The sequence below is a fragment of the Fistularia commersonii genome, chromosome 14 (genome assembly GCF_037954325.1).
Source record: "Fistularia commersonii isolate RoL2024-O1a breed Wild chromosome 14, RoL_Fcom_v1.0, whole genome shotgun sequence".
NCBI lineage: Eukaryota > Metazoa > Chordata > Actinopteri > Syngnathiformes > Fistulariidae > Fistularia > Fistularia commersonii.
In genome coordinates this window covers 14046019-14118107 of record NC_141297.1, presented here as the reverse complement: position 1 = coordinate 14118107, position 72089 = coordinate 14046019, and the positions used below count along the sequence as shown (strand labels likewise).

Sequence of the window (72089 nt, the reverse complement as noted above, 5' to 3'; positions counted from 1 at the left end):
AGCACCTGCACACTGGAATCCCAGTTTTAAGGTTACCGTTCCTGGAAAAACAAATAAAAGAGAGGTCCAACATTTCCATCCAAAATTAAATCATTATTATATATTATAATTATACTGTAACGGGTATATACAGGTATATAAGATAATCCATGAAAGATTTTTAATCTTAATGTCAGCTCTGTCTTTTTCTTTATAGAATACTTGTTAAATAAGAAGGAATTTGATTCACTCTTACTGGAACATGTTATCTTTTTCACAGTTGACTTTCTGTATTGGCTGATATTCCAGCCAGGGTACTGACACTGGCTCAAGTCACTCTCTGTTCCATTGCAGATCACTTCATTGAGCCAGACGGTGCTGGCAGTGGGCCGGAACACATCTTCTGCTGAGGCGGTGACAGGTTCTCCACAATGAGTGCTCCTGCATACCACTCTCTCTATGTTCTTGTTCCATTTTTTATCCCCAACGTAGCCCCACATATGATGTCGGTAGATTTCAATGTGGCCTTGGCAGGAGTTATTGCCATCCTTCAGAATCACCCTGGTCTGGTCTGGGAATTTGGAGTCACATACATTTAAACCAGGATATGAGGAAAATATATATATCAAAAAATATGTACTGCTTTCATATATTTGAGTTTGAAGAACAGCTGTCACACAGGGGTAAAATTAAAGAAAAAGAAAACAACAGTTTCTGAACATAGTTCCCTTAGGGTTTTGCATAACAGCTCCTCATACATGTTTTCCTAATTATTTGTCCAACTTTAAGATCACATATATTTTTTTTACCCATGTTATTCGGTATTTTTTAATTTATTAGCTCAGTCGATTAAGTAGGTGGAATTACATGTTTTTTGGAAATATCTGTCAGTGGCAGTTTTGAAAATCTATTTGTTAACTTACTACATGGAAGTATTTGCATTTAATAACATTAGTAATTAATAATAATAATGTTTACAACTGACAAAAAACTTATCACTTCATGGAATTTGCTTCAGCGAAATAAGTATAATAACGGTAATAATAAATAATAATAACGGTATCTTTGTAAAGAAAACTTTCACCCTTACATGATATCAATCTGCTTTTTCAGTTTTTTGAAATTCATATCATCCAATTTTGTAATTTTCTACATTGGAGATGAAAGATCTTTGTCCTGTCAGGATGAATGTAAAAGTATTGGTCCTCGTTTTGTCCTCATCACTTAATTATAAAACTGCGGCTTGCTTACTATTTATGATGCTATCATTTGGGTTATTTACCACAATAAAATGCAAAATTTTATCATACCCATGCGCCTTGAGTATTAAGACTACGAAACATTTTAGAAAAAAAACATGATGTCAGCTGTTCAGTCACTTACATATTTAGAAAGTAAATAACATCAGAAACTGACCTTTTGTATCCACCGAGCCTTCAGAGTGAACAAAGTGGGGGAGAAGGAGGAAGAACAACATCATCATTAGCTCAAACTCACTGAGGCAGATTAGGGATCTGACAGGTTTTATACCAAGAGGTGGCAACGAACATGGATGAGAGCTGCTGGTTTGATTATCAAGATATTGGGTGGGGGAGAGGAAGGGTGGGGGTAAAGTAAAAGAAAAAAAATTACAGCATATGAAAACTGAAAAGAAACAGTTTCTGAATTATGTTATACACTATAAGTCTGTCATCAATGAATCATTGAATGAAGGCCATATTAAACTTGGAAAAACGCAGTAAATTATTTATGAAAAACAAACAGCATTAAAATAATTCTGTATGGAATGGTTGGGGAGTTTTAAAAAAGAAATAAATAAAAGAAATCATCAAATTCCATCAGGATACCGTTTAAACCCCTCAATCTGTTTCAACATGTTTCTTATGATATAACCACCATTTCAACATAGCAACCAAAATGATTCAATTATAAATCAAACAGCAGTATCTATCATCAATAAATGAAGAATTTTTACAGTGCTTTCATATCTGCTAGTGCTTTATGCAGGAAAAGACATAATACAGTCTCCAAACCCAATAAAGTGTTATAGTTTAATCATTTATATGCTAAAGAAAAAAGTACACCATTTGTTGTCAATAAGATATAGTATATTATCATACATTATAACACCAAGAATACTGTCTTGCTATTGTTTTATCAGATCCTGATCATATGTTATTTTACATTTTGGATAGAGATGTGATTTTATTCAAAACGCATTTAGGATGCATTGTGCAGTTTGGATACAGATCTTTTCTTGTTGAAATTAATACTTGAAGTCATGAAAGACTGACTCTTGGGCAGATGTAGCGCAGAACTTGTAAAATATTTTACACATATCCGTGCACCCTCATGTGTGTCTGAATTATCAAATACCGTAAATATCTCCTCGGTTTGTCCTCACAACACAGTTGAACAGGTGGTAGTATGTTAGTATTTCAACAAAAAATATTTTTTATTTCTGAAAGAACCTTGAACAAGTTACTAAAAACTTGCTGATGTCTCAATTTCATTTTGTTACGCCATTTTGTAACATGTTTTATCTCTGGGAAACTCAATGCATTTAGATATGTGTACACATTTCAGACAATATGCTGAAGTTCTTCCAGCCCCTCAGTACCAACTGAGCATAGTTTTAATGTCATAGCCTCACTGAGTACTGCTACTTTATACGTTTATCCCTTTATGACAACAATGCACTCATTTTCTGATGGCTACTTTCTCCAAGATATACAATCTGCATTATCTGCCATGGATAATATGAGAAGAAATCAAGAAAAGAAATAGATAGGAAGAAACATGTCACATAACATCAAGGGGGGCTTCAACATTTTTGATAGAATATGTATGTTTTAGCTGCGGTTTCTTCACTAAAGATGAGATGAGATGAGATGAGATGAGATGAGAGATGAGAAAAACTTTATTAATCCCGAAGGAAATTGTTGTGCCAGAGTTTCAAGTAAAAACATAACAGTAATAGATAATAGTGGAAAGGAGGAAGAATAAGAAATATAATGAAATATAAATTGTCTTAGCTGTTAGCAGTAACTACAAAGATTGAAGATTCCCTGCGGCTGAGGGAAGAGGAATTAAAAAAAAACTCATCAAAACTCATCATTAATATAGGCGAATTTCACATTACTGATAAGACAACATCCTTTTCTATTTCGGGTTTTGTACTATGTAGATCGATAAAGATCAGAGGCGTAATTTCTGATATTCCCTGCTTGTTGACAAGCAAAATACTGTTGTCGCCTTGCGCTGAATTTTTAACCTTTTATCAACTATCCATCCATCTTGCGACGCTTATCCTGCACTGAGGGTCGCGGGGGATGCTAGAGCCTATCCAAGCTGTCATTGGGCAAAAGGCGGGGTACACCCTGGACTGGTCACCAGTCAGTCGCAGGGCCACGTACAAGGACAGACACATTCACTCACTCACTCATTCGGGCGTGACTTTCCCATTTTTTTCCAATTAACCTGCTGCATGTTTTTGGAATGTGAAAGTAAACCAGAGAACCCAGAGGAAACCTACGCAGACCTGGTGAGAACATGCAAACTGCACAGAGAAAGGTCCCCTTGTTGGAACTGAACTAGGGCCCTTCGTGAAGTGACGCCATAGCGTTAACCGCTGCACCACCTTTTATCATCCATTTTGAAAATATGCTATCCATTTGCCTTTTTAAACTAATTTTGGAGCATATGACATAATCAATGATTACAGATAGAAAGGACATCAAATTATTATGGCATCTGACTTTCACATGCATAGCAGAGTAATGTTATGATCCGGAATACTAGATTTTAAGACTCCCTTAATGGTTCACCAAATCACTAAATATAGGAAATCAGTCATGTGAGTTCAAATTCAATAAGGTGAGTGCAAACTAGTGCTGCGCAACTTGTTGACGCGCACAGAGTGGATTGTCAATCTTCAACAAGTCATCCCATAAACTACTTGGACAAGAAATCCTTTGACAGAACAACCTACAAATTCTAACATTTTGAGGGTATTTTGGCATACGCAGTCAGAGTCACACATTATAGATTTATCTAGGAGCCGATCAGAGATTAAGTATAACTGACTAATTCTCTGTTTCTGAGAAGGGCAGGCTTAGCAGAGAAAAAGCCACAACCTCAAGGTTGTGTTTCAGAATCGAAATTTCTTATCACGACAGGAAACAGTGCACTTACATTTCTTCTGCGTGGGTGACTTATCACTTGACAAAATCAATTGCAAAGACAAACTACATTCAGTCAAAAGCTTTAATTAGTATTTTAGAAATTTCATGCGAAACAGCCTTCAAACTGTCAGTATTTGGATTTTTTTGTCTTAAAATTTGACAACATTTTACATAGTTCCTTTTGAAAACGTTGAAGCCCCCGAAAGACAGAAAAGTAATCCAGATTTTCAGTATGTAATATCTGGGGAGGACAAAGGGGTTGATTTAAAATAGTCTTATCTGATATTGAGAAATTTTGATAGAATGTAGCTTTCTATTTTAGCATACCTTATATAAATGCTATCAGACCCACAAATACAGGAGTGAATCTGAACATTTTAAGAGAGATATTGACAGGAGATATCCTTAAATGTCAAAAAGGAATATACAAAAATGTGAAGAGTGGAATTATGTATGACTATTATGTATGACTGTGTATAACTATGTATGACTAAAGGAGGACCAATCTCTTTTATAAATATACATAAATGTATTTGCAGGCTTTTGTCGTTCATTCTTCTAAGATGACAAACAGACACAAGACACATTTCTATAACTTCATCTCTCTTGTAGATGTTGAGGATCATATTATGATCCTGGCTTGTGGCAGCCGGGGCCTTGAGGTCAGTCACGGTGATGGAAATTAAGCTGTGATATCACTGTAATTGTACTCTAACTATAGAATCTGTTTATACATGCTTCACAGATTGTACTGTGATATCTCACCTGATTTGCCATCACCCTGTGTATTGGCAGCACACTACTCATCAGGAGTTCTTAAAAGGAAGTAACTGCAGGCAGCCCAGATAAGCAGCTCGCCTATACAATAACACAGGAAGATGATGGATAGGAGGAAACTGATAGGAATGGATGGATTTTACAACAAGGGCCGTCAGTTGAAGGGTCAGCTGTTTCTAAAGAGGCTCAAGACCAATTGCAAGCAGGAAGAATGACAAAGTGTCCTATCAAAGATAGATGACAAAAGTCTACATACATATTGGGAAAAACAAAATAAAGGACTTCCTATTTCAGGGTAACCAAAGGCAGAGAGAGGGCTCTATCATAAAGACAACACTACACATCAGTGAGAGAAAGATTTTGTCTGAGCTCGAGTATGATAGTGAAATGCTGTCCTAAAAACAAAACTTGAGGACATCATAACTTTATATTATGAAATGAGCAGGGGGTGCGAAACTGCGACACAACAGGCTGAAGTGAAGAAGTCTCGGATGAGAGGTGACCAGTTGGTATGAGAAGATTTTGACAAGAGCAGGCTGAAGACCTTCAGCAGAGGCTTGAGACTGAAATGAGGAACCGTGTAGAAATAGTGAAGGAATCCCCCGACCTTGTTGGGGCATCGAAGCTTAAGCGGGAAGGACTAGTTGAAAAGGTCGGAAAAGGAAGCAGCATTTAGGAATGGGGACAGTGTCATAATCAGACATGGGAAGTATAGATTTAGCAAGGGGATGTGGAAAGCTAAATGACTACTCAGAAACTTAAATACCAATTCTCGGCCAAAGACTGCTTCTGTTTGGAAAGGGTTCAGACAGATCACAAAGTATTAATCTTGGTGATGGCCCCACCTCCACAGTAGAAGGTGGGGCTGCCCCCACATCCCCTCCCCTCCCAGTGACCTGGTGCAGTCATAACAACTTGGAGCTAAATGCTCCAAGACTGGAAATGCTCCAAGACTGGAAATGGTGGTGGACTTGAGGAAGAACCCAGCCCCATCCTCCCCCATCACTGCTCTTTGGAGTTCTGCTTCCTGGGAAAAATCATCTCCCAGGACCTCAAGTGGGTGCTGAACATCAGCTCCCCTCACAAGCAAAGTGCAGCAGATGGTGTTTTTCTTGAAGAAAGAAGTTTGCCAAAGACAATAAGTGCACTTCTACACCCCCACCATTGAGTCCATCCTCACCTCCATCACCATCTGGTATGCTGCTGCCACCACCAAAGACAAGAACAGACTGCGGTGTATCATCCGCTCTGCAGAGAGGGTGATTGTATGCAATCTACCTTCTCTGCTAGACCTGTATGCAGGTACACCGGCAAGATCTTGGGCGACCCATCTCACACAGGAGACTTTCGCAATACTCCCCTCTGACAGGAAGTTGTGGTCCAACCTAATTTGTCAATCGGGTGCCTTTAGCACCTGCGGGTGCGCAGGCAAGATCTAAAATGATCCAACAAAAAAAAACATTTCTTCCCATCAGCCTCATCAATAAGGCCCCAGTCCCCAATTGGCACTGTCCCAACCCCTCTATTGCACTACTTTGCACTGCTTTCCACAACTTGCAATTTTGCTTTGCAAACCATTTGATTTTACTCGAAATTTATTTATTGACTGCTGTCTGTTTAGCACTGTTAACCACAGCAAATTCCTTGTACTTGTAAAATTACTTGGACAGTAAGGCAATTCTGAGTCTGATTGAAAAGATGAATGCAAACTAGGTAGAGTTGAAGAGAAGGTCCTGAAGAAAGAGGTGGAAGAATTGAATGAGGTGAAAAATATTAATCAAGAAAAGTATGCAACCAAGTTCCAATTTGAGAAAAACACCTAATTAGGGAATTTCAGCATTTGATGGGGATGATGTCTGAGCAGGAAGTGTTGGATCAAAAGATGAAAGCAATTCAGGAAGAGGTTTCTGTTAAGCAAGCTGACAGAAAAGGCAGGGAGATAAATATCAGCAGGGAAATGCATTTATATGAGATCCAGGCAGAGAGGAAACAATGCTTTCATTAGTAAGAACTGAAGTCTGACAGGAATTAGCAATGAGAAGGATGTTATTAGGGCTGTGGGTGGAAATCCAGTAATAGGTAAAGTGAGTAGAGATATGGACTGAGGACACACTACATAATTCTGATAATTCTGTGCTATGTGTGTGTGGATCCCTGCCTGAAGTCCAACACAATGGTCTCTTGGTAAGAAAGTACCTGACTTTCAAACCACGATAATGGAGAACTACCACTATGTCACTATTTGAAATACAGAGGAATTTAAGAATTTGAAGCAAGGGAAAATTAAAAGTCTGCTATTTAAAGATATAACTGAGTTGTTCTCCAACAACTAATCAGTTATAATCAAGTTGGCTGATAAATCAGTCCTACATTTCTAAAGGCATCTGAACTTTATTATAGCAGTGGTAGGCATCTTTGATAAAAATGCTTGGATTCTGATGTGGAAGTTATTGCGGGTAATCAATAATTCAAGACACATTTACAAAGTGATAGCGCCCATTCTTATCATAAATATAAAGGTTTTTTGAATTGTGGGATGTCCTTTGTGTGGAAAAAAAGGAAAAACACATTCACTGCCCAGTTAGGAATGGTTGCTGGATCAAAAGTATCAACTAAATAAAGGTTTGAAGAAAATCTGCATATTAAGAGTGCTTCAAAAGCACTCATGGTGGGCATGATTTTTTCAAACCTTTAAGTCTTCTGTGTGAGCCACAGATTGTTCTGCGCAACCACGTCGGCAAGGAGAAAGGACATCACAGGGGATCTTGTGACATCACTGATTTGTTTTTCAGGTTTTGTCTGTCCCACCATTACCCACAGACACAGGGTTTTTTCCTTTTTTTAATTTTGAAGGTTACCACTTGGGAGCCCAATTTTAACACAGCTTCTTCATGGCATAATCATTTTTTGATTTTACTGTGATTTTAATCTGTTTATAATTCTGTGATTTCACTGATTCTAATCTGTTTATAATACAGGAATCTGTCCAATTCACAGAATCATTTTTGAATACCATAGCAGAACCAACCAGATGCTTCTCTACTTGTCATCATATAATTATTTGTATGAGGCAAAGGTTACACTGGTATGGATGCCGAGCATATTTTTTTGTCTTATCGAAAGAAAGATTTAAATATCAACTGGAAAGACAAAAAAGGAGAGGATAATTTAAGCATATGGATGATACTGGTGAGCTAGCAGGAGCTGGGGGTGATACATTTCACTGTGTATACCTGCATCCAAAACAATTGTCACAAAAGACATTTAAGAATGCTTGTAAGGAACAAGAGAAGCTGTTCCATCACAAGCAGGAGCAAGAAGTCTGCATACAAACTGAAAAACCCAAAAGAAAGAACCACAAAATGTGTACAGACAGAGAACCTGTCAAACTAACCGACTGTGGATTCTATTTTCGGGTGAACCAAGCAGAAAAAAAAAATCCTGAAAAAGATTATACACAAAATAAAGACAAGCAAAATGGTGTAATCAAAGAGGAGCTCAAGACCATTTTGGCTTTACATCATGGAGTGACCAGGAGGTGTGAAGCTGCATCACAGCAGACCGAAGATCTTCATGATAGGCTTGAGACTGAAATCAAGACTCATGCAGAAAACAGGAAGGAAGACATTGACCTCATTGGGGCACTGAGGCAAAAGCAAGCAGGACTGGTTGAAGAGATGGCAGCACTACAGGAGGAGGCAATCATTAAGGAAGTGGCCCTGAAGAATGAGTTTGAAGAGTTTAAGGAGGTGCAAAGGGTTATTCTTGAAAAGCTTGCATTTGAACTGGAGTGGGAGAAAGAGGAGAAGGTTCTCCTAATAAAGGAATTGCAAAATTTGATGGAGATAACATCTAAGCAGGAACCACTGGGTCAAAAGGTGAAAGCACTGCAGGAAGAGGTCGCTACGAAAGAGACATGGTTTCAAAAAGAGCTAGGAGATCTTAAGAAAGCATGGATTATCTGCGAAGAGAGGTTTGCAGCTGAGCTTCAGGCAGAGAGAGAGGAAAAGGCATTCATTGTGAGGGAACTGGATTCTTTGATGGATGTGAGTTATGAAAAGGAAGGGCTTGGTCAATGGATGGAGGTCCCTAAGATTGATATTTCCATAAAGGCAGGGTTACTACAAAAAGAACTCGAAGAGCTGAAGGGGCAAGTCACCTGTCAGGTAGAGTCTGTTGCTGTGCTCACATGTGAGATAGAAGAGAAGTGTCTCTTAATCAAAGGCCTGACAGACAAGGTGATGGCTGCGCAAGAAACAAACTTGCAATTGTCCTTCCCTGCTTCACCTCCCTGGAAAGTTCTGGACCGGACAGCAGATACTGAGTTGAAGCCACCCTCCATGTCCTTATGGAAAAGAATCTGTAATTTTCTTGGATTTAAAAAGAAAACCTACCCGTCTCCTGCTTGACAACATGAGCTACTCATCACACTATCCTCGCCATGGATGTTTCCCAGGTATCTCATTACATTGCATTACACCTTGTTTGGGAAATAGGCGCAATACTACATTTTGTCATTTTTTTTTCTTTTAAGGAGTAAGATTCCAGCAACAAATGTAGTTCGCCATTACTGTAAAACGTCAATGATGATGTACATGTGAACAGTGTGTCCTCTGAGTCCACCAAGTTAAGTTAGAGTGCAGAAGTTAGGGTGTTCAGCAAGTATCTGTACTTGGAGCTTCTTTTTAGCCAATAGGTACTGCTGTTAGGGAGCACTCCATAAATTTTAACTGCAATGTGGATGAACATTCACTTGCACCTATTACTGAAGCCATATGATATCAGTGGGATTACAAAATATAGAAATCATAAACAAAAGTCTGGATGACTGCCAATTTTTTGTCATTTAATTTAATTCATCATTCTGAGCTCTAAGTATCATAGGAACACCTTTGCTCGTAATACAGCTGCTCTGGATGGTGTCACATTGTCCCCTAGCACCAACGTTAGAAACCTGGGTGTTATTTTTGACCAAGAATGGTAATTTTACTCTAAAATAGTACAATATATCAAGGACTACTTTCTTTCGCTTGTGTAATATTAAGGCACATTACATCTCAAAAAGATGCAGAAAAACTAATTTGCGCTATTGTCTCTTCCAGACCTGATTATTGCAACTGTATTGTTGGGCTGTTAGGTTGTTCTGACTAGCAAGTGTGATCATAGTTTTCCTGTATTGGCTTTTCTGTCCCGGCTCCAGGTACAATTCAGAGTAGAATTTAAAAATCTAGCCAGCCGCTGGCCCTTAGAAATGCTAGGTGCTTAATGAATAATCTGCTTTGGGGTATCCCATGATTCACCACAGTCTGCAATCATGTTCCATCATCAATGCATGTAACCACAACCCTTTCATTGGGCTCTCATTTCCCAGGTTCCCACGGAGCTGGATCTATTGCAGTATTCCTATCAGGTACCCAGCATTAATATTCATTTTATGAATATTAAAGCTATAATTTTTCAATTATCTATTTTATCATACTTAATTGATCCCTTGTGGGAAATTCCTCCGCATTTAACCTGTAATGGATGAATCATGAGCCATAAGCAGGCATTTTGCAGCACCAGGGGAGCATTGTAACATCTGCTATGAACATACAATTGTCGACCCTATTGGTGTTAGTGGTAATATACCATTTTTTTCCTGTCCTTTCATCCGTCTCTCACTCTCCAGACAGAAGGCTGCGCACATTAAGCTTGGATCAGTCCAAAGTTACTGCCTAGTAACAGGCAGTTTTTCCTTGCCACTGTCCCCAAGTGCTTGTTCATGTGGGATTTCTGTAAATCATTTTAGTGTGTGTACAGAGGAGTGTCTCCCTGAGCCGGTCCCAAGCCTAGATCAATGCAGAGGGTTGCGTCAGGAGGAGTATCCGGCATAAAACTTTGGCCCAAGCCAAATATGCGATTCAGTCATATTAACCAGATCATACCAGATCAATCGAGGCCCGGGTTAACGACCACCATTGGTATCGATGACCTAAAGGGTACCGATGGAAACTGGGCTACTGTAGGTCAAAGAAGGACAGGAGGAAGGTATGTTCGGAAGCAGAGAGAGAATTGGAAAGGCAAGAGTCTGAGACTGAGAGTAGGGACTTTGAATATTGGGACTATGATAAGAAAAGGTGGAGAGCTGGTCAACATGATGCAGGGAAGGAAATACTGTGTGTCCAGGAGACCAGGTGGAGAGGTAGTAAGGCTAGAAGCTTTGAAGCAGGCTTTAAGTTGTACTATCATGGTACTGACAGGAAGAGAAATGGAGTAGGAGGAGTTTGTTCGGAACGTTCTGGAGGTGAAAAGAATGTCAGATAGACTTATGAGTCTGAAACTGGAAATTGAAGGTGTGATACTCAATGTTGTTAGTGGCTATGCCATTATTAGTGGCTATGGGAGTTTGAGGCAAAGAAGCTCTTGAATGAGTTCGATGAAGCGATGCAGAATATCCCCTGAGATGAGAGAGTAGTAATTGGTGCAGACTCCAATGGACATGTCACCTTCAAAGTAGTTGTAAGTGAGAGTGTAGCCAGATAGCATAGGATGACTGGTGACATGGATGATCAAGAGGACAAAGACAGAGCAAAGGAAAAAGGGGTGGAAGCTAAAGAGGGAGGAGTGTTGTATGGTTCTCAGGGAGGAGTTGAGAAAGGCTCTGGGTGGTCAGGGTGAGCTTCCAGATGGTTGGACAGGTAGGAGACAATTTTTGAGAATAAGGGGGATGTGCAGAATTGCGGCAACCATAGAGGGATAAAGTTGATGAGCCATACAATGAAGTTATGGAAAGAGCAGTGGAAACAGAGCAGACGTCAGCATTTGTGAACAGCAGGCTTCATGCCTGGAAATAGTACTACAAATCCAGTATTTGCTTTGAGAATGCTAGTAGATAAGTACAGAGAGGGCCAGAGGGAGCTGCATTTTGTTTTTGTAGACCTAGAAAAAGCACATGAAAGGGTGCCAAGAGAGGAACTCTGGTATTGTGTGAGGAAATCAGGGGTGGCAGCGGAGTATGTTAGACTGGTGCAGGTTGGAGAAATGGTTGGAGAAAAGTGTCAGAGGTACTCTGTGATAGATGACTATCAGCTACAATGAAAGGAAAGGTATACAAGACAGTAGTGAGACCAGCAATGCTGTATGGACTAGAAACAGTTACAATAACCAAATTACAGGAGACAGAGCTAGAGGTCACGGAGATGAAGATGTTGAGGTTCTCTTTGGGAGTGACCAGGATGGATAGGATCAGGAATGAGTCTATCAGAGGAACAGCACATGTTAGATGTTTTGGAGAGAAGGTCAGAGAAGCCAGACTGAGATGGTTTGGTCATGTAAAGAGGAGGGAAAGTGAATATATTGGTAGACGGATGCTGGAATTGGGGCTGCCAGGCAGGATGTCTCAAGGAAGACCAAAGAGAAGATTTATGGATGTAGTGAAAGAAGATATGAAGGTAGTTGGTGTGTGAGTGGAGGATACAGAGAATAAGGCTAGATCGAGAAAGTTTATTCGCTGTAGCACCCCTGAAGGCAAAAGTCGAAAGAAGAAGATTTTAGTGTGCATAAATAATTTAAAGTGTGCAGACTCCATATATAAAGTCTCATGAGACTTGGGATTTGGCACTATATAAACAAAATCTGACATGACCTTTACACAAGGTCACAAGAACATATAATGTAGGAAAAATATAAGCAATATAAAAAGAGCTGATAATGTAACAATTTCATTTATGATGCAAAGTGCATTGGTTTTACATTCTTAACTATCTTTCCACCAATGACTCAGTGGGGTCTGCCCGCTGCTGTCACCAGCCCCCGTAGATGGGAAAAGACATCTGTGAGGATATGTTCGTCCTCGTGTGTGTGTGTGTGTGTGTGTGTGTGTGTGTGTGTGTGTGTGTGTGTGAGGGGTGTCGGATCATTATCTGCTAACGCCATGAAATAGAAGCAGGGGTTTCCAGGACTAACGCGCACTACCTCATACAGTGCATGTACACAGCTACACAGAGTTAGCTCAACCTACAAACATACTTAGAAAAAAATAAAGCAGGACAGGCGCACATAGCTGCCTTGTTCCCGGGGGCTCCGCCGTGCACACACTTGACCCCACAAGCTACGGAGACGAAGGTAACTGAAACTATATCACATGCACGTATAGCAAATTATACACTCGAGTTAGTCCTGAAAGTTCAATTGATAGATGTGTGCAATACTTTTCTGTTAATTATGTGTGATTATGTATGTGTGTGTGTGTGTGTGTGTGTGTGTGTGTGTGTGTGTGTGTGTGTGTGTGTGTGTGTGTGTGTGTGTGTGTGTGTCACCATAAACCTGCAACTCACAATACATTTGGATGTCTGAGCCATTTAGGAATAATTTATCAATTTGTGAATTCATTCAAGTACGAATTAAATGCTCAGATGATGTAGTTCTCTTCCGTTCTCACTCTGTTTCCGCCCCTTTCACTTACACTTAGGCGTGTGTGCGTGTGCATATCTGTGTGTGTCATCAGTTGTGATGCCAAAATATACACGTAAGGGACAGCAGTTCCTAATTTTGTCCACGCGAGTGCAGCGTTACACCTTTCTCGCTTTATCCAATCAGAAAGCGCCTAGTTGCGTAGTGGTTACCAGGGTTATGCCGGGATATTATGGGGTGCGGAGATGGCGGCTTCCAGTGGTGGAATTTCTATGAACAGCTGGGTTCTTCGCGATTCATGGCGTGGAAGAGCAAGGAATAGAAATGCAATTAAATTAAGAGATTTGAGATTTTTTTCAGGGATATCATTCATTGACGCTGTGCGTATAAGTATTAAATACCCTTTTATCTAAAGGAATCCAGATAGTTTCGGTTGAATTGTGATTGATAGATACTAGAATGAGAATTAAATGCAGCTGGTGCTGCAACTCCATCCTGTTCAGACGCCGAACAACAAGGCATTTCAGCGTCACGAAACTTTTTTGTTATCTTTGGAAATGACATTATAGGAAATAAAATCCTTGGTTTAATTGTCTGAGAAACTCTTAACCGAAGAAGAACAAACCTGGAAACGTGTATTTTTAGTTTTATTGATTCATGAAGTCAATTGATAAGTTTTTATCGTAGGTGAGTGATTAGTCGTCATGATTTGATGTGATTAGATGTCATGATTTTTATTTTTATTTTGGTGGGGGGTTTCGTGGTTGAATATTTGGACTTTCATCAAGAGTTTGTTTAGGTAAGAAAAGCAAGTTTTTTCTGTTAGTAAACTATGTTTTCAGTGGGGTATGGTGACTTTTGCCAGGCATTTGTTTGTGTCTTCAAGTAAACAGTTTAAATAACCTATCAACTTAAATTGTTTTCATGACGTGTCCCTGCTTTTCCATAATGTCCTTAGATTATCATCTGTTTCAACCCAAACCACCACTATGCCTGGTGAGGATAAACCCCAACAGACCCGCCAAAGGAAAAGGAACAAAAGGTCGCATTCCAAGGGGAAAACCCCGATCTCAAGTCCTGTTGTCGGTGCCTTGGATGGACAGGATGACTTCATCTTACCCCCTGTCCCCAAAGCACTCCCGAAAAAGCTAGCAGAGGAGAGGCCAAAGTTGTCACTTTCCAAAGGGGAGGAGGAGTCGTCCATAGCCATTTGTCTTCAGGTGCTCTTCCCCTACCTGCTGGCGGGCATGGGGATGGTGATGGCAGGCATGGTACTGGATAACGTACAGGTAAGTGTTCCCATCCTCAGTTTTGCTTCTCAACCTGTTTTCTCTGTTGTATTACAAAACACACACACTAATATCCATCAGTCTCAATTCATGGCAAACCTAGGTTTTCTATTTGTCGGTCTGTCTTGTCTGTCACTCTCTCTCTCTCTCTCTCTCTCTCTCTCTCTTTCTCCTATCTATCTATCTATCTATCTATCTATCTATCTATCTATCTATCTATCTATCTATCTATCTATCTTATCTATCTATCTTATCTATCTATACATACATGCATTTCTTTTTTGCTCTGTGTACCAAATGATATGGACATTTGAACACAGGGATAAACTTCTTGGCATTTCAATTATCTGTATTCATGATATCTGAAACTGACTATAATTAAGTTTTAGTCCCAGAATCTACTGACAAATAATTATGAAGAAAAATAAAACAACCTTAAAAAATAGGTTGCTGTTTGTTTTTTAATGCTGTACAATATAGTGGTGATGAATTTTTTTTACAACTGTAGTCTTAGTCAGTTCTGGCTTACCTACTATCATTGGATTATGAAAATTTGTATTGCTGAAAGCACATGATTTTATTGGACCCCACAAAATCCAAAGGAAGGTTAAGAACTTGTTTCAGTGTAACATGTGCTTTTGTGAAAGTGGAAACTAATGTTTAAATGGCTCAGTACAATACAACACAAAAGCTACATAAATGTATAAAATGGATCAACTGACTTTCACCTACACAAAACACAAAGACAAAAGAGAAGCACTGATACCGGCCGCACTTGACTTAACTTTTTAATATCGATTTACCTCCTGTGGTTTGAATCTTGGTCTGTTTCAGGCTAATGCCTATGAGGGCATCACTAAATGCTTTCTTGAAAAAAAATATTTATCTTCCCACTCTATTCTTTTAGCAAGCTAACTCAGTGTTGCTATAGTACAATTTCCATGATTGGAATATATATATATATAATTTTATTTTTTTTCATTTTAATATCTATTCATTGTTAAATCAGGAAATCTTGATTCACATCTATTTTTACAGAAGTGGTTTCGGGACAGGGTGCATTTACAGTAATCAGGACCAAGGCAATGAAAACAGGTACTAAAATCAGAGCTATCACCTAATACAGATTTCGAATGTGAAAGGGAATTCAAATGTATAGATTAAGTACTCTGTTTCTGTCTATTTCAAATGTGTGTATTTCGGTTCTCTGAACTTCAGGGCAGCAAGAGGGTGTTTGAATCTTAGTGCTGGTAGTATTTGGGTTGTTTGTAGTTACAGTACAGTGTGAATGTTGTCAACATTTTTTGTAAACATTTAGAGTGCAAAAAATTAGTCTACTGACAGTTCTTTTCAGTAGGTGATAGAAAGGTCACCATTTGAAATATTGTCAATACGTTTAACAGAAAAAATTAATTCTTCAAGAGGCACAAAAACAAACAAAATTTTGTATTTCTGTCTAATATTTACTACTTTGTTCCCTAAGTTACTTTTAAACACACAATTCCAAAACCAATAATTTTTTTGTTTGTTTCACCATGAATCTTACAGTCAGCAATATGTATTTGTCTGGCATCACTGTACCCCTCCTAAAAAGTTCTGCAGCCAATTATAACCCCATGGGAAAAAAAAGACACACAAAAAAGAAATAACCAAAATAAAACCTCCTTTACTGCTGTGTTTGTGTGTCAGTACATGTGCACCTGTTAGCACACATCTGCACAAGCACTTTTTCACACATGCAGGTATGTGCTCACAGATTACCTCAGCTCAGTCGTCCCCTGCCAAACATTTTTGGCCTTTTGTTTATTGGTCTTTGGGAAATCACATGTTTTATTTCCTGCTTAAGTAAGAGCTGGTACTTCTTTTCTTCTTCCCTCTGTCTTCCACTAATGATCCACACTGGAGGCCTGTATTGCTTCTTCATGTGGTTCACATCTACTCGTGTCTGTATTTCTTCAGACAGGAAAAACAGGACAATACTCAATCATTAATAAAGTGTTGTTGCCTGTGTCTTGCTGTCTGCCAACTGAAAGACTCAGCCTTTATCCCTGGCTACCATCTTTGATCTATTATACATCACATATTTTTGCATTGGTCTTGGAACCTCCATATCACTGTTTGATGTCTTGAAATGAATATGTGGCCCCTATTGCAAAAATGTGGTGTGGGGGAGCGGTGAAAGCATGTTTTATTTACGTATATAGAGGTAAAAGGTAGGGGAGGGGAAGAGCCCAAGAATAGTGCAGTCCGAGCATTTGTCATGTAGGTGGTGTAGTTTCATTCTTGTTTTGGCGATCGGCCCTTTTGAAGTATTCAGTTCATTTTCTCTATCAGAAATATTCAAATGCTGTGATGGAATAAGCAAACTTTTATGATTATTAGAAAGAAAAAAACCTGTCAAAATACAATGAATTACCTACAAATTAGCAAGCATATTTACATCAATGGATATGGCAATGGAGTATAAAATATGTAACATAAAATGCACATTTTAAAGGAAAATTTATATTCAAAGACCTTCAATGACAAGTGAGGTTTGTTTTATTTGAATATATGTATTTTCCAAAAATGTGGCATCAAAGTTCTTCCTTTGCTGTGAAAACAGTGCAATTAATGGTTTTTAGAAAGCTTTTTTTCAATTTATTTCATTTTGTTTTATTTGGTTACACAAACAGTCTAGGCCCACATCAGTTTTTGGTAAATTTTTTATCTGGAGCAATGATGGATCCCCAGTTGTTGTGATCTATTCCTGAAAATAGCCTATCTGTATATCCAGAGTACATATTCCTTGAGCCACTACTCATATAGTTCCCATTTCATTGCTATAAAGGGACTAGTAAAACATGGGTCTAGGAGTCCCCGATGTCACCTGAACCCTAGGCTGTCCAATGATGATATCAATGCTTGACCTGATACTGCTTTCTATCTTGGATACATAAATGACTGTTAATGTCTCCTTTCATTGAATGGTTGCAACAGCAACTGTGCAGTTTCAGGGATATAGTAATATACTGCACTAAGATTTGAACAATACTATATGACTATTCCTTTACTGTATTTTCTAATGCTGTGAATACAAGCATTAGTCTGTATTTTTGATCATCTTGGGTTTAAGAAGCAAACCAGGGGCTGATTATGCAGTTTGTTTTGTCAGAGTAGAGTAACGCATCTAGAAAACACAGCCAACTCACAGAGATAATCTGCCAACAAAAATGTCCCTAGCGACCTGATCTGACAGCGGTAGATTATCAAACCAATTTACTTCTGGAAATGTCTGTGCCAAATTCGGTATCCCGTTTATATCTTTGCCATATTCTGAAAGTTATATATGAGTCTCATTTAGACTTCATTAAAATTTTTATACAGCTTTCCTTTTGTTAAGTCATCCTATTATTTGTGGGATAAGTAAACAAATTTAGCACTCTATTTGAAGTCCCTTTTTTTAGCTGTTGAAATTGTAATATAAACTGTATGGAAATTAAACTGAATATTTTGTACAAATATGTGTGTTAATATGCCTTTCCAGGTTGACAGTTCTATGTACTGGTACCTGATTGTTGGTGATTAACAAATAAGGAATCAATGTCAATATGATTAAACCCTGTTTTAATAAAATGAAATATGTAGAGCTGCAAGAAGTTGTTGATATGTTTCAAAAAGTAATTCTGTTGGCAACAGGACATCTGTTGATAATATGAAACTGTGCTACACCTTTTCAACTGATGTCAGTAATGGAGGTATAACAAAAAGCTGAATGTAATTTGTCTGAGCATTTTAAGAACCTTTGTTTTGGCTTGCAGAAAGTCAAATCTTTAAAAAAGTCAAATTTTCAAATATTTCACTAAAGAATAAATTGATTAATAAATGACACTCAAATTGCCATATTTTGCTTATTCCTATATAAGTGACCTTTAAACAAATATGTTGTAGTTAAACCTATGGAAATTCAGAGTATGCTTTTTATATTCAAATAGAAACATATACTGTCATTACATAAGTCACCATGTTTTCCCATTAGCAAAGGCATTATTTTTCAAGTTGAGCTAAAATTACTATTAAATGAATTTATCTGTTCATCTTCAGAGTAGAATAATGTTACATTTTATAGAACATATTGTGTTGTGTAGGGAATTGTGAAAAGCTCTAGTAGTGGCCTAAGACAATCACAGTGTCCTGTAGCTGGAGGGAATGGATGCTGAGAAAGAATGAGTCACGATACAGAGGACGGCAGTAAGAGAGAAGGATGCGACAGGGAAGAATGCAGTGATCGGGCAAAGTCAAAAGAGGGATCTGACTCGGCCAGATGGGAGGTAAGATGAGAGACAGACCTGCAGCGAGGGGGGAAAAAGGGAGAGAGAGAGTGTTTGTCTGAGTTGGCAAGCTGGTCGTTTCTCACATGAGTTTGCATGTTGGCCAGCGCAGACAGCCTTTCCTCCTCCTCTGCTACGTCACAGCTGAGCTGAGCGGAAAGAGCAGGACAACCCTTGATGCTGACAGGAAAGAAACAATCCAGCCAGCCAAAAGACAGCAGCTGCTGCAGCTATATACTGGACCTTTTTTAGACTGGTTGTATGGAGCTGTTTTTATTCTTCTTTTCTCCTTGCAAGCTTGCCAGAAAGCAGTCAAAGGGATCCTGCTGCTAGGACTGTTTATCTTCTGAGCACCATCAAGTCGTCAACTGTCACATTAATTGCTACGTTCATTCCCAGGATAATCGATATGCTGCGCCGCAGGAAGTCAAGTATATTTGAGAAGGAGCTAAATAGACTGAAGACTATATCTTAAAAAGGTAAACCATTTTATAAGGATTTTGAACAACATCAAATTGATTCTGGAGTAAATTGAAGCAGCTGGTTGTGAATCCCAAACTCGTTGTTGTCCTCGTGACTGTTTTCTACCTAAGTTTGAATCCTACATTTTTCTAACTTTCCTCAAGAAGGCAGTTAAGTTGAAGCTGGATCTGCACATACAGCAAAAGAAAAGAAGCCAGTCTGGACATGAAGAGTGTTTGGCTGCCGATCTGGAGAATCTATTATTGCCGAGAACATAGTGATTGGTCAATTTGTCAGCGCCACTGATACCTCATCTGCTGACTCACCACCAGGCAAATGATGTCAAATGCTGTCAGCCAGTTTACTACCTATGACTTTATATTTGGTTTAAAGAAGAAGATGGGAACACCTGCTTACCGCATAATGTGGAAGGCTGATGAAAATTGGGCCAACTGAATTCACATATTTTACTTTTTGAACATGATTACATTTACCACGATGGGATGCTTCGAACTTTGTACTTGAGTACCTCTTCCAACAACATGGTGGTGACTCGTCTAGAACTCGAGTTATGCTACCAGGGCAAGAAGTTACGAGGCGTGACATGGAAGTTGACACGCTCACAACACGGTTTTCTACCAGAGAGCTCCTGGCTTATTGCGGCGCAGGTCATAGTGCCATACCTGGTTTCTGGGCTGGGGATGGTCTCTGCCGGTATCGTAATGGACCTTATACAAGTATGAAAATCTAACACATAGCAATTGTGAATGTCTCTTTTTGGGAGGGGGTTTGTAAAGATGTAAACAAGTTTTGTGGATCTGGCTTCTTGTTTGAAAATAATAATCTGTTGACGGTAAAATAGTTTTAGTACTTGAAGTACTCTTACTTCTTCATTTATGTAACTACTGGAAGACATGGTCAAGTTTAACACTTTTTCAGGGATTTTAGCTGGTCTTGTAAAACGTTATGTGTTGTGTTTGCACACAAATTATAGTTTACAATGCTGTATTTGCTAGAGTCCTCTGCAATTAGCCTACTTTGGAGCTTTACAGATCAGACACACAGGCTTGGATATTGAAAAAGGAATATGGCAAAGGTGGCAACCTTTCATATCTCTAGTACAAGTCGGATCATACAGTATTTAATGTCTTGCTAATCCAGCTTCTTCTTTGTCAATCCCTCCATGATCTGTCAGTATGATATGGCTGATAAGCCCAAGTGGGAGGGATGGATACATGTGTAAAATCACCGTCAATATTGACAAGTTAATTAGGATTTGACACTACTTGCTGAGCTGTGGACTGATGGATCAATGTGATTATGAACTACTGCACAGTAGTTGCTAAGTTTTAGAGCTTTAAAAATGAAAATTGGGCTACTTACAGCTTTTTAATAAAATAGCAGCATTTAGGTGTGTAGGAGTTGGCAGTGAGTCCCCTGGCATGTTAGTTAATAAGGTGATAAGTCGTTGAAGTTTTGGTAAGGAAAAAAAAGGCAAAGTGAGGAAAAAAGAAAAAAATACAATTCCCCTATCATACAAAATGGTATTTCATCATATACAGTTCTAAGGCAATATTCTGAACTCTTTAAAGATTGATACTTGTGTGAGCAAATAGAATATTATTGTGTAACAATGAGACTTCCAGAAAATATATGAGGTAACTTAATTATTAAAGGTTCTTCGAAGATTTAGAATAAAACTAGCATGAGTTATCTTGGCTTGCAGCCTGGCAGAAGTGGCAGTATTGCAGCAGAAGTGGGCCATGTCCCAATGTGAGAGTTCTGGCCTAGACCTAACCATTTAGCGTGATGTGTATAAATAGACCCGGGCACACAAATACACCTCCATAATTTACCACCTTCCTATTCAACCTTCAATAACTTCTCGTGCTGTGTGTCTATACCCCTGTCAAGCCCAATCGCCTGCTGCCTACCAGACCTGGTAATGCTGTTGGAACACAAACAATTCTGACAAAATGGTCTCACTGGCTGGTTCCTGTAATTCGACTAATCACAGGAAGTGGAAGAAGTTACATTCTTCAAATTTAATAATGTTATGAATGATATAAAGTGTCTATGTTTCTTAATATCATTTTGAATGTAAGAATAGCAGTGAAGTGGCATTTAACGCTAACTGCAACCCTCACTGTACTTTTTGTGATGTATTGCTTGTCTTGAGTTGTACCTTGACTGAGATTTAGTCACACATTCAGAAAAAAAACAGCTAATAAGACATGAAACAAACTAAAAATACAATTGCCATTACATTTTACAAGCAACGCAAAAAAAAATACATTGTTATAGATGTTTTTCTTCTCAAAAATTGTATTAATTTGCCTTTTTTCTTATATAGGGTAAACTGTGGGACGACAGTTCTACCTGATCCTGATGTTGAGACAATGGTTCTCTTGATGTCCTTCATAGCGGGAAGTGAAGTTTCAGCCATATGCTGGGTGGTTTTTCTCCATCTTCTGCAAAGCTTTCTGCTCCACCACAAAGCAGTTTCCATTACAGACTCTAATACAGTTGGTCAGGATGCGTTCAGTGGTGCAGCGGTAGGAGTTCACCAGGCTGTCCAAATAGAGGCGGAAAAAAGAGGTGCCAAAAACCCGTTTTCCCAGGTTGGAACGCCTAATTGCCCAGATGAGGTTTTGCTTGATGAGGTTCCTCAGAAATTTGAAACTGGCTACATGATCTACATGAACAGCAGGTCTCAATAACACCACACAGCTAGGTGGCCAGCTTATTATTATTATTCGTGATGAGCCAAAAACAGTGATATCATCTGAATACCTGGTGTTGTTAGAACCATATTCAGGTTTGCAGTTGTGGATGAGGAGGGAGTAGAGGAACAGACGCATCACACAGCTGTGTGATATGTGATATTATGAACTGATATCATGATATTTGAACTGGATGGGTTTGGTCCATCAGCCAGTTTCATGTGGGAGCACTAATGCCTAGATCAGTGGGTTTAGTGATCAACTTGGAGGGATTGACACAATTAAATACTGAGCTATGTCATGATGTGCACACTCATCCCTATTGCCCCTCGGGGATAAATAAAGATTTTTCTAATTCTGATTTTGACACTTAATTCACCAAAATTCCATGTGATGTTAAAGTGGTTGTTGTAATTTAAAGATCAGATAGTCGAACTTAGGGTATACATCGTGATCATTGATTACATCAAGCATTTTGAATTTACAGAGCAATATGGATGTTTTAATGCAGGTGTCACAATTTGAGGAAAACCTAACCTTTATCTAATAGTTCCCCCAAGGAACATAACCAGGCCCTAACTGTATGCACACATCATTACATATTTGCCAACAGCAAATCATATTTCATAGAAGTATTGAATTGATAATTAAAATACATGATAATAAAAGTTAAAGCTTGCGAACTATTCGATTTGTCCCCAACATATTATTTACAATTTACTTTCCATTTACATTGTTTACTTAGTGTTGACATATGATGTTTTTGCATTCAACATTTCATACCTTGTTTTTCATGGATTTCTGTGAGAGTAATTGAGCTTCATCCACAATCTTCATGGCTACGCAAATCACCCCGGCACTAAATTTCCTTTTGATGGCATCAGTCAATCAAAAGTTTTCTAGGTTCACTTATTTCCATTGGAAATATCAGATGGAAACATTGGAGTTTTAGCTCTGCTACAAAGAGATAAGACAAAAATAAGCTTGAGTTGAAATACAAAACATTTGATAGAATCATATCAGATAACATAGTGTGAACATGTCACTCAATCAAGAGTCCTGGATATGTTTTTGTTTCACCATTTCTTTTGTGAGCCTATAACTTCCCTTTTTCCATTTTGCTTTGTCAATCCATTCTCTTATCTCTAATTCCCCTGCCTCTTCCCTTCCTGCTTCTGCTACACATCATTTTGCTCTGGGCAGCTGCGTTTTTCTTTTATATTTGCATCCATTTTAAGATCTAAACCACCTCGGACGTGCCTACTGGAATTCTGCTCACATGATACGAGCAGACTCTGTGAACTCTTATCATCTAAACCCAGTGAACCTGTGCAGTATGCCGTGGCATCAGGCGTTGGCCAACGAATGGGAAGCAGGAAAAGTAGGTTGGGCTGGTCTAGAATATGTGATGGGATTTAACAGCGTTTGTCAGGCACAAGGTTCAGAGAGTGCATCTCTTAAGCCAGATGGGAGACTGTTAAGATCTCAGAATTAAAACATTGGCCATAGGAGGAAGAAACAAGAAGAACTTTGTAGGAACATGAAATTATATTATTGATTTTATGCTCAATTCGCAATAACTCATAATGATTCCCCACCTGTGTGTTTCAGCATTGGAAAGTGTTTAAGGTGATAACAGAGGTCTTTATTCTGGTGCCTGCACTGGTTGGACTCAAAGGCAACCTGGAGATGACCCTGGCTGCCCGCCTCTCCACTGCTGTAAGTGCTCTGCTATTTGTAAATTTTATTTTGCCCACCTGTATAGCACTGAATAGCAGTGCAGACTGTAACGTTCATAGACAGTGATGGAATTCCTGGTTTGGTGCATGAGAGGTTAAAGGTACTTCAAATTTATCTTAAAAATTAGTCAGTTCAAAACACAGGGCAGTATAATACAGGACCAAACACGTTACAGAGAACTTACAAAAGTCTAAGGTAAAAAAAACATAAGGAACATAGATCTAGTTAGAAAAGTAAAACCAAATGACCAAAAATCAATAGTAAAAAAGAAAAAGTCACAGAAATAAGACTGATAGAGGACATCAAATTAATCACAAAATATGAATGCAAAATGCAAAATATGAATAATTAAGATGGATGAGAAGAATTGCAATCGGGACCATTTATTTCAAATAGTTAAAAGCACTTGACCACAATCAATAAGAGATCAGAAGTTGTACAAGCAATGACTTGTATGACATTTTATTGTTGAGACAGAAAGTCTAAATCAGTTTTTAATCATATCCAGATTGTGTCAGATTTTTTATATATTTTAAAATGTAATATATTTTAATATTTAGCAAAAACAAATACTATTTTTTTTTTTTTTTTGGCAAATCTGATCCACACCTCTTTAAGAGTGGGTTTCATGTTATATCCATCTTGTAGACCTTCAATAATATTTGACTTCCTTCCAAGAATTGTTGGTTTCTCCATACCCATCAATGAAGAACTGTATGTAGCCTAGCTAATAACCTCTGTTACTTTTTGATATTTTGTAATAATTCTGATTCATCACATCCCACTTTCTGCTAATTTTTAGTGGCATCAGACTACCTACATCTTGACTGGATTGCCCATTTAAAACAGATCATTCTTGTCTGTGGCAATCCATCAATGTCCTGGATTTTCATGTGATAAATGGCCTGATCCACAGTTTGAATTGCTCAGTACTGGCATCCTTTTCATACTTGATTGTGTTTTGCATAGGGTGAATTTGTCAGCTCAAACAAGTCTCATCTTTTTGTCTCTATAGCCTCTATTTAATATTATTTAGTGTGTTACACAAGCAGTGTGACTTTGGAAAGACACTGAAGAAGGACCAATGACTTAGTGATGTGGTTGTCTTTGGCATCCATTTTCAGTTTAGGTAATTGTTGGTATTATAATTGTTGTGATGCTCGATGAATTATTAACAACTGGAAGATAAGTTTGGTCCCCCTTGCCTGAATAACCCATCTGCTGGCACAGGAGTTAGAGCAATCGTCTGTACAACTGAACATTCTTGGTTTGATTCTCGGCTCCTCCTAGTGTGTCAAAGTGTTGTTGAGCAAGACACTGAACCCCTAACTGCTCCCCTGGCGTGGTGGATGGCATGACACATCCATCCATGATGGGTTAATTGCAGAGAACAAATTTCCCCCCATAGGGATTAATAAAGGATACATTATAAATTTTAGTTCGGGATTGTTGCCATACTACTTACATCATCCACCCACCTTTTAAAGGTTAAGGGTCACTGACCTGTCTGAGATGTGACTCTAAAGACAGCATGTCCACCAGCTGCTAATACATCATTGCTTTGGCCAGCATCAACTGGTCAAGAGTACATGAGTTTAAGCAGATGTGTAAGCCGCTTATGTACTGTAAATCACCCACTGTTATTCACTGTAAGATTGGCCAATGTATGAGCTTCATTGGATATGATCTGTAGAGATCCAGTCGGTATACATGATTATCTAATTTGCTTTTCTTTGCTCTTTGGATTTATTTCAAGATTGCATGCAGGTTAAGGGCTCTATGACCAGGGATTTGGTCTCCCAGTTTCTGGCATTTGTTATGAATGTGATTGGTTGCTAGGCACCAGCTAGTCATGCTTTTTTTCCAACAACAAAACAGGAAACCTTTTCCTATATTCAACAAGTTGAGGCTCCTGAAACTAGTTGTTATTGTGGGAGTCTTTCTTCTTGCTCTCTGATGTTGGAGTAGGTCTTCTGTACCCTGCAAGGTTATATGCTCTTTGGCCAATGTGCTGACACTTCTTTCGGTCATAGCACTTCACAGCTCTTCGCATCTCAACATTTTGGGCAATGTGTCATAATATGTAAGAAGTTTTAGTTTGTGGAATCTTATGGTATGGTATGGTATGGTATGGTATGGTATGGTATGTTTCCATGAGATATGAGAGTGCCTCTGATTAGCCTAATTAACCGTGGAGCTGGTGTTTTATGTAATCCTCCATCTTTTGTTCAGTCATCTGTCATGTGTCAGACTCTGCTCCATGCAATAATGGGCATAGAAAAATGGTTCATATGTGACCTTTACCCATGCTTTTCCTTTTGTGGCTTGAGGATGTTCTTATTCATTCACCCCGCCTCTGCTCTGTTTGTGCAAGTTTGATCAGTTTTCAGAGTCTCTTTAAGCCCTGTTATTCTTGGTTCTTTGTTTTACTTGTAGAACTGAAAGGAAATGAATAATGCCCAACAATAATCTGCCTTCCTTGTACATTAGATAATGTGGGTAAATGTTGTCAGGGTGGTGTTTTTTCTCTTTCGCAGTTTTTATGGGATTGCGGTTTATGGGCCACTCCTCTTTTGGGTGCTCTATTTTGTTTGGTATAATATTGCTGCTTTGTGATTCTTGATTCTTGTTTTGATCTCTCACCAGTAGCAGTAGTGGGATCTGTAACACTACAAAAAGATGTAAAGACGTTTGTAAAACTTGGCTATACTAATCCAATGGATATGTCTGTAGACTGCAGTCTTATGTGATATACAGCTGATTTAAGAACCTTGCTTTGTAATAAGTAACCATTTATGTTTTCCCTATCAGTCGTTGAAATAATATCAGGAAATTATGATCAAATTCATTTTTCATAGTTTGGATTTTCATATCAATTTGAATAATCATATATATTATAGTTATTTAATGTCTTCAAGCTCTATGATTAAATTGTATTGCAATTAGTATTGTTTCATGTTTAAAAAAACAACAATACCACTCCCCACATGAACCTGTGGTGTAACTTGGATAACTACCATCACATAATGAAATAACCTCCATGTAGCTTTGAAGAGCAAGGATCCCGCACTTCCGGTACATGCCGGTACTGCATTGTAAAAGCAGTGTTGACTCACAAACATTTAAACATCTATAGGTAAGGGTTAGGTGTAATTATTCGAAATTGGGGAGTCATTCAAACAACAACTAGAACATTTTCAGTTCTTGAAACCACTCAGCTTAGGCTGTATTTGTTTTGCTGCCCTTTTCATAATCACTGTCTTGAGGGCCATAATGCAATTGGTCAAATAGAACCCATAAGTTCAAGAAATGAGCTGTTGCTCTTTCTGTCTGACTATAGTCAGTAACTTTTGAGTGTCATTGAACTAAATTACTATTAACTAGTCCTTGACAAGGCACATGCCCTATTGTTACTTCCCAAATAAAGACAAAATATATAGTCATTTTTTAAGGAAGAAAATACATTAATATTCACTGATATGAACATGATTACTGTTTTGTTGGTGTTTGAAATGATTAAAATGAGTGGTGATTTTTTTCCTTTCTTTAGGCCAACACGGGCCAAATGGATGACCCTGATAAACAGTGGACAATGGTGTGCAGCAACCTAGCTCTAATACAGGTAACACATTTTACAGTTGAAACTTGGATATGGTCGATCGATTTTTTTCGAGTTAAGGTCCATGAAGATTCAGAATAACCACATAAGCGATACCTCAAGTATCACATTGTCTGAATATTCTTTGTGACCACTCTTAAATATCACCACCAACAGTGACAGTGTGAGAGTGTCACAGCAAGGAAGCAGATCACCACATACTCTAATCAGAAGCCATAGATGAACTGGAAGTTGTGGCTCCTCCTGAGGGCCTTTGATACTGCCTTCAGATCAGGGGTTGTACAGGTCTACAGCAAATCCAGGGCAAACCTGAGGAGGGGCATAAAAAAGGCCAAGCACTGCTATTAAGTCAGGAAAGAGTGTTACTCTTCCAACTCTGACCCTTGATGCATGTGACAAGGCATCCAGGCCAACACACACTACAAACCCATCAAGTCCATCCCCATAGCCATGGACCCCTACGCTCTGAGCTACACTCGTTTGAAGAGGAACAGTAAGAACAAAGACACTGCAATTAAGGCCACACTGCCAGCAGACTACTAATCCCTCATACTTTCCTACACTCTTGTCTACACAGCGTTGAGTCAGATCAACCCATGCACGGCATCCCTGGGACATATGCTCAAAGTATGTGCGGAGCAGCTTGCTGGGATTTTGACAGACATCTTCAACCTCTATCTTGCCAAGAGTTGTTCCAATGTGCTCCAAAGCTATAGCCATCCTGCTCGTGGCAAAACACTCCAATCCGATGTGCCTTAATGACGACCGCCCAGTAGCACTCACATCCATCATGATGAAATGCTTTTAGTGGCTGGTCCTGGCACCCTGTTCTCACGCACCTGGACAATCACAGGACAGTTTATGTTTGCTGTTTGCTAACTTCAGCTTAGGTTTCAACATTGTCATCTCCTCCAAATGAATCTATAAAGTTGGTGACCTGGATATCAACACCTGCCTCTCCAACTGGATTTCTGGACTTTCTGACCAACAGACCACAGTATGTAGGTCAGGCCATAAGTGCTCAACCAACATCATGCCCCAAACTGGTGTACCACAAGGCTGTGTGCTGAGCACAATCTAGTCTACTCTGTGTACTCTGTTCATACGCGACTGCAGACCTCTGTATGGATCCAAATCAATCATCAAGATTGGTCCCCAGAGATCCCTGGGGATCCACATTTCAAAGGACCACCTCTGAAACCACCAACACCTCTGGTCTGGTCAAAAAAGCTCACCTGCGCCTCATCTTTCTGAAGAAGAACCTCTTGTCTTCAGCCATCCTGGTGAGCTTTTATGGCTGATTGATGGTCGTTATCCTAACAAACTGTGTGACAGCCTGGTCAGCCTGGTATTGAAGCTGCTCTTTCGCTGCGCACAAGACACTGCAGCGGGTTTTGAAAACCAGCCAACGCATCACAAGACCTCCACTTCTAGCCATTGAGGACTTTTAGAAGAAACTGCAAATTGTGTCAATCATTGTCCATAATTCTTGCCTATAGTTTACCACATTAAATATACATATCCATCTGTATAATATGTACATAGTACCCAATCTGTAAATCACCGTATATTATTGACATAACATCCATATCATACTGTTAATTTATTTATTAGATCTGCACCTGCTGCTTTTTGCACTTCTTGTTAGATGCTAAACTGCATTTTGTTGCCCTATACTTGTACATGTGTAATGATAAAAACATTGAATGAAATGTAATATAATGTAATCTAATCTAGGGGTTACTCCAACAATAGTAGTACCATTGTCCCTGTTTTCCTGTTCTGCAGGTTCAAGCAACAGTTGTGGGCTTCCTTGCTGCAGTTGCAGCCATATGTTTAGGAGCAATTTCTAGAGGCGGTGTGGAACTGGACCAGGCAGCTGTTTTATGTGCCAGCAGCATCACTACAGCCTTTGTAGCTGCCCTATCTTTAGGTTAGTGACATGAGAGACTTTCATTATTTGGCATATTTGAAAAAGCTTAACAACTCTGTCTTATAATGAGGTGGTGCATGGGTCAGTTCTTTCTCCGCACATCAAGAAGGCTCTTGGTTCAAGGCCAAACATGTTCATGTCTGTGTGGGGTTTGGGTTCTCTGGTGTCCCCCCATAGCCCATAAAAACAGTAGCAGTAGCCTAGATGGATACACAAGTTCTGAATAGGAGACTGGATCATTGTGTATCTCTATATACTGTAATCAGTATGCAGTATGCTTAATCCTCACCCTTAACAGAGAGCGCAGGCATTGATTTTCATCCAGCAAATAATATGCTACAAATAGATAACAATACAGACTCTGAGCTGTCACTCCCAAATTTCAAGAGCTTCTACAAAGCTCATAGGGATGTTATTGTCCACCGTGTATTTTAAATCTCAAAATATTTTTTTAATTATTGATGTCGTGTTCAAGTACAAGAGATTTGATTATATTCTCTTGTTATTAATAGGTATATACTATTTCATCCTTGTTCTCCATTCACTGGGAAACATATCTAGGGATGCTCAGTTATTCAAGTTAAGATTATTATTCAATTTCTTCAATAACTTTGTGGACCGCAATGTTTTTACCTATAGCTCTTGAAAATATTTGTTTTTACCAGAAAGGAAGAGTTAGCCAGATCCCTTAGCTTGTCCCAAACTATTGATAACATCTAAAAAGAAACTGACATTGCTGAGATAAAAATAGCACCAGATTTGATCTGCAAAGTTGCTTTCTTAAAATACTCTCCCCTACATTTTATTTGTTTGTTTCTTGTGGCTCCCAGGTTTGGTGATGATTGGTGTGATCATTGGGTCCAGGAAGGTTGGAATCAACCCAGATAATGTTGCCACCCCCATTGCAGCCAGTCTGGGAGATTTAATCACCCTGTCTTTGCTGGCTGGGGTCAGCAGCACACTCTATCAATACATTGGTGAGGATACACAGGGAGTATCGAGATGTTTATTTTTTTCGACAAGGGGGACATCTTACCTCTGTCGGAAGAATGTTCATTGTCACATTAGGATTTTTGGTGGTCAGTTGACCAGCTTGTTCTTATCTGAAAACAGCAAACAATGAACTGAACTGAGGTTCAGAATATCTGTGATAGAAATGAACTGACATTGCAGTAACTAGGACAGAAGTTGGCAGCATATTTCATGTTTTTTCCATATCCAGCCCATCTATAATGTCTTTGTGAGCGTAAATAAAACCGTAAAACTGTTATTGAAGTGTTCCCACTAATGTGAGTGGGTGGAACATAAATGTATATTATGTATGAATCCTTATATAGGGGTGTAATAGGGCCAGTAAGCCTTTCTTTAAAAGAAAAAAGGATTGCAAGTAAGTTTCAAATGTAATACATGATATGTAAAGTGTCTGTGTATGGTTGAGTTGCATTTATTTAAAGTAAAATTATGTGTTTTAATAGGATATTGTAGATCAGATCTGTTGGCTCAGACAGAAGAAGTCAAATTATCTACAGTCTCGATCATTCTGACTTTTTAGTCTAGCTTCACTATGTATCCATATGTATGTATATTTATTGTTAATCTTTTTATCATTTGTTGTTTTTCTTCTATTATCTTCATTGTATAAATAAAATCAGATGAGTTTGCTTCTCTACCATCCAATACCCACAGATATATGGTACCTGTCCCCACTGGTGTGTCTGCTCTTCCTGGCTCTCATCCCCCTGTGGGTGTTGGTGGCTAAGCAGAGTCCTCAGATCAGGGAGGTTCTTCGATCGGGATGGCAGCCTGTGATCGTAGCCATGTCTATCAGCAGGTACACACACAAACATATGCATACATGGAGCTAAATGAATTACAAGTGTGAACAAGATCTAAATAAGGCTCTGTAAGACTCTAAATAAGACAAAATAGCTTTGGATATGGACATTGTGAGTCATTATCGCAATGCACAGCTGCAGTGCTTACCATTTTCACCCAAACCAAATGGGTGTCAACAACACTCAATGTCAAATTATAAATCCCCCAAGATATGAGCTATTGTAATTCACCATTTCATATCATATGAAATGCAGAAATAAACTACAGAAAGAAGAGACCCCAAGGAACCAAAAAATTGTTCAATTACTTTTTTTCTTCACATTTTCTCTATAATGGACACAGTATAGTTCAAATTTGACCCATTGTTTTGAGAAAAGAAAAATTCTGGTATGATTTCCTTTATGCAATGCAGAAAGTCTTCAATGAAATAAAACTCACAATATCACAATATGGAATGCAAATCCTGTGGTAAAGCAAAGTAGAGCACCTGATTGTATGAATAAACAGGTGGATTCTATTTGTTGATCTTGAAATATTAATAGCAGCATAAATAGCAGGTTTGACTACCCCATCCACTATTTTTGCCTTCTTAGTCAACATTGCTGTTTTTCTTTTATTGTGCAGTTTTTCACTAATACTGTTGTTAATACAGTACAAAGTAATACACCCCACTTAATTAACAAGGATATTTGATTTCTAGCTGTTGGAGGTCAAACACAAGTAATACTGGATGTCACCCGGAACGAAACAATGAAGAAAATATTATTCTCTAGTTAGCACGTTTTAAGGTGGAACATTCATGTAAAAATGAAAATCTGAAGTAAAGTCTATTGCATCTTTAAATTAGTGAATCCAAGTTTGAAGTAACTTTGTTCTAATTCATGCCAGAAGTAAGATAATTTAGATACAGCTTACAGTGGTTGAAAGAATATAGTTGCTGTGGGGTGATAGGAAATGAAAGGGTTACCTCTTTGATCTCAGGCATCAGGGACTACTACTGCATGTTAAACGAAAATTGTATCAACCTTTTCTGACACCATAGAGAGCTATCCAAATTTTTATAAATTGCGTCGAGTGATGTAACAAAAGTTTGACTGGGAACTACAAGTCTGAAATGAAAAAGGAAATGAGATTTCCAATCCTCTCTAAGCCATCTCTCATCTGCAGCAGAAAATATCTGGTCTGCTCAAGGCATTATTAGCCTTTGCTTACATATATGCATGGTGATCTCACAGGTAATACATAAAAACTACCCAAATCTCCTACGTCTCTTCACATTTCTGCAGCCTGTATGAGGCAGTAGAGAGGGGAAAGACATGCCAGTTTTAAGGTATCTGAAACACACAGACAGTCCCTGGCTCTTCATTGGATGTTGCTGTTACTATTGTTATAGTCTTTCAAAGACAGAAGTCCTTCCTCACTATGTTTGTGTTGTACCACATGAATCTTACTCGGATATAATCATTCCATTATAGAAATAAGCCGTTTGTATTTTTATAACCTAGTCACGTCCATCTTGTGCAAGAGATAAGTGGCCTTACAAAATTACTGTTCTATGAGAAAGTTGTCATGTCACTGAAAGAGACGAACAGCCTGACATATTGCCCGGTACTAATCAAAAATTGCCTGAGTCATTGGTTGGCACGAAGTTGCTGCAAGGGATGAATTAAGAACCCAGAATGTAGAGCAAGCCAGGAGTTGATTGTCAAATTATGGGGCAGCAAGTTTGGTGTTTGTTAGTGGGCTAAAACATACTTTCTCATATGACATAGATGTAAAAAGGAACAGCTTAAAAACAGTGGATACAATTTGTCAGATTTTCCAACCTCTGGGAATTTTTTAACATGCCCAACTCAATTGTTTGCGCTAGATGTACGCAAGTCTGCCAATACGTTAGTTTAATAAGTGTACCAATAATAAATAAGGATATATTGACCCTAATAATAATGTTTCCTGTTGTAGATCTTGTATCCACAGCATACAAATAATCAAGGACATTGATAGGGCTTGCATTATTTCTATTTTGAAAAAATGAAATAAAAAAATTGTAATTCCAAAATTAAGAGGTAAAGATTATCTACCAGTTTGTGAAGTCAGTAACTTAAGATGTCAGACTGGGAATGCTTTGCACTTTTTTATGATTAACTATGAACATTTCTTACAGCTTTGGAGGCCTTATACTGGACAAGACAGTGAGTGATCCCAACTTTGAAGGCATGGCCGTCTTTACACCAGTTATCAACGGTAGGCTGACATTTTGGTCTTTTCAAGACCACTGTGACTTTCATTGTTATTGTGGAAACTTATGTTTCATTTGGTTGCAACACAGGACCTTAATATCTTTCTAATAAAAAAATCTTGTTAGTTTTCAGGTAATTGTTTGCTACTTTCATACCAATTACTAATAATGTTTGTCTCCTGCTCTATTTCAGGTATTTTCATGCTGATTTGTTTTTCGTAATGTCACACCAGGTTTTTATTCAGTTTCTTGTTGATTTTTTTTTATACTTTTTGAGGCTATGGGCCTTTTTTATCAGTTTAGCATTTCTATCTCAGGCTGTGGGTTCTCTGCGGGTCCCTTGGCTTTCTTCCACATTTCAAAAAATGCAATACAACCCTGTAATATGAGTGGTATTAAGGAAGAATGAAAAAATCAATAGATTGTTAAATATTATCAGGTTTAGTCTTTGCATAATTAGGGACTCTTGGCAAATATTTCTATCATGTTTTGTTTTTTCCCTATTGTTTTGCAAGTAATTTTCTGTAGATTGTTTTTTGATTACTGATTCAAATACGCCTTCTGATTGATCCATTTTTGATTTTTATGTATTTCTTGCATATGTCTTTTGTATGTATTTATTATTTTTTGTTTGTTTATTTGTTAATTTATTCTGGCAAAGGTATATGAATTAATGATTTCAGATTTATTGAGGTTTTAAAGGGGAATCAACATTCAGCACCAAAAAGGGCAAAAGTTAAAAACTTGAATCTAACCTGATGGAATCAGGCTGTTGTGGTCAAAAAATACTGTATATCTCCTGCTTGCACTTACATCTGCTTTTACTAAAGTTGTGTTCCTTAAGTATTATTTTAGTGCACAGTGAAATTGTGAGGTTTCTTGCTCATATTTTATGTCAAATGTATCACTAATCTCCTACAGGACTTCATCTTAGGCCTATTTGATGGATTTCCTTCCCTTTAGGGCGCCATAGGCATCTGATTTTTGTTCATTGCGCAGTGTGATGAAAGCTAGCTCACAGCTGACATCTTTTTCCTCACAAGTCTCATCTAACCTCATCTAACCACTGAAACAAAGACACTTGAATTCAGGGAGTTAAAGTAAGTGCTGTCAAAAGACTTTCTACACTAAACTATTTGAAGAATCGTGTTGAACTGTTTTATAGAAGTGCTTAATTTTCATACACCCACCTGGAGTTCTGAAACACATACTTCTAAGAAATTTAAACGTATTCAGAACACATTCTGCTGCTCATCTGTTCAGCACAAGGCGGCTAGCATTGTAATAGCATTATATCCTGCTTATCTTATGAAGGTGTCTAAAGACACATACTCATATATTTGCACAAACTGTTGACAAATAAATGTTGATGACTTCTTTACCTCATTGATGATAAAGCAAAAAGCTTCATCATCATTTCACGGCCAAATGTTATTGTCCTTAAATTGTTTGCGAATCTCCTTCTTTTTCTTTCGGCTTTTCCCTTCACCACAGCGTATCAACCTTCTCCATCTAACCGTATTCTCTGTATTCTCCTTTCTGACACCAACTACCTTCATATCCTCTCTCACTACATCCATAAATCTTCTCTTTGGTCTTCCTCGAGACCTCCTGCCTCGCATCTCCAATTCCAGCATTCATCCACCAATATATTCACTATTCCTCCTCCGTACATGACCCAACCATCTGTGTCTGGCTTCTCTTACCTTATCTCCGAAACATCTAACGTCCAGTCGCTCTGATACTCTTCTGGCATCTGACAACACACATCCCTGTCTTTACACCATGTCTACACCACCACCAAGTCTCCTTATCTACTTTCCTTCCAGATTATACACCAAGTACTCTCCTACCTGTCTCCCTGATCCCTGTCTCCCTCTGGAATATCATGTACCCTCTACACAAAGAAACCTGTTTTTTCTCCCATCCGTCCATTATCTAACGATTTTCCTACTTAGGGTTGCAGGAGCCTATGGAGCTGCCTTCAGGCAAGATCTGGTCACCAGTCAATCACAGGGCCAAATATAGAGACAGACAACCATTCACTGCTTCATGTTTCAGTGAAGCTGTTGCATGTTTTTGGGCTGTGAAAGGAAACCCACGCAAACTCCACACCAAAGGGTCCTCTTCCAGGATCGAACCAGGGTCTTTTTTGCTGTGAAGCTATCCACTGTGCCGTTGCATGCAGACAAGGAGCAGAGGAGCAGTAAGGGTGCAGCCATCAGAATAAATAGTTTGGTTGTGAGACTGATTACAGGAGGAAAGTCCATACAAACCATTCATCGTGTAAACCCAGAGTTCTAGAACAGGTGACAGGCTGTTTAGTAATCACTGACTAACTGTTTCTCAACATCCCTCCATTTCCTCCACCTTTACAACCAATTTCTTGATTCGACAATGTGCTTTGAAATCTTCATTTTCCTTTCCTGTCTTGCAAAAAAATAAACAATAAACAAACAAAATAATGTTTACTATCTTTGAAAATAAGTTCCTGTCAGAAGCATTGAAACAGAAGTCCTTGGAATTAAACTTTCCTGGTTTGATTCACAGCTCCTTTGACAGGTTAGGTCCTAGCCTGTCAAAATGTTGTTGAGCAGGACTTTCAACCCCTAGCTGCTCCCCTGGTGCTTCTCAGTGGGTGCCTTCTGCTCATGGTTCATCCATGTTGGGTTAAATGCAGTGGTCAAATTTTGCTGATGTTGTGTTGTATGTATAACTGAATGTGATGAACATAGTGATTTCTAACTATCTATCTTTGTTTGATAAAACTGAGCTGTAAAAAAGTTCTGAAGTTCTGATACATCATCACACTATATGGTAAAGAAAGGAGTGGTGTATTGCATATCTGGACCCAAGCTTGGATCACAGAGGAGCCAAGTGTTTGTCTTCACTTAGCTTGCCGTGCTTTGTGTTCAGGCAGTAGGAAAAAAGATTACGGATTACAAAACATGTTACTTGGTACTCAAAAAAAACAACAACAACAGTCTGTTGGGAAAGATGATAATTATGTCTTTGTCTTTTTCATGACTGTTACTTGGTAGAATGATACCTCAAGAACCCACATGTTAAATTTGCTGCTCTGCCAGAACAGTCTGTCTCAGGTCTAACCCAAGTGTTCCAGAAATGTTTTTAATACTGTGTTACATCAGTCACAATAACTTCCTATACTGGAAAATGACCTATTGGATACAGAAAATAGGAAATACTTTAGAACAGAGTACCCAAGTAATTTCTTGCACTTCTTATTTCCTTGCAATTTCTTGGTGGTTTTGGGTATACTTTTGTTGATATTCAGGTTGTTTCTTGGTACATTTAATAGTGTTTCCTGATGATTCCTGAGGGTACAGTTTGCTACTTTTAAGGGAATTTTTCCTTTTGAATGTCAATACATGTTGAACGTTAGTAAGTAGAAATTATTTTCCAACTCTTCTTTTGATAGCCCTGTTTTTTCCTTTATAATTTAAAGATAACTATTTTCCATTGCAAATTATAATGGTTGCCTGGGATATTGAATACAATGAGGCAATATTTATGATATGAAAGGTATCAACTATTATAATAACGGTTATAACATAAATACCAAAACTTATCCGAGCTCTAAAACTATCCTACTCCGAAACTTCCATTACCTCACCTGTTCTCCATCCTCTTCTCCCGTAATGTCTGCAGGAGTGGGTGGAAACTTGGTGGCCATCCAAGCCAGTAGGATATCAACCTACCTTCACCTCTGGAGCATCCCAGGCGTGTTGCCCTACAAGATGAGGCATCATTGGCCTAATCCCTGCATCACCTTCTTCTCCTCAGGTAAAACAATGAACCATGTTGTTTATGAACTGATCCATAACTAAAATTCATGTATGAAATGTACATTTGTAAAGATATACACTATATGGCTAAAAGTATTCGCTCGCCTGCCTTGACTCGCATATGAACTTAAGTGACATACGTTTCCTAATCCATAGGGTTCAGTATCACATCGGTCCACCCTTCGCAGCTATAACAGCTTCAACTCCTCTAGGATATCTGTCCACAAGGTTCAGGGTTGTGTTTATGGGATTTTTTGACAAGTCTTCTAGAAGCGCATTTGTGAGGTCACACCGATGTTGGACTAGAAGGCCTGGCTCTCAGTCTCCACCCTAATTCATCCCAAAGGGGCTCTATTTGGTTGAGCTCAGGACTCCATGCAGGACAGTAAAGTTCACCTAAAGCAGGCTGTGATCCATTTCCTTATGGACCTTGCTTTCATGTTGGAAAAGGAAGGGTCCAGATCCAAACTGAGCATGGAACTGTCCAAAATGTCCTGGTATGCTGAAGCTTTCAGAGTTCCTTTTACTGGAACTAAGGGGCTAAGCCCAGCTCCTGAAAAACAACCCCACACCATATTCCCCCCTCCACCAAACTTCACACTTGGCACAATGCAGTCAGACAAGTACCGTTCTCCTGGCAACCACCAAACCCAGACTCATGCAACAGATTGCCAGATGGAGAAGCGCAATTTGTTAGTCCAGAGAACACGTCTCCACTGCTCTAGAGTCCAGTTGAGGTGTACTTTGCACCACCGCATCCGACGCTTTGCAATGCACTTGGTGATGAGAGTCTTGGATGCAGCTGATCAGCCATGGAAACCCATTCTTTGAAATTCTCTGCGCACTGTTCTCGAGCTAGTCAGTAAGCCACATGAAGTTTGAAGGTCTGTAGTGACTGACCCTGCAGAAAGTTGGCCCTGCTCTCTCAGTTTACATGGCCGACCTCTTCCTGGCTGAGTTGCTGTCATTGCCAAACACTTCCATGTTATAACACAGCTGACAGTTGACTGTGGAATATTTAGGAGCAAGGACATTTCACGTCTGGATTTTTTGCACAGGTGGCATCGTATCACTGGAATTCACTTAGCTCCTGAGAGCAACCTATTCTTTAACAAATGTTTGTAAAAACAGTCTGCATGCCAAGGAGCTTCATTTTATACACCCGTGGCCATGGAGGTAATTGGAACACCTGATTTGGATTATTTGGATGGGTGAGCGAATACTTTTGGCCATATAGTTTCACGTATGTGTATCTATCCGTCTATCTATATCTCTATTGAAGTCTGCACCAATTACTACTCTCTCACCTCTGGGGGTATTCTAGATCACTTAATCTAGTTTACTCCAGAAATTCTCCTCCTCAAACTCACCACATCCCACCTGTGTGGCAGAGGCACCAACAACATTCACATCCACAGTAATCTAGCTAGATGCAATTTCATCCACTATTTGGCTTCCAAATGAGGATGTTCTTATTTTTATGGGAGTTGTTTTTTTTTTTTGTTTTTTTTTTTTTGAAAGTTTTAGGTGTTTTTTTTTTTTTTGTTTGTTTTTTGTTTTTTCTTTATTAGAGAAACTTAATTATTGATGAAACGTTCATCAGCTTTTAAAGGCAGTGAAAGTAAATAGTGGAGAGGATTTGAAAAAAAAAGGCAATTCAAATATCTTTACAAAATACATCCAAAACATCAAGGCCAAACAAAGAGAAAACGCCATTAATACATTAAAATGGACTTTAAAAAAGTCATTAAGAAGTTAAATAAATCAGGAGGCAAAAGCAACTTTGGATACACTCAATCTGGTAGATAATAAAATTGCAAGACTACAATAACAGACGTAATGTTAAAACACTTCAAAGCAAGAATTAAACCTCAAATTATGTTTAATGAAAAGCAGAAGACAATAGTAAGGTGTTCCACCTTGACAGAAATTAAAGTAATTTAGTTCCAGGAACATGAACACTGCTTGTCCCTGTTTGGTTCAAAGCCTGGACACAGAAAGGAGACCAACTGAAGGTTCTTGATCACTAAAAGTAACAGATGTTCAACAGTGCATTTTCATTCACTGGGCAGCATTTACCAAAATAAGGGGGGGTGTATACTAAAGGGTACGATAGTAAAGGTTATTTTGGCATTTTACATCTCAGATTATTGATTTTTACTTATTATTTAATAAAAAGTACCAATGTCTACAGTGGTCAGTAGCTGAGTTCAGTAAAAAAGGGCTTCAAATAGATTACTCGTACAACTGCTCAAGTGCAAGGAGTCAAGTGAGACATGCATGAGCACACTCAGGGTTCCCACCAGTCTTGTAAAACATATTTCCAATTTTCCAGTCATTCAGATGTCAATGACATTGCAGTAAAAGTAAAGTATCCTGTGTTGATTTCTTGCCAGAGAGGGAGAAAATTAAAGCTATGAATAAAAATAAAAATAATGTAATGGATCACCGTGATGGTAAATTCTCATCACCAAAATGAAGCAACAACAAAAAAAAAAGCAAGAACGGAAGGCACAAACCACAAATAATTGGAAAACTTTAAATTTTGTTTTGTTTAAGTAATTTGAAGTACAACTTCTGACTTGTTTCAGCTAGTATTTGTCATAAATGACTGAAAGATAACATATGACTGTTCTGTTTTAGGAGTGAACTCCAAGTCAGCTCGGGTGCTGCTGATCCTGGTCGTCCCAGGTCACCTGGTCTTCCTGTTCGCCATCTACCTGCTGCAGGGAGATGAGGCGTCCATTTCCATAACTTTCACCATTTGCTACCTGTGTGCTGCTGTGCTGCAAGTAAGCTCACACACATGGCCTTCTTTCCCCAAAACACGGGATTCGTGATATTTGGTTGTCATATCTGTACCTGTTATCATAAACTTGAGTAACAAGGGATGGATGAAAACCTCCTGACTGTCTGACGCTGTGTCTCTACTCTTCCATTGCATAACCCAAAGAAAGCAAGCCTAAGTGTAATTTCAGAAGTTTGTTGAAATTGAATTATTTTCAGGATAGGACACCAGAACCACTTCCTCCTGCCACAACCACTTTTCTTTTCTGATCACCTCAACATGTCACCTCAGTAGTTTGTGTTAGACAAGATGGGAGTAATTTAAGATGCAAATGTGCACAGCGTTGCTGTTGTAGCCCTGAATTAGATGATGTAGCAGATCAGTGACTGAAAAAAATAGGTAATTTTCTCACTGGGGTACACTTTCAAAGCCGTTCCAGTCCAGAACTGACCTACACCTCGAATGGTCATTGGTTTGGGGCATGATTTAACAAACAATTGAAAAAGGTTATTTTGCTCAATTGTCTTCATAGTCATTGTTTCTCCGTGAATAATTGGATTCCAGCGCATTACTCATTCATCTGTAACCACACTGCTGAGTCACATGAGCTGTATTTAGACAATAATTATATATGTTACATTCTGCTGTACATTTTAGCCATTAATAAATGCATCTATACCAGGAAGTTGAGGAAGTCTGGAGTGTGTTAGACCGGTGGAGGACATTTCCATGAGCTGTGAGACAGAGGTGAGGTGTGCTGTAGGTGTGACTAAATTGCTCAAGGTGGAGATAGAACTACATCAGGGATAGACTCTGAGCCCATTCTTGTTTACAGTGATGAATGACAGGCTGACTGAAGAGGTTAGACAGGAATCTTTATGGTCCATGATGTTTACAGATGACAATGTGATCTGTAGTGAGAGCAGGGAGAAGGGGGAGGGAATTCTCAACAGTTGTAGGCATGGACTGGAAGGAAGAAGAATGAAGGTTAGTTGCAGCAAGATAGAATATACTGCGTGTGTGTCAATGTGCGGGTCCAAAGTGGAACCAGGAGAACCAGGAAAAAGAAGATAGAGGATTTTCAGTACTTCAGGTCAACAGTTCAAACCAAAGGAGAGTGTGGAAAAGATGTGAAGAAGTGGATTGAAGAAGGTTGGAAAGGCTGGAGAAAAATGTCAGGGGTAATGTGTGATAAAAGGTTACTACCCAAAATGAAAGGAAAGGTGTACAAGACAGTGGTAAGACAAGCTATTTTGAGTTGTTTTGACAGTAGCATTGAGGGAAAACACATGAAGGACATGAAGTTAATTGGTATGAGAGAAAAGGATAAAGGGAATAGGGTTAGTTGGAGGAGCTTGATTCACTGTTGCGACCCCTGAAGGGAAAAGACAAAAGCAAAAGCAAAAGGAGAAGAAGAATCTATACCAACCACATTTATTGGTTAGCTTGAATTTGTTAGTCGTTAAGCTGCTCACGACAGCTGTTCGTCACATACATATATATAAATATCTTTATTCATCAGCTAAATGTAATTTATTAGTGCTATTGATCAGTGACGTCTAGATATCTATTACTGGCTGTAAGGAATGATGTGCTTTAGTTTCAGGCAAAATGAACAACTACTTTATAATACAGAGACAGTTTTATTCAAACTGTATCACGCTAGGTGTGTTATAGCAATAAATCAAATGCATTTATCATTTCCGCAATATTTTTAGCTTCTAACGCATTCATTCATTCTTTACACCACTTATTCTGAACACGGGGTTAAGCTGGTATTTGGCCGAGAAGCAAATTTTAATCCTGGGATGGTCGGCAGTTGATCACAGGGCCACATATAGAGACACGCAAATTTTCAAAGTCATTCATGTCTAGTGGGATTTTCATTGTCTTCTTACTCAAACCTTAAAGAAGTAATCAAAGCGTTGCATTGATAAATTCAATTCATAGCCCATCTATATGTGTCTAATCTTCAGATTGATATTCTTATTCCTAAAGGTGTCAATCCTCCTTTACGTGGCTGACCTCATTGTGCGTATGATGTGGAGGCGGAGTCTGGACCCTGACAACTTCTCCATCCCCTACCTGACAGCCCTGGGGGACCTTCTGGGCACCGGCTTCCTGGCCCTGTGCTTCCGCTGCGTCTTATTTGTTCAGCGCCTTGGTCTCTGATTATCGTCAAAGACGCCTTCATCGGCCTCTGATTTGTGGCACTAGTTGTGTTACTTTCATGCACAGATGCTCTCGATCGTCTTAGACAGCAGTTTTGTATCTTTATCCCTCACCCAGTTAGGGAAAGCAGAATCCATGTTGGTCACAAAGGTAAACGTTTATTTGAGAAACTTAAATAAATAAAAGTTAAAGCCGCCCATCAGGGAAAAGGCCTAGTTTTAACAGTGCGTTTTCACAAAAAACTTTATTGGAAAGTTCAGCCATTCCTCTTCATCTTTTCTTAACTTTTGGTTTTCCCACATTGAAAGATATTTTGAATATGGGATGCATATGCGATTCCCACATCTTTTTAGCATCACAGTGGCATAGCCGTGTGGTCAAATGTGTGTAGAGATCTATGGTCTTCAGCCAGAATTGAGCAATGATTAATGCAGACATGCAAACAATAAGTAGTGTGCACTATGACTGAAGGCTTGGCTGGCATGTGTCCTACAGTAAGATGAAAAATCAGTGTCTGGTCAAGATCCAAATGCTCCTTTTCCCAGGTTTTCCAGCTGTTTCACTTTTCAAATACGCCAATAGAAGAGAGGACTGTATGCTATCCTTAACACTAATATATTTTCATCAGGTGCAATATGGCTAGGTTCTAATCATCAATACTTGTGGTCAGTTTCAGTGCAGATTCAAGGGCCTCTGGCTTTACAACAGCCTATACATTTTGAAGTGTATGATTTGCAATATCATTGGTGTCACTGTTTAGAACTTTGTCCACCAGAGAGCACTGCCTCTCCACTAAAAGGAGCAAACTAATCCCTGTGAGTTGCCTGAAAGCATCACACAGCTGACAGAGCAGAACAGAGGTCTGCCTCTGGTGTTCATACCTTCATGCTAAGATGCTTATTTGTGAGTGAAAAATATGACTTGATATATATTTAGGACTCACACACAGGTTTGTCACTGGACTGGAAATGTATATTATTCTGCCTGAGATATTCAATGGCTGGTGGTTTCAGACATTTTGCAGGTAGATTAAAAGTGGTTGAAAAATATGGTATGGCTTTGTAACATCATGCAGACAGAATTTGATTTTTTGCTTGAATCATGGATGAACTGGATACAGTTATGGTCCTTCGTGAATGGCTTGTCGTGCATTCTTTTAACTTAGCATTTGTTTTCATCTTTTCTAAGATAATCATCAGTGACCAGTCATTCTGGTAAACACCAAGCATAAGAAGCAGTGCAAAATGGGTCATCTCTGTATTTCGGGGTGAAGGGCAGTCCTACAGGGTTGTTATTATAAAACAACAAGTATTTCAACCTTGATTTGCTAATACATGTCTATAAACTATAATTTAGAAGATTCCTATCTATCTATCTATCTATCTATCTATCTATCTATCTATCTATCTATCTATCTATCTATCTATCTATCTATCTATCTATCTATCTATCTATCTATCTATCTATCTATCCATCCATCCATCCATCCATCCATCCATCCATCCATCCATCCATCCATCCATCCATCCATCCATCCATCCATCCATCCATCCATCCATCCATCCATCCATCCATCCATCCATCCATCCATCCAATTGATATGTAAAAACACATATTTAAGATATAGATAAAGATATATCATTATATCATATTGCATATATATATATAGACAATGTATATGTCATATCAATTATCAATTCACTTGGAAGTTGTGTGAGCTTGGATGTAAACTGTCACAACTGACAAACATTACTGTTTCCAATATGTGCCATGCATATCACCTAATGCTTCCACTATGCAGTGCATGAGACACCACTTAATTGCAACTAAACACACACACAAAGAAAATCAAGTTCGTAATGTACGGCCTCCTTCAAGCTGCTGCTAGGTGGATCCACAAGCACAAATTCAAGACAGTTTTTAAAGAGCAAGTCGAATTAAGGCCGGTGTTCCATAGTCCCTCACAGTGTAGTTCAAATACAGTAGACAAGCAGGTCAATGGTGTTTTTTTAATGTTCACAAGTCATCACATAATTGTTCAAGATGTTTTAATAGCAACAAAATAGGGAAGTTAATCTTATACATCCTTTCAGAGGATCCTTCAGTTTTCTTCATCTCTTTGCTGTATCCTACAGAAATCCTATCCTTACCTTTAAAACTTCACCAAGTAGATACTGGGACATAATCAACTAACTTTGTTTACCTATTCAACCATCATCTATTGCTTATCTTGAATAATTGAATAAAAAAATGCATTTTGTCAAGTAAACACAAAGAAGGGTCAAGTGTCTCCAGAACATCCAATGCAGATCATATTTTGCAGTCTTTTGGACGTACAATAATTTAACCTGGTCATTCAAGTACAATTTTTCCTTCCCTGCTGAAATTCTTCATTATGCACAATTATTGTATTGTACATTTTGACAAGACAACTACTATATGTCTGTACCTTTTGCAATTACAGTATAAGAGGTTGCATATGCACAGACAAGTAAGGTTGTTTTGGTAGGGTTTGTATTTTCACTCACCACTTTATGCGAGCACATCCTCAAACCGAGGTCTCAAAATGCCTTATTTTCATGACTATTCCATCTGAACCATAAAAACCTCATCAATAAAACCTTTAGTGAACGTACTTCATTTAAAACTAAATCTCTTCTCAATCATGTATCGGTATATTTCCATGAAGCACCAGCACAAAAAAAAATAAATTAATAAGTGTAAATCCTGGAGTGTTTATGATAAACTATGTGTAGTCTAACAACACTGTGTACAACTACATTTGGTAAATATTTACAATATGTGTATGCGTGCTTTGTTGCAAATATTCAAACATTTTCAAATCATTGTGTTTCATAATACCAAAGGTTTGAGACATTTCTCAGAAAACAAACTGTCTCGTCTTCTGTGTGAGATGTTTCGATGTTTATGTTGCTTTACCAAATGTCTTTAGAGACATACTTTTGCAGTATTTTCATGAAGATATGGTACATCAATCACAGTCAGTATCACCAAAGCTACCTATAAAGAAGTATTATTTTAATTGAGATACTGTGAGAAAGAGACCACAACTGAGGGTCAAGCTGTAGCAGCTAAAAAGTGAGTTTGAACCTGTGATGGTGGTGATTTCTATTTCATTTCGAAATCACCACCATTGTGTCAGTCACTGTATGAGGTTTAAGATTTGGTTGCTGTTGTCAAGCTGAATATCAGCAATGTGAAATTTAGGCTATTTTTAGACATGTTCGCTGCTATTTTTGTGTCTTTTGAGTAGACAACGTTCAGCGCTGTTAAGTGCTGGACTATTTACGTCAGATTGGACAATTGTGGTCAGTCAATCTGTGCTTCCCTGGGCTTCCTGTGGAATGGAGATACAGTACCGAGCTGGCCATAAGATATATGTTTCATAAGGTAATTTCAACTGGCCTTACTTTTTCATACATGGAGCTTATGTCTGTTTGATCAGTTCTGTCCTTGGTTACAGTCATTGAGGCTGGATGTTACAGAAAATTTCATATTTAGGCAGATGACAGTTACAGTGAATGTAATCACAACCTTAACTTTCCTCTTTTTTTTTTTTTTTTAAATGACAAAAAGCGTATGAGATCAATCTGCTAGTTCAATTTTCAGACCATAATTCTAATCTATATCTAATCTAATCTAATAAACCAATTACGGTGTGCATGCAATTTTTTTCTTTTGTTTATCATTGAATTTTACACACAACAGATTTAAGTGTGGACACTGATGGTTTATCTTTATCGCCAAGTCGTGCATATGGTTTACCTTTCCGTCTACGGATGTGTTAAAATGGGTTTTCTTTAGATGACATTTTTTTTATTATTTTCAGACATCGTCATTAGTTTCTCAGGTAATACGACACGCACATTTAATCAAATATATTGATGATAATTTAAAAAAAAGGATTTGGCTGAAATGGCATCAATAGTCAAGATTTGGGTACCCAAAATGAGCTTATGGGAAAAGAATAACAGCCTATAATTTTACAGGCTTTAATTGTTATTTTTGTCTCATTTGCATTGTAACATAACCTTCCCCTCTATGAGCATGAGGGCTTAGAGCTGAAACAGCACTGCTTTTCCAACTTACATTTATTTGGTTGTTGTTTTGCTTTTTTCTCAAATTTCAAAATATGGAGCCAACCATATGTATGTTTTCCAGTTGTTTACATGATAATAGCTTTGGTGAAGGTCTGTGCTCAAGATTGTTCCAAGCATATAGTTTTTTTTTTTTTCTTCTTTTTTTCTTTCATAACTATGTGTAAAGAGGATTTGTGTGCTAATCTGGTAAGACGGACGAGGTGATAAATTGAAAGCAGGAGCCAGCAGATAATTTGCTTTGCTAATGATAAATAGTGGAATCAGGGAAACAGCTTGCCTCTGCATATGTTGGAGGGGAAAAAAAAAGAAGAAAAAAAATCTGCTCTAAAACTGTAATTTAAAGCAAGCTGGGGTTTTCAGGGGCTAATGTGTAATTTACAAGCCACAGAGTTTCGGAGTCTCCACTTGTGTGTTGAATCTATATGCTCTGCTAAGCTGACTGTCTGCTGCCTGTCATTTCATACGTAATGTGCAGATGTAGGAGCGGCATCAGTCTAAATCGTGAGAACAAGTCTATTTCGCCAAATTTAACATTTGTCTCGCCATGCTTTAGGAGCACATAGCATGATGTCAAAATGCCAGATTTCAGTCTTGTCCTTTTTGGCATCAATGTCAAGGAAATAGTAGCTTGATATAAATGTTGCAACAGTCCTTGATCTTGCAGTCTCCATATTCTGTACTGTACTGAAATATCAACACTGCCACATTTATAACTTAAGCCTTTTAAATTCATTTTTTGAATGTTTTCACTGTCACCTCCCACACTTGCGTTGCAGCTTATGTGCACAAAGATTTGTGTGGAATCAATGTGACAAGTGTTTGTGTGATTTTAGTGTCAGTGGACTGTTCTATTTTAATAAAAACCAACATATCAAATCTGTCAGTCATTCATCCCCTAAAACAAAATTATCACTTCCTACTCATGCAGGTAGAAAGAATTACTTTCCAAGCATTTTAAATATTTAAGCTAGTGATAAGCACTTTAATACAGATTCATGTCAGTGTAAGTCAGCTGATTTCATGCCTTCAGAAGTGATGATTACCACATTGCAGTCTTAATTTTCTGATATTAAATCTTAACTTATTGATTTATTTGTCATATATTCATACCCAGACCACCACCAACACTGTCTAGAAATTCATATTTGAATGAATGCAGGTTAGGACATCAGTATCAGTAAAGTAGATCATTTGATTAAAATTACTTATAGTGATATTGTTTTGTTTCTCTTGACTTCATTGTAGCTGTTAAAAAAGTGTAAGAAGCAAGAGACGACGAAAGTGTGTTACTGTTCAAGGACTGTATTTGGTGAAACATCAAAATCATCAGCCTGTCAAACCGTCAGATCAGCAAGTGCACTTCACTTGTCACATTCACAGTTTTGTGGCACAAGTAAACTTATGCATCACTATTTCACAATGTTTACAAGGCAGTGTTTCTTCAGGAGTGGCAGACTTTTTCTTGATAGCCGTGGATAAAACACAGTAGCCTCCAGGAATATGAGATGATTATATAGCATGGTTTTAACCATTTTGACATAAATTAAGAAATTAAAACACATTTTGTGCAACATTCCAGTGGAAAAAAAAAAAAGGTAGGTGTGACTGAAATTTGGCAAGTGACAGGTTTTTGCATATTACGGCTTAAATCGCATGCTTCAGAGGAGAGCATCAATCCATGGCTGTGTTCTCCAGAGAAGAAAATGTGACATAAAGTGAACAGGATGGCACAATTAAGGCTTGGAGAAAAAGCACCAGCCATCGTCACAGGCTTACAGCTTTTTTTTACAGAGCAGTCCTGCCCGACAGTAACATTGAAAATTGCAAAATTTACCAAAGACATGAAATTAAAAGTTAGGAGTTAAGGCGCCTTGACATGAGCAAAGAAAACAAAAAAAACGGCACTTTTAAACTGGTACTAATTAAGACAGCAAAAAGGAAATGTATGACTGTCTTTTATGGGATCTTGTTATCAAAAAGGACAATAAGCTAAATGAAAAACATATTAGATGGGTCTGGAACTCTAAAGTCTCCAGGTCATCCCAGATAGATGGCTATCTAGATATAATGTTGATGACCCTTCAGTGGGTCTTGCTGAGAACACATGCAGTCGAAAAGTGATTTATTTTTCTTGACAAAACCAAGGACTTCAGACCAAATCATTATGAGAAGTGTCTCCCGAACTCTTATTTTATATTATTCTGTAAAAGCAAGATCAGCGTAGCAATATTTCCAGATAACGTGAAGGTTCTATGTCTGTTGTTTATCTGACACTGATTTAGATTCTAATCAGTGGTGGCTAAAGTACTGAAATCCTTTACTGTATTAAATAAAGGATTAATAATGGATTCACACAATAGTGAGTTCAACTGGTGACAAGCATAAAAATAATTTTTTAATAAACCACGGCACAGCATCAAGTGTCCTCAGTAATGAGAATAATTTACGAATGATTTGAAACTTAAAAGAAAAATATTCTTAAAAACCGATTCGATGTAAACTAAAGGTAAGATACTTTCCGAGAGGAAGGTAAACCTCAAAAATCAAGTTATGTATTTTACTCAATCACTTGCCACTACTAGTTTCAATGACAAGAACCCAAATGACATGAAACCTCTGCTCATAAATCAAGAGACAGTCTTGACAGTTATTGGGTGTGAAAAACATCTAGCCGACATACATTTAAGTAACGGCAGTAATAATAATTTATCCTTTATTAGTCCCAAAGGAGAAATTTATTTTCTGCAATGAAACCATCATGGATGAACCAAGAGCAGCAGGTTTCTGTCAGGGTCCCGCTCAACAACACTTCGACACACTAGGAGGACCCGAGAACCAACTAAGGAATGCTCGGTACCAAAGATGACTGCTCTACCTCCTACTTACTGTTATTCTCATGGTCTTTCCTTAAAAATGGACTTTTACCGATTTAAACAGGTGAGAGAGGCTACTTTCAAATATTATCGAATGTAGTATGCAGTTGTTTGCTCAGCATACCTGCCCCAAGTGAAATACAGACATACTGACAGAGCAGGGATGCAAGCGCTGACTGGAAGTGGGGGGGCGTCAGAGGGAACGGGAAAGAACTCGACGGTCAAACAGTTCATGACAAGTGAAATAAGCACTGGGAGAAGTTTCTGAGCAGGTTTCGTTGTTAAAAAGATAAGAGAATAGATTTGGCATACATTTTTGTGCAAAAGCTAACCTTACATAAACCCACATACATACAATACATTTTCACAAAATCAGCCTCCCATGTTCTAAACAATAAATACCTCAAGCACTGACATACATAAATTAATACTTCCAAACACAGGTAACGGCTGCGTTCAGTCATTTTCCTCTTGGCCCGTGCAGGAGGAGAACCAGCTCCTCGGAGGTCCATGTGCAGGTGCTCGATGTGCAGGTGCTCCAAGAATGCTGGTGAAATGCACTGCGCTTCAATCAAAAATCATTGTATAAAAGACAAAGTGAAATGGTGAAAAGTCTGCTTAAGTAAAATGTGAGGAGAAAAGAGAATAAATATTGAATTCTAGATGCTTTTCAAATCCAGGCGGAGGTTTACAGCATATTCTCTCCTTCGCAGGAACAGATTTGGCTTCGTTTCAAAGTGAAACCACAGTATCAAGTAATTCAGCTGTTTCTTTAGCTGGAGACTCACTTGGACAAGTGATCGACCGCTCTAGCAAAGAAAAAAAAAAAATCGGTTCGTATCCGTGGAAACTAAGAAGTGCAAACTTTCCACACCTCACAAATGACCAAATAATAAAGTGTTTTCTATGAAAGGCTTTTCTCCGCTGCTCATCGAGTGCTGAGGTACTCTGGCGTTGAGTAGTTGAAGAGGAGGAAATCCATGCTATAGAGATTGAACAGCTTCTTTTGGTAGAAGGGACTGATATGCTTAAAGAAACGCGCTGCCATATCGCCATCAGTCCTGGTGCTTTTACCCGATGTGGGAAACCGCAGCGATTGGTCCACGCCAGCCAGCCTGAGAATTGCCTGAGCGTCAGGCTCCAGAGTCTCATACTTGCCTACCACATCGTAGTGGATAAGGCAGGGGTGGCAGAGGGCGTGGACCCGCTCCCAGTGCTCGTTGAAAGGCTCCTCACGCTGCGTGCGGGGGTCTACGAGGTACTGCACAAACTCCAGAAAAGTCACGTCTTTGCCTTGTTCCAGGGCCTCTGGATCCGGGTCCGGCCGGTGCCGGCGGATGATTTTGGTTCCGTATCGCTTGTGGAAAGCGGTGTTGTAGTTGCGCGTGAACTTGTTCCTGTACGCCGACACCAGCCGCTCGAAGGGGTCGCGCACAAAGATGAACTTGAGATAGCTGCGGAGGCGCCGGTTGATCTCGGCCACGGAGAACTCGGACAAGGTTTGCAGATTTCCTGGGATGTGGGCCTCGTTGGCTGGGATGGCGAGCGGGTCGGTGTAGCGACCGTCGCTTGTGAGGACCATTAGAACCCGCTTCCAGTTTGTGCATGCAACCTACAGGGGGGAGAAAACACACACCATTTTCAACAAATTTAATCTTTTTAGGGATCCACAAATGCTTATCAGTGGACCTGAGAGGCTATATCCTCAATAAATTATTGTATCAGAAACCCCTCACTCTGAACTCTACTAACTCTAACCAGTCTATTTTCAATGTGCTAAATTAAAGGATGAGATTAAAATTAAGTTGTTCAATCCAAGAGATACCCAGAGAAACATTAACGATCTGTCATCTTTCCAATATTGGCATTTTCTGTTTTCTTTCTTACAGCAAACATAATTTGTTATAGAAACTTTCTTTTTGAATGTGCCCTTACTAAAACGCTTCTCGAAAGAAAAAGCCCATAAAAGTGAAATCCAGCTTAAAACCAGTGTGTGTGCTTCTCATTTTATCAAGGGGTTCCAAATAATCATTCATTTCAATATTTATGTCCTCTAATCAGGTTAAAAATCTATACTAAGAACATGACAACACCAGGATTTTCATGGTTTGTTTTATTTTAAAATATTTAATTTAAAATTATTTAATTTTGACCAACTTCAAATATCCTAAAACTCTGCTGACAATGATCTGCCTGACTGGTGAAGTCAACTAATACTGCTGTCTTATTTAACTTCTAGTACCAATAAAGCTGTGAATTGAACTAGGCGCAGCTCTGGGAAATATCAAATTGTAAAATACTTCACAACCTAACATAACTTATAAAATCTGTTTAACTTCCTAACTGCTCGAAAGATCTGCGGACGCCATGACTGTTATACTGGTTATTTCAAACAAGAGTATATTAACTGGCCTGTTGTATATTCAAATAAAAAGGTGAGGAAAAAAAAAGGATTGCGCTGCTGTGCTTTGCAAAAATCTCAACTGAATGAATACAGCATCTGAATAAAAGCTGCGGGAAGATATTTTTGGGTTTTTAAACTTCAGCTTTATTTATACAAATCATGTTAACCCACCTTGGGCACATAGCAGTAGATGAGGCTGTGTTTATCGTCCACAATGAGGTGTTTGAGATCCTCTGGCGAGAGCACCCGCCGCTTCCTGGTATGACTCAGACACTCCTGCTCCAGCAGCTCCCTGCGGCCTTGGATGGATCTCTGAGCCGCCAGCAGTTCCTGCTGCTTTGTGGCAATGAGACGAGGAGGATTGCCCGTGGGTGGGATGGAGAGTTAAAGAGGCGTGGGAAGAAATAACCGAGGAACTGTTTGACAGGTACACAGCTGAATGTGTGGCACAATAACTTAAGAACAAGGCCTTGACTGAGGTCAAGAATTGATTATTGGTCAGCAGATACTCCTTCTTTCTCCTACCTTCAGGGTGACTGTGCCACATCCCGACATTCACCGAGTTGCTAAAACTAATCATTCCTAAAAATTTCTGAAACAGTACGAATTTTCACCTCTTCAACTTCAAGAACGTCTGGGAGGAATTTGGTTGAATTGCCGAATTAAAACCTCAGTGATGCTAAAAGAGCCAAGGCTGATTGAATATACACTGCTCAAAAAAATAAAGGGAACACTTAAAAAACACATCCTAGATCTAAATGAATGAAATATTCTTATGAAATACTTTGCTTTTTACACAGTTGAATGTGCTGACAACAAAATCACACAAAAATGATCAATGGAAATCAATTGTATCAACCATGGAGGTCTGGACTAGGAATCACACTCAAAATTAAAGTGTAAAAACAAACTCCAGGCTGATCCAACTTTGATGTAATGTCCTTAAAACAAGTCAAAATGAATCTGTGTTGCTTCCTGAGTGGACACTATGATTTCACAGAAGTGTGATTGACTTGGAGTTACATTGTGTTGTTCAAGTGTTCCCTTTATTTTTTTGAGCAGTATATATGTATAGTAATTTAAAGATGGAAAAGTCATTGTTTTTGAGAGCGTATTAGGACCTAACAAAGAATAAAAGGGAAAAAAAAGCCAAAATGCATATATTTGAGGGAGTAAAGTCAAAGTATTATAAATATTTCCAAAATAGTTAACTAATTAGCATGAATTACTAGTATTAACAATTTAGAGAGACTGATTCAAAAGATAACATGTACTTTGGCATCAGTTTCACACATAGGGAAACACTTATATACTATAAACTGAAATATGTAAGTCTGTGATATAAGAGCAGTCTACAGAGGTGATGTGTGTGTGTGTATGTGTGTGGAGGGGGCGTTCTGCTGCAGCCTTTCTTAAATTAATCACGGAACGAAATTGCCTTAAATCTTTAATTTGCCATTATAAGGTATATAGCTTCATTAATGGGTGAAAATTTGAACTGCTTTTTGCATCTGCGACCATTGCAACCATTGTAGGTGCAGTTTTTGGTCTTCTCTCATGAGTTTGATCATAGCAACTAACTATTTTATAACTAATAAGGCTACATTTAGGGAAAACTGTAAGTGAACCCTGGTTAATTTCAGGAAATTAAATGAATGGTGAAGGATTAACAGTGTAATGAGAACAACATAGTTCTCCTGAAAAGCTCCGACATCCATATTAGTCTTTTAAATAAACAAATAAATAAATAAACCTTGGTATATTTGTGATTAATTAATGTAAAAAGATTTTGTCATACTTTCACATCACTCTATCTTATTATTGATCTAATTAGCATTGATACATATATGTAGATGGAGTAATTGGCAAGATGCAAAGATCTTGTTATTCTCTTCTTGATCTCCTACATAAACTCTTAAACACTACCCTTCTTGCCTTCTTGCTTATAATGATCTCATAAACTTCATGGTTATGATCATTCATATTCATATTTCTATTGTAGCGGTAACATATCCTATTATCAATGCCCAAGCTTTACGAAGAATCTGATGGTGAAAACACATTAGAAAAAAAGAAAAAGAAAACAGCAGATGGGCTTCGATAAGAGTGCATGATGTCGTCCTCCACTGACACTGACTTGCTCTTTTGCTCTTTTAGGTCTTCAAACAGGTTTGACAAATTAAATGTCACAGTCCTTTTCAGATAAACGCATAGTTTAAACAAACTCTGACTGTTGGCCCCAACATTCAATGGGGCCATTCTGCTACTTAAGTGACTCCAGTAACATTGCCCTTATTTTTATCACTTTGAAAGGTGTTGCCAAGGAAGCATATCGGGAAGATACATCACTTTTCTGAATGGAAGTTTCTGCTCTATATCTTAAAACAACTCACTCATTTGCACCGAGATGTACATTTTCAATAGGGAACACTCACGCATGTAAGAACACATCAATTTTTTCTTAATCTAATCCACTAAACTGGATGACAAAATAACAGAGGGAAAGTATAAAATTGGGGCACACTCTCTTATGTGCCATCAAAAGGTTAAAAGGGCTTTATTTTCTCCCGTATGTTTAGATAAGAAGCACAAGTAGTAGCCCAGCTTCGACCAGGCGTAGTGGCCATTTTTTCTGCCAAGCGCCAAAATGGCAGACCATTTCACCTCTTTATGCACCGGTGTTTTTCTGAAAAGGGGACGTGTTTGGTCCAACTCCTGGTATAGTACCATATCACTGAGTTTACTGCGAACCAGGCTGGAAGTCTGTGACGTAGGAATTATTTATACTACAAAGGTACAAGGCATATCAATAAACATGTGATCCTATCCTAACATAAAATTCCTAACATGTAATCCTTAGGTAATCAGAGGCACAATAAATAAGACCAGCTGACATGAACATACAAACTCACAGGATAACCAACCTCTTTTGTCTTAGATGGAGACCTTTAAGAGTTTAGTCTTTTTTTTTGGAAATTATTTTTTTTCGTATCATGCAAGTGTGTGAATTCCTTTAAGGTTTTCAACAAAAGGGGAAAGGAAAAATTGGCAAATCTTAAAATTATTCCACTGTGATCTATAAGTATAGAAGACCTTTATTTCATATCTACGCCTTTCCTACAGAATTAATTTTGTTGCATTCATCTGGAGGATTTTCTTGTCAGAAAGAGGACAGAAACAGAAAGAGGATCAATCTCAGCCGATCAGTTTGTGTCCTTCTGAAAGGGGGGCTCCACTCTACTTCAATGCATCCTGTGTTGCTCAAACACCTTCCTCTAAAAGATCATCAGTTATGACCTTCACATGACCTTACTGTGATTTGGTCAAACGTTCCTGGAGCAATTGTCATATAACCCTTCAAAATGGCACGAAGGGATTAGGACTTGACTTTGAAAATCAATTATATCATATATTTTTGATAATGATGTAAGAACACATCACCGTTGAACGCAATTTCAGATCCGAGTCATTTCAATTCAAAGATATCAATGGACAGAAAGATGTTGACCAAACTGACATTTTTAATAGCATATGTCTATTATTCAGACATTCCAAAAGCTAATATCTCCCCACGATTTGGCAATTACATGTCTTCAAGTGTGGTTTGTGTCGTCACCTCTGCTCCATTGTAGAGGGTTTGCAGTGGACTTTTCACCAATGGGCCGGATGTCTTTCTGTCAGGTTCTGCAAAAGCAAATGGACACACTGGAAAAAAAAAAAACGATTCTTGTGTCTCTGTGGCCAAAACAAAAAAAATAAAAATCTTTGATCTAATCATCAAGTTTGTTTTACAGTTATCACACATTCACACACTGTATGAATCAGTGCAGATGGCCAAATTATGTTTTCAAGTCTTTTTATTCTCTTTATACACAACAACAGATTGCCATTTAATTAGTTTAAGGCACACAGCTACGAGAAACTTATAGGGCTTTAGAGAAAGCCAAGTTTCCAGTCCTCCTACTTTCTGCCTTTGCCATGACTTGATCCCTTTTCTCTACTCCCTCATTGCAATGATAGATAAGGAACCATTTTAAACTCCCTGAACTTTTGTGTAAGTTAAGCTTGTCCTCTCCCTCTGCCAACACTCTCCCTGCAACTTTTTTGTTGTCTATTTTTGAGACTTAAGATAGTCATCCATGAAAAAAAGAAAAAAGAAACTGAAGAGACACCACAAAACAAATTACATTTCAATGAACATCAAGTTCTACTAACAAAACACAACACATTCACCTCTCTGTTGGAGCAAATCTTGACATTTACAATGAGGGGTTTTCTGAAGGTCATAAATGTCTGGATGGTATCGCTCTTGGAAGTTCTATACATACATCTGCCTCCTTTAACCTTCCCCCAGTCCCATCCCCCCATTCCCCGACCCCAGTCCAGGACTGACGAACACCAGAGTTTTGGGTCTGCCACTAATAGCACTGAGTAAGAAAAGTGATTTGTTTCACACATGTGGCTTAAAAATGCATGGTTTTACCCCACATATTCTCATCCAGCTGGGAGAAAAACAGAATGAGGAATGTGGTTTATGTCAAAAAGTATGAGAGGAAAATATATTGAGGAAGTCCATATGTAATGATGACAGCATTAAATGCCATCATATGGAAAGCATGTCAGTGAATGTGCACAAAGCAACATACTCAGTGCTGTGAGAGTAAAAATCCAGGGATCTTTCTGCTGAAAGCCCAGTAGGAGAAATGCACAAAATTACAATAAAACTTTACATGGTTGACTTCAGGGCTCGTGACTCAATTCGAAAACATGAGAGGAAATTGCTATGGTTCTGATAAAAACAGCGAGGCAGGGATTTAGAGTAGTTTTGACAAAACCTCAAGCATCCCCTTTAAGGTTAATCAACAAAATCCGTACTTCCTCTTTGCCTGAATCTGCCACATCATCCAAACACAGAAATAGATATCAATATTGGTCTCTACAGATATTTACTAGACAAAAATGAACATAACATTAACTTCCTATTATGAATGCTGAGAAAAAAGAAAACAGTTCCACAGAAGGGCTGCAGGGTTTAAAAAAATAAGATAATTTATTGGGAAAATTGCAAGAGCCTCAGGCCGGCACTGGCCGCTGTCTCTCTGAACCAAGCCCGGATAAATGCAGAGGGTTCCATCAGGAAGGGCATCCGGCATAAAACTTGTGCCAAAACCAAACATGGAAATCAATTAAAATAACCAGATCAAACTGGATCGGTCGAGGCCCGGGTTAACAACGACCACCATTGGTAACGATGACCTACAGGGAACCGATGGAAACTGGGCTACTGTAGGTCAAGGAAGGAGAGGAGGAAGGCGTGTTCAGAAGCAGAGAGAGATGAGGAAAGGCAAAAGTCTGGGACTGAGAGTAGGGACTTTGAATTTTGGGACTATGGCGGGAAAAGCTGAGAGTTGGTTGACATGATGCAGAGAAGGAAAGTGGATATATAGGTATGTTCAGGACACCAGGTGGAAAGGCTGTAAGGCTAGAAACTTAGGAGCAGGCTTTAAGTTGTGTCATGGTACGAACAAGAAGAGAGATAGAGTAGGAATTATCTTGAGGGAGGAGTTTGTGAGGAATGTTCTGGAGGTGAAAAGAATGTCAGATAGACTTATGGGTCTGACATTGGAAATTGAAGGTGTGATGCTCAATGTTGTACGTGGCTTTGCCCCTCGATGAAGTGATGCAGAATATCCCCAGAGATGAGAGTGGTAATTGGTGCAGCCTTCAATGGGTATGTTGGTGCAGACAATAGAGGGGATGAAGAAATGATGGGTAGATTTGGTATACAGGATAGGAACGCAGAGGGACAGATGGTGGTAGATTTTGCAAAAGGATGGAAATGGTCGTAGTGAACACTTTTTTCCAGAAAAGACAGGAACATAGGGTTACTTATAAGAGAGTGTAATAGGTAAGCAACTGGGTGTGAAGAAATCAACTGTCTGACCAATTATTAGAAAATGGAAGACATACGAGACCACTGATAATCTCCCTCGATCTGGGGCTGCACGCAAGATCTCACTCAATGGGATCAAAATGATTATAAGAACGGTGAGCAGTTTATCTGCAGAGGGACAAGGACAACTGATCCATCTAAAGGAAAGAATGAATGGGACCGTGTATTGTGAGATTTTGAGTGAAAACCTCCTTCCATGAGCAAGGGCATTGAAGATGAATCGTGGCTGGGTCTTTCAGGAAGACAATAATCCCAAACACACCGCCTGGGCAACAAAGGAATGGGTTTGTAAGAAGCATTTCAAGGTCCTGAAGTGGCATAGCCAGTCTCCAGATCTCAACCCATAGAAAATCTTTGGAGGGAGTTGAAAATACATGCTGCCAAGCGACAGCCCCGGAGCATCACTGATCTAGAGGAGAGCTGCATGGGGGAATGGGCCAAAATACCAGCAACAGTGTGAGAAAACCTTGTGAAGACATACAGAAAACATTTGACCCCTGTAATTGCCAACAAAGGGTATAAAAGAAAATATTAAGGTGATCTGTTCTTCACCAAATACTGGTTTTCCACCAGAATTTGCAAATGTTTTTTTTTTTAAATCAGACAATGTGATTTTCTGATTACTTTTCGGATTCTGTCTCATAGTGGAGGTGAATCATGATGAAAATTACAGGCCTCATCATCTTTTTAAGTGGGGGAACTTGCACAATTGGTGGCTGACTAAATGCTTTCTTGCCCAACTGTATGTCCCTTTAGTATGACTTTTTAACATGGATATAAGATGGTTTATCGCTTTAAGATATGAAGTTTTTGTTTTTGTTCTTCTGTGAACGCCACTTTTTCACTAAATTATGATAAAGTTCAGATGATTCAAAAGTATCTTGGTTAAATATCACTGTACTCAGTGAACATGCGCCGCTAATATATAATTTTTTTCACATATCTCACACATGACAGTTCTCATCCTGGATAATGCAGCAATGCTTCCTTTCTTAACTCATAGTTCTTGTTTCTAGTCAACATAGAAAACCACATTACAGGAGTTACGGTAACAAACACACTACAGAGTTCTTGTGTGACACAAACTGCCACTTCCTCTCTGGCCCAGGAAGTGACACATTGCGGATGTTTAAAGCATAGTACAGACAGCTGTCTACCCCCTCAAACCTGCATAGGGAAAGTCAGTATTGAACTCTGATCTTTCAAATCTGAGTGTGTTCTGTGTTTGAAGAGGCAATGATGTTCCATTTTCTAACAAATGAGGTTCCATTCATTCTGCCCCTGATGTTTATAACCAGTACTATGTTACAGCTTCAGCTGATGAAGTGGAAATTTGTTGAGAGTGGGTCCAAAGAATCCAAAACTGTTTATATTGTTTCACTATTTTCTATCTCACTTAAAAAGACAAAAGCTTGACCTGCTTCACGAGGCGGTAAAAACACTGACAGGAAGTGACTCAAATGAAAGCGTTACCCTTTCACATGCGTAGATCTTTCCAACAGCCTAAACGGTGAGACAAATTACTGTACTAGATTCCAAGGTCAAATAGAGAATCCTTCACTTAAATATATCAGGCTGACCTGAAACTTATCTGCAGGGCCCTGTAATTATCCATGTCAAAATACTTTGGTCTAACAAACTACAAGTTCACTCAGGCTGAATAAGAAAGTATGCGAGGCTTCCTTGACTTGAGGCACCTACAATTTGATATATGTTGTCATAATACACATCTATATGATATAGTACACATCAGCAGGTCCAGTCAAACTTAAAAAGGTAAGGTTTACCAAGAGAAAATGCTTCAGCACAAGTACTGACTCATGTAAGCTTACGCATCACTCTCAGATTATGATTCTAGTGAAATAGACTCAATGCATATGCATACATGTGCAAACCCTTTGGAATTCAGCAATGTCATTACCGAAAACAAATACAATAAGGAACTATCAAAAACATTCGAAATAATAACTGAAAATAGACAAAAACAATAAATAAAATTCTAATTATTGATGTCATAATTATAATGATAAGATAAAAACAACTGAGAAATTGGCTGAATGTTTGACAGAAATTGTAAACAAATCTCTTTATTTCTAAAAAGAAGGCTTTGGCAAATATATGACCAGTGATATATTCCTCAAAAAAAAATAGAGGGTTAAATTTGGCCTAAATGTCATTGTAGCAACCCAAAATTATACTCAGTAGTTTTTGTGGCCCAAACATGCTTAACTGTATGTCTGACAATGTCGGGGCGTGCTCCTAATGAGATGATGGATTGTGTCCTGGGGGATCTTCCAGATCCTGATCACTGGTTGACCCATTTAATTACAATGTGTCTTTGAAGTATTCTTCTATTTTTTTTGGGCAGCAAATTATTGGTGAGTTTTCTGAATTCTTCACTCATGAAGGAAAAACAAAACAATAAACTCTTACAATAAAAGAATATGATTTAAAAACAAGATGACGCTGAATAAAGAAAAAAAAACAGAAATACAGAAATAATCGTCTTTCTTTTGGTGGTTTGTGAAACTCAACACTGATACTGCATTTTCCTAAAAGCCTTTTAAACAAAGACCATTTAGGTGTGTATATACCACAAAGTTTTAGTACCTCCTCTTCTACAAACCCCCCTAAATGTCAACAGTTTATAAAAGTAGAAACCCACAGGGCAAAAGTCTTGACAGTTTACATGACAGAACATGTGGAATAATAAGAAATAGTTATTCATAAAGCACTTAGATCAAAGGAAATGAATACCCAGTAGGTGTAATGGGATGTTCTGTTCTCTGATGAGCTCTAGACATTTCAAGAGATCTTAAATGCAACACAGTATTGTGATGCAGGCACATCAAGTAGCAGTGGTGTGTTTAATTACAGGATTACACAGTGTACATCTAAAACTTTATGTGTATGAGTGAAGAACAGTATATGATGATAAATACAGTTGTACAAAGATCACAGTGTTTGTGGTCTGATCATAGGTTTCTGTTTGAAATTAAATGCAGACTGTGTGGGCTTGTCACTCCAACACCTAGATGGCATTAAAGTGGAGTAGTGGTTCGAGTGTCTCACAGAAGTTCTGCACTTTGATCATGCAATGACCAAAAAAAAAAAATTTGGATTTCCCATATCTGGGAAAGACAGAGACCCTAATTCATGATTTTCACACTATTTTTTCCCTAACCCTAACCCTAATCGTAGCCCCTTTACAAAAATTCTACCTTGTCTGACTGACATGGATAAAAAAAGGACATTGATATGTTACTGCGGTGCATCATTATTTGCTTTGTGTCTTTGATTGTTCAGTAACCATCAGTGTTGAATAGTTGGAAAAAGTCATCATAAGTTTTCTTGTTATATCAGACATGGTTGATTTTCCTAAAAACAGCTTGTACCTCCTCCTTTTGCTTTCTTTTTTTTCAAATAGTTCAAAATACTGCTGTCTATAAAATAACATTACTCTTTCAGTGTTCATCCAAAAATGTTAAGATTTCCTTTTATGGGCTGGGCTGGTGCATAAATATCAGTTTTTTAAAATAATTGTTCAGAATAACAAAAGGTTACAAAGTCTTTTTTTTTTTTTTTTTATTTTTATTATTTCTCCAAGTGCTGGCTCTTTTTCAGGTTTTCCAGGACATATTGGGAGCCTCACAAAGTTTTGGCATATTATTTTTGACCAGATGGTGGCTGTTACTTGCCACCTGTTTACCTCTAGCTAAAATTTCCCATGTTTGCTGAGCGACATTTTAGTGAAAAGGGAATTAAAGGCTTTTCCCAGACAGATGCATTTCCCAAACTCGGGCCACACGGGTTCAGTTACTAGAGCCAATAAAAGCCTGGGATATTATCTGACATGAAATTGTGGTTTCAATGCAAAGCGGTAACTAGGAGTAAACAGATAGATTTCAACCACATTTTAAGAAATGTAACTTCTACAACACTAGGACCCCCAAAAAATTGAATCTATGGTTGGTATTTTGGATGTACTCTTCCTGAACATTTCAAAAGGTCTCAGCAACCTTTCATGAGCCATGTGATAATGCTATTAACCTATTCTATACCATTCTTTTTAAAATGTTATTATAATGGGGTGCAGCTTAACACCACTGATCTAGTACTCACTTCATGTTTCCACCCACATGTAGAGTTTCACCAAAAAAGAGACATACCTTTGTGTCACCAAAACAAAATACAGAAAAATAAAATTAGCAAAGGCAATAAATCTGACACGACTTGATTAATGAGTTTATAATAGCAAGCCAAATAGGACTCATTTGTCTTTCCCAAATGCCAACCCCAGGGTGTTGGCACAGGAAGTCAGACAATTGGAGCTCAAGAATAATATGTACTGTGCTTCCTCCCCAGTATAAAAGAAAAAAGTTAATTTGGAGGTGTGACTCTATAAAACAAGTTGATTTAATGGCCTACATCATCTAATCTAGTTGGGTTGGACTTGTTTTAAGGTAAGAGGTTTGGTTACTGTTTGATTTGTTCACAAAATATGCCCTCGAATCCTGATGCTGAACTAAAAAATAAGAGGGATGCCTTGGGGTTTTAAGCCCTTTAAGCTTTGAGCCTTTGACTGAACTGATCAAAATTATCATCTGGGTCAAACTGTGGGTCATGTGACCTTTAGTTTATACAACATATGATGAAGTTTTGTGTGCTTTATGACAAACAGTGCGTCCAGAGCAGGCTAGGGCTCTAGTGATGACCGGGTAAAGTTCTTCATGTAGATGCTGATCACCTGTTCAAGTATAGAGTGCGTCTTTCAAACGATACTCCAGAAAATTAGTATGGATAGTCTGTGGTGTACACAGCTGTCTGTGTAGACATTCATTTGGGAGTATAATCTTGCCCTTTGGGTTGGAGTGAATCTCCAGGAAATGAAGTCATTGTTCTCTGAAGTGAGAGAAACATTGACCGTGTGTGTTTGTGTGATTAAGTGAATGGGAAGAGCTTTTATAATCATGGCCCAAAAGATTATACATCTTCAACATTTTCATTCAACTTAATATGGCTATTATATGGCCTACTATACCTATACACTAATTTCCTCCTTTAGGGCAAATAAACATTTTACTTTGCCTTAAGATTGTGCTGCAACAGCACATAATTACATTCAATTTAAGAGACAGAAAAAAAACTAGGACAGCTTCTGAAGTAGCGCAGTCATTACACGCCAAAACCACAGGATTGAAAAAAAACACAATCAGCACATTATGTCCTCTTAACAAAGTCGCTCCATTATCAAAAGTTGCTCTTCGCTCAAATTACTCAAAAATGCTCATAACTGGCCAGACCACACAGTAAATGGAACCGAACAAGCAACGACTTATAAAAAGAATACATTTGGGTACTTTCAAGTGTGTGAATACAACATGTTATTTTCAAGAGAATTCATAAGAACGGGTTAATGTCTATCCTATGGATTGTTTGAAACTACAAGAATAAGCACATCTGAAGATGACAAGAGACCCAAGCCACATCACGGCTGAAGACACACGACAGATTATCTAAATCGTTCAACCGTTTTGCAGTTTTTTCAGAGATCAATTAGGGGTAATGTAGTAATGTATTTCATCCATCAGACTAAAGTAGAGCCTTGCCTTAGACTTCTGTTTCTTCTGTTAAGCAGCAGGGCAGAATCCAGATCCAGATCCTTGAGGTCTCATTGCTCAGCTTACTGGTTCGAAAAGAGCTTCACAGCCAGCTCTGAGCAAGAAGGTTGTCAAACACAGCTATACTGATTTGTGAGAGTGGTTGGTGATATAAACTAACATTTTAACAACAATTGAGAGACATTCACAGTAAATCGTGTTTTCATGTGTTTTGCTTAAATTTTTTTTCTCATCTAAATGTGATTAATTATACTCATAATGTTGCTCAACCACTATGTCTTCCTGTCATAAGCAGCATTTCTGTTTCACTGGTCTCGTGGTCGGTGGCCTTCAATCAGGACTGTAAGCACACATACCCGGTATTTTCCACTGAGTTGCTGGAGTAACTTGCTAGTGTCCACCAACTACAAATTCTGCAAACTTTTAAACTGCATCCGACATTCAAATCGACAAAACTTCCACTGCAGACAAATATAATCTCTAGGGTGAATTTCCCATATTCATCTCTAGCTTCCTCGTTTCCTCTGTATTTTTTTGTGTCTGTGTGTGTGTGTGTGGGGGGGGGGGGGGGGGTGCGCCTGGAAGCTTTTACCAGATGGGTAGCCTGCAGTATAATTGTGAAGGAATTGATTTTATAAATGAGCAACTGCAGTAGGTGAACATACTTGAGCTACAAAACATTCTCTGCTAGTGTACTGCCATGTTAGATTATAAATAAGTGTTATGAAGTAAAAACCATTAGTGCACACCATATTAACCCAGTTAAGCACCTTAATGTGCCTTATAACCCGCTTAAAAGGTAATATGGCATCCATGTAAACAGCCTTATAAAATGTTTTCTTCTTTCAGCTCTTCCCCTCAGAGATCACCACAGTAAACAATCTCCCTCCATCTAAAACTATTCTCTTTATCGTCTCTGCCTCTTTCACCACATCCTTAAAATCATCAGTCTTCTTCTAAGCCTTCTGCCTGTCACTACCAACCTCAGCATCCTTCTACCCAAATATTCACCATCCCACCACTGTAAATGTCCAAACCATCTCATTCTAGCATCTCTGATGTCCCAAACATCTAGCATGTGTCGTCCCTCTGATTAACTAATTTCTCATCTTGTCCATTTTTATATCTCCTCAACCCCCTCAACATTTCAACTTTCATATAAATGCTTTATTGCATGTCTAAATTAATATATTAAAAAAGACCCGAATAGGACATTAAGAATAGTACTGAAGTACAAAGTGTATACCAATTTGCAGTACTCTGCGGTGATTGCACCTTGAGGGTGGTAGAAAGTAGCAGGATAGCCAGCAGTGTTTTTGGCTAATGGTGCTAACAACTGAGCTAACAGAACTAATATAAATATCAGGGAATTAAGCAGCTGTAGAAGAAGCGTCTTTGTAAATCCAGAATTTCTCAATTACAGAACATAAAAAGATGTGCTCAAAAGCCGCTTTAAAAGGATTTTTTTGCCTCATAGACAAGAAAACCACGTTAAATTACAAACTTAACGTATAAATCATAGCCAAGTATTTTTAAAGTGGGTCTGCAGCAGGAAAAACACATGATGGGTTCAAGACATCCCCCTCCTACCTTAGAAATAATGACATAAACAGGATTTTTATGAGCTAAGTCATGAAAATAAGCAGGTACCCATCATATTAATACATTTTGTCCACTACTCTTAATTCATCAATCACAATTTCACCGTAGAGACTGTTCAAAGCCTGTTCTAATGGGTTCGAGACTACAGATCTGAGTTATCATCACAGCTGTTCACGAAACAGCAAGCCCCCTGCAAGTGAGGCTTTTTTAAACACTCCTTTTAAGAACATAATTGGGAACAGGTCACTGAAAAATAAACAAGGTCCTTTGACAATGTAATATAGAACAGTTGGCATCCATTATATTTGAAGGAGCAGGCGCCTATGTGATACACTCCACCAGAGTTTAACGGCCCACACCATTAAGTCACCATCTATGTTACCAGCCCAGGCAACGAAAGATTATGGGTTTCAGTCCCTCTCTGGCTAGTTCATCTTTGGCAAATGTTACAAACCCTCTCTTCTGTCCTTTTTTCCAACATCTGCTCAAGCTGTGCTGGTTTTGCTCTCCTCTCACTGTATGTTTAACTATACCCACTATACTCCCTCCTTCCAGGTTTTTAAGAAAAAGAGTTGGTCACATGATCTATCTTCTTCCAGGTCTGAGTGGTTGAGGGGAGTTCATGTGGTTCTGATGTTGGCTTTCATCTTCCTGGACCAAAATCATTTTATCATGTAGTATATATCTTTAAAGTACATCAAACTGTGATCGGTCTAATGCCGGGCCTACACCTTATGATTTTCCAGCGGGCTTAAAACTGGCAGTTATAATGAAAATCCTAAGGAAATTATAAGAGTTGTAGGGCAGTGATATTCACTTAGTGTGGGCCGGTAGTATTAAGTCTTAGCGCAGTCATAGCTCAGTCTTTTTCCAGTCTTAGGGCTTCAGACAATATCAATCACGTTATATTATCTCAAGTTGTAGTGTTACGTAACTGCAAAGAATCAACAATCAATAGAAGAGCTCTAACAAAACCGGACAGAGGAAACCTGATAAGACAAAACTATCAGAGCTGTACTGGGGGCAGAGATAGTATTTGTTTGTGGTGTGGATGAATAGGAACAGCGAAAGGACGTTACGATCACTATAGAGTACCCAGAAAGAGGAACGATGGAGATGGTGGAGCACAATGCAGAACAGCCCAGCTTGTAAAATGTCAACTCTCCCACATACGACGACCAAGTTGAGAAGGAAAAGCAATAACAACAATAATAATAATAATACATTTTATTTAAGGCACCTTATTGATGTTGGAGTCAGTTCACTTTATTTTTAATTTATTTTTTATCTTTATTTTATGTCTTGATATTTATTTTATACATTTATAGATGTTCATCTGCTCTTGCTATGCTACCCCTTGTGCCCTCCAATTGCCCCTTTGGAACAAAATAAGTTTATCTGATTTTGATAATTGGACTGACATAGCAGAGGCTCTAGTAATATCTAGTGAAAACATTTTATGGTGGCAATAGTTGCTGAAAGAATTTAGTTGTATTTTTCTTTCCAAAATATTTGCAAGGTCTTGATGTGAGAGGCACAGTTTTTGGTCTCAGCCAAGTCTTAGTGTAGTAAGACTACATTAAAGACTACTCTAAGAATTAAGACTTAAAAACTTGTCGAAAGATGTGAGCTGGTGTGAGTTGATAGTATTACACGAGTCTTTTCAAAATATTTAGTCTCCTGTCTCCATTCCTGTTCACCTCCGACTTCTGGTACAACTCTTGTTACTGCCACCTCAAGAAGTTCTCCGATGACTCTTCCATCATTAGATGCATCAACAATGACAACGAGTAGGAGCACAGAGGTCTGATCACAAGTTTTGCTGAGTGTAGCCACCAAAACCACCTCCTACTCAACATCTGCAAGACCAAGGAGGTGGTTGGGGACTTCCGGAAGAATTGGAGGAGACAGGTACCAATCACTATCCAAGGTGAAGAGGTGGAGATAGTGGACTCCTACAAGTACCTTGGGGTCCACATTAACAATAAATTGGACTGGTCACACAACACTGGTGCACTCTACAGAAAGGGTCAGAGGCGGATGTTCTTCCTGAGGGGACTGAGGTTGTTTGGCGTCTGTAGCAGGCTCCTCAAGACCTTCTACCAGTCTATGGTAGCCAGCACACTCTTCTTTAGTTTAGTGTGCTGGTGGGGCGGTGCCAGGACTGGTCAATAGGTTCAACAAAATAGTGAGGAAAGCCTAGACGGTGGTTGGACTGAACATGGACCATCGTCAATCGTTGGCATTGGGGAGCGTGAAGGACAAACTGGGAGCTATCCTGGACAATCCTTCCCACCCCCTGCACAACGAGCTCTGGCTGATGTGCATCCTCCTTCAGCCAACGTTTCATCTCAATCCGGTGCAGAACTGAACGATTCAGACGCCCAGTGGGAGCCCACGGCCACCGGATTGTACAACAGCAGTCTGGATGGCACGCAACTCTGACCGGCCTGAGGTGCATCTATGCTGCTTCCACAATCTCACTACCTTACCCTATTCACTACCACTGTTTATTTTATTCTTGTCATTGCTATTGTCACTCTATTTATATGGTCGTTTATTTCTGGTTGTGTATTTTTCACCCTTACTGTTCCTTTATGTTGTCCATTATTATCCCTGACGTTGCTGTTGTTGTTGTTGCTGCTGTCTATCGATTCATGGATATCTTGCTCTCTTCTGTCTCTCTATAATAGATTTCTATTCACATTTCTTATCCTTTTTTATTTTTTGATATTGTAGCTATCGTGACAAAGGAATTTCCCCAATGGGATCGATTAAGTTTATCTTATATTATCTTGAGTCTTTAGTCTTACGGTATAAACCCAGCATAAGTTATTTCATCCTCTGACAGCCTTTTTGTCTATTTCACATCTGGTCTCAAGTTCCTCCATTTTGGTCCCCGCTTAAAGTTAATGGGTTGCTTCTCCTACCTTCCAGGCACAGGTCTACGGGAAATGGTTGGACACAACACCACTTGTAAGGGCCTTGGAATAAAAAATGTTTACAATTCTGATTTTTATAAATAAAACTAGCTAGACTTGACTAAATACACACTAATTAAAAAACTCACTTCGCTTTATTGATATTCTGCGGATTACCTCTCTAATATGGTCCCAAGTAGCTTTTTATGTGGTCTCTCTGGTGAGTAGGGCTGTAAAGCTGACAAGCCCAGACAGAACAAGCAGTATGGGTATCTACCTACAGTAGGTATGTGTAAAGGGCTAAGTCAAAGTGAGTGCTGAAATGTCTTGCCTCTAGGTTTAGACAACATGCGGTTATTGTGTCTGCAGGTCTGCACAAATTTAAAGTTGATTTATATGTGCAATTTTGTTTGCTCATGGGATGTGCTGACAATTAAGGCATAGTGTATCATATTAAATCAACCCATATATGTATCATGCAGGATGAACAGCAGGCTATTTCAATTAAATACGTTGATTGACAGACCCTTTCCTGGCCAACAGCATGCACTGGATTCCCACCCCTCTAACCTTCTCCCCTCTTCCTCAACATCCATATGGGATAAAGATCCGAATCTAATCTTCTTTCTCATCTTACCTATGTGCCCGTTTGCTGAAGCAATGAGAGTGAAAATCAATCAACCCCTTCTCTTACTCTCTCTTTTAGACTTGACTTCTTTCCAAGAGAAGTGTGCAATCCACTGGGGACCAATACCTGCCCTCCAATGTCTATAAGAGGTTCTTAGCGCTGGTAACAAAAGGAGAGGAGGGTCAAAATATGGAATGCAGAGGTCTCTTTGAGGGGGCTTTTAAACATTCCACCATTCACAGTGAGGTCATTCATACGTCCAAAATATATTGGCTCTCTGGACAGACCATTTGTATCACACCAACAGACAAGCAGGTGTGCCAGTGTTGCTAAAAATGACATATAAGATTAATCAAAGGTTCAAAACGACATTGTCTGATTGCAAGGGATGCCTTATAACATGCATGCAGGAGCCCCTAAACGATCACCCATAAATTAACATTACTTTTGTATGCGTAACTATTGTGTTGTGTCGTATTTATATCGACGCACACCCCTTTTTCATAATGCAAGCGCCTACCTCTGCAAGTGCTACCTCTGCGGGTGTCAAAATACTGAAAACGCCCATCAAACCATTGTTGCACACAATGAACAAACTTTATCCAGCTATTGACAACTTGGCGAGTTGCATCATTGAGATCGTTGCCGTTATATGATTATGAGTGTATGTGATGTTCTTTTTCTGTCACAATGAATCCATAGACTTTGGTCTGAGAGTGTATATGGGTTTCTTACCTGGCTTGTTGATACTTTGCAAGTAAAGCACAAAAACGAGGAGTGAACCGAGGCACATCGCCAGGAACAGGCGTCCTCTCCTGGGCATCCTCATCCTGAAGCCCGGCTTTGCTGGCGGAGCCCCCGACCCCTCGTCGCTGCCTCGCCGCGATTCATACGAAACCGCCGAGGTACGAGGATGAGACTCGCGAAAGTTGGGAACCTGCGAAGTAATTGAAGGAGGTGAAAACCGAATGCCACTTATCTCCAAAAAGTGATGACGGTTGGGCTATTACTAATCAATACTAACGTGTCATGAGTAACTTACAACTAAGTGCCCCCTGGTAAAATGGACAACGGTTCCATTTCGTTAATGACGATGCCAATATCAATTTAGGCAAGGCGTTAACTAAATTAATTCATTAGGCGACCTAAAGTTGTATATAAAAACCTGAACCCCCCCTCTGTGCATCGGTTATTACCTAAACCAAATATCTAGACTCGAGTTTCATAGCTACACAAACTTCTATTCCGAACATGGACGGGGCAGCATGCCATGACGTCACGCCCATCGCGCTCGAGAAATGCAACGTTTAAATGTTGTTGGAAATATGAGAACTACATGGATAAAGTTTTATTTCTGCGATGTGGCGGTGTAACGTTGAGCAGAAAAAATTTGCAGATGCAGTTCAATATTGACACGAAACTTTTTTTTGAATTAATCTGCCATAAATTCAACACATGTGCAATTCATGATGGGTAAGCATTGTGCCGGGGAAAGTACTATATCAGTGAGAGTAGTTCCCTATACGTGGAGTACGAAAATGCAACATCACAGTTTTTGAGGGGACAGCATGTCCTGTTTCATGAAACATCTGACAGCTAGATTAACTGTGCATTCAAATGGGGTGATTTATAAATTAAAGGGAAATCTAAGCCCTGCCAGATGTCATAGTGGAAAAATTGCAGAAATTCAATGAACACTGTATGCAAACACTTTGATCCGATGGCCGGTTTGAAAGATTTATATACCAGCAGACCAAGATAAATTTTCAGCTTTTTTTCTTTGACTTTTGCTTCCAGAAGTTGAACCTACAATAAAAAGCAGTGTACATTTGCTTATGGAAGCTGAGCCTACAATGAAAAAGCAGTGTACATTAGAGTACATTGTGTCACTGTTCGAAACTTGTATGGCTTCAGTACTGACCCAGTTTTTCCTCCACTATGCGCAGAGCTGTCATGTAATGTGAAGCCAGTGCATACATTCTGGACGTAATTGATCTGTACAACAAACTATAAGTTTATAACATTGTTGTGCAGCAGGGGAAAGCTTTGAATTCCACATCAGTGAGTTGTGTTTGATAATCTTTTTTTTAATCATATTTTGCATTTGTTCAATTGTGTATTGTGTTTTTTTCACACTTCACCTAAACCTTCAATTTGTGTGCATGTCCAATATACACCCCTTGTAACCTCTACTGGAGTCAAAATTCAAAAACCCATCCAAGGAAAGTACATCCCCTCTGCATGACATGTCTAAAGCACAAGTTGATAAGCTAATCAATTTAGACAATTCTTTGAATAAAATACCATAAATATAGTGGAATCTTTTGAAGGTAGGTAACACATTAGCAATGGGGAACCATGAATCAAATCAATACAGGCAGAGTATAGTGTTCTGACTTAATCTAATTCAATATGAGGATGAAATGTACTAAAGCATTGTCTTCACAACCTGTCCATAAAATGTATCCACAACATCATCAGCAACATCAACCAGTCTGTAAAATAGTGTGTGATATATGTTAATGGCAAGGAGACATACAGTACCAGGCAGGTTTTTCAGATAAAGCGTATCATGCTTCACATGATGCTATAATGTAAAGCAATTCATGATGCATTCAATGAGTGGGGGAGGGAGAGTAAGGGGAATATATTATATATTTCATATATTGCAAAATGCTAATAACTTTTCCTTCTACTCTAACTCACATCCAGCCTGTATGACATACCCACAAACAACATTTAGCATCACACCTTCAATTTCTACCATCAGGCTTATCTATCTGACACTCTTTGAACCTCCAGAACATTGCTAACAAACATCTCCTTCAAGATAACTCCTACTCGATTTCTTTTGCTGTTAATACAACTTAAAACCTGTTCCTCAGCTTCTAGCCTTGCTACCTTTCCAACTGATCTCCTTCCCTCTCTGCATCATGTCAACCAATTCTTTATCCTTTCCTGTCGTTGTCCCAATATTCAAAATCCCTACTCTAAGTCTCAAACTTTTTTTTGCCTTTTCTCTTCTCTATCTGCTTTCAAGCACCCAGTCCTCCTCTCCTTCTTCGACCCACAGTAGCCACATTTTTGGCACCCTGTAGGTTATCAGCACCAACGGCAATGGTTTTTAATCCGGGCCTCAACCATTTTAGTATGGGAGTCATAGGTTTAATTTGCTTAATTAGGTTTTGGTTTTGGTTCCTTTCAAAAAGACACCAGCTTGTGCCCCCTGGACTGCATTTGAATATTTGTATGTAATGAATCCATATAATATATGTTTTTTCCTTTTGAAATAACTGACAATAAATATCATCACGGTCTAATCTTTTTAAGATGTACCTGTATACCACTGTGCCATTTACATTGTGATAAGGATTTGCATTTTTGCCTCACAGTAGGAAGTGCCCTGGTTCAATCCCAACAGGGGGGGCTCTTATGTGGCATTTGCATGGACTTCCCATGGGTTTCCTCCAGGATCTCTGGTTTCCTCCCACGGTCCAAAACTTGCAGTTGATTCATCTTAAGTCCTAAACTCCCCGGATGTGTAAATGAGAGTGTATGGTTATGCCCCTCTATGTGGCCTTGTGATCAACTAGTGACTGGTCCTAGATGAACCCTGCCTCTAGCCCATTGATAGCTGGGATAGCCTCCAGTCCCCTCAGGAACCTGACTACATCATAAGTGGCATATAGAATGAATGAATGAAAGAATGAATGAA

At 38.7% G+C, this 72089-nt stretch overlaps 3 protein-coding genes across 10 annotated transcripts in view; 1 reads left to right on the top strand and 2 right to left on the bottom strand.

Moving 5' to 3' along the window:
• LOC147227343 (scavenger receptor cysteine-rich type 1 protein M130) overlaps positions 1-1855 on the bottom strand; it is a 13875-nt gene extending 12020 nt beyond the window's left edge. Inside the window, exons 1-4 of the mRNA XM_086160000.1 lie at positions 1827-1855; positions 1396-1493; positions 236-550; positions 1-41 (exon numbers count right to left, since the gene is read on the bottom strand). The exon at positions 1-41 is cut by the window's left edge and continues 55 nt beyond it. Of these exons, the coding sequence (XP_086016126.1) occupies positions 1-41; positions 236-550; positions 1396-1493; positions 1827-1855 (483 nt within the window). The remainder of the gene's footprint in view (positions 42-235; positions 551-1395; positions 1494-1826) is intronic.
• Positions 1856-12866: 11011 nt separating this feature from the next.
• Positions 12867-47248, top strand: slc41a3 (solute carrier family 41 member 3). 5 transcript variants are annotated; one of them, XM_086159343.1, is made up of 11 exons: positions 12867-13046; positions 14293-14623; positions 23730-23837; positions 27409-27480; positions 29266-29410; positions 30241-30387; positions 31097-31241; positions 33411-33490; positions 37155-37289; positions 39935-40083; positions 42078-47248. In XM_086159343.1, exons 2-11 carry the CDS (start codon positions 14324-14326, stop codon positions 42249-42251), a joined length of 1455 nt encoding a protein of 484 aa, XP_086015469.1. In that variant the 5' UTR covers positions 12867-13046; positions 14293-14323; the 3' UTR covers positions 42252-47248. The 5 variants fall into 5 exon arrangements, with proteins under 5 accessions (XP_086015469.1, XP_086015470.1, XP_086015471.1 ...); XM_086159344.1 differs by lacking the exon at positions 12867-13046 and adding an exon at positions 13595-14133; XM_086159346.1 differs by lacking the exons at positions 12867-13046; positions 14293-14623 and adding exons at positions 20061-20132; positions 21749-22016.
• Positions 46664-69619, bottom strand: LOC147227341 (carbohydrate sulfotransferase 11-like). 4 transcript variants are annotated; one of them, XM_086159351.1, is made up of 5 exons: positions 69417-69619; positions 69110-69311; positions 55266-55354; positions 51821-51985; positions 46664-50857 (listed from the first exon to the last, which is right to left on the bottom strand). In XM_086159351.1, exons 2-5 carry the CDS (start codon positions 69201-69203, stop codon positions 50174-50176), a joined length of 1032 nt encoding a protein of 343 aa, XP_086015477.1. In that variant the 5' UTR covers positions 69204-69311; positions 69417-69619; the 3' UTR covers positions 46664-50173. The 4 variants fall into 4 exon arrangements, with proteins under 4 accessions (XP_086015477.1, XP_086015478.1, XP_086015475.1 ...); XM_086159352.1 differs by having other exon boundaries at positions 55266-55333; XM_086159349.1 differs by lacking the exon at positions 69417-69619 and having other exon boundaries at positions 51821-51982; positions 55266-55333; positions 69110-69218.
• Positions 69620-72089: the final 2470 nt, after the last annotated feature.

Excerpts from the sequence above, each read along its gene's own strand:
- LOC147227341 (XM_086159350.1), bottom strand. The coding sequence starts at position 55,454 with ATGTGTGATAACTGTAAAACAAACTTGATGATTAGATCAAAGATTTTT. Across the intron at positions 51,986-55,265 it reads CCCTCTACAATGGAGCAGAG|CAGCAGGAACTGCTGGCGGC; the intron begins GTGACGACACAA and ends ATTGCCACAAAG. Across the intron at positions 50,858-51,820 it reads TCTACTGCTATGTGCCCAAG|GTTGCATGCACAAACTGGAA; the intron begins GTGGGTTAACAT and ends TCCCCCCTGTAG.
- slc41a3 (XM_086159342.1), top strand. The coding sequence starts at position 21,630 with ATGAAACAAACTAAAAATACAATTGCCATTACATTTTACAAGCAACGC. Across the intron at positions 23,838-27,408 it reads CTGCCCGCCTCTCCACTGCT|GCCAACACGGGCCAAATGGA; the intron begins GTAAGTGCTCTG and ends TCCTTTCTTTAG. Across the intron at positions 30,388-31,096 it reads CACACTCTATCAATACATTG|ATATATGGTACCTGTCCCCA; the intron begins GTGAGGATACAC and ends CAATACCCACAG.